Source organism: Rhinopithecus bieti, unplaced genomic scaffold (genome assembly GCF_001698545.2).
Source record: "Rhinopithecus bieti isolate Rb0 unplaced genomic scaffold, ASM169854v2 scaffold_39870, whole genome shotgun sequence".
In the NCBI taxonomy this organism is placed as follows: domain Eukaryota; kingdom Metazoa; phylum Chordata; class Mammalia; order Primates; family Cercopithecidae; genus Rhinopithecus; species Rhinopithecus bieti.
Window position 1 is genome coordinate 2,697,629 of NW_016817144.1, and position 72,089 is coordinate 2,769,717.

Sequence of the window (72,089 nt, forward strand, 5' to 3'; positions counted from 1 at the left end):
ATGACATGCGGGTGATGAGTACGCACTTACGTGGGATGGGACGCAGGTGATGAGGACTTACATAAGATGTCATGCGGGTGATGAGCACTGATTAGTAGGATATCATGCGGGTGAGAGCACTTACATAGGATGGCACACAGGAATGAGCCACACTTATATAGGATGGCACACAGAGTGACCACTCACATAGGATGAGTGCAGGTGATGAGCAGTACTTAGTAGGGATGCACGCAGGTATGGGTAGCATTTTACATAGGATGGCACATTGGTGGTGAGCACTTACATAGGATGGACACTGGCTGGTGAGCACCTACATAGGATGGCATATGGGTGATGAGCACCTACATAGGATGGCACATGGGTGATGAATATCTATGTAGGATGGCACATGGGTGATGAAAACCTATGTAGGATGGCACATGGGTGATGAGCACCTACGTAGGTTGCCATGTACTTGGAGTCAGGCAGGGAAGTGCCTCTAACCTGAGTTGCCAGATCAGCCAAATGAGGAGTTGCCAGATCAGCCAAATGAATACATCAACCTTGCACTGGGCAGTCGTGAGGGTTCAGTGAGACAGTGCTTATCTAGCACTATGCCGGGCCCTAGACAGTGTTCAGTAGGTATTAACTAATAATAGCAGTAATGGCCGCCATTAAATGAGCCACTGGATTCTGCTCGGTTAGTGAGGAAGCAAGGGGGAGACTCTGACAGTCTCAGTCTCTCCATTCTCCTCCTCTTTCTTCTTCCCTAGAATCCTGAATACAAAGTGCTCCTTTCTTTGGTTGGAAAACCAGTTGCTCCGGCCTTGCAAGGGCAGCTAGCCCCCAGGCTTCCCAGCAGGAATCTTCCTGGTAGACAAGGCCTTGCTGTGACCTTCCACCTTTTGGCCTGTGGGTGAAGGACCATTAACCAAACTGCTTTCCCTAGTCTTTCATGGAGGAGAGTCCTTTGTCCAGCTGTCCTCTAAAAATAAAACGTGGAGTGATGGCTTCTATCCCCACTCTAAATCTGAGTGCTGTGCTGCCATCTTTGTTTGACCAGCCTTTTATCATTTATAAAATTCTTTCAGTGTGTGTATGTTTATTGCGGCACTATTCACAATAGCAAAGACTTGGAACCAACCCAAATGTCCATCAATGATAGACTGGATTAAGAAAATGTGGCACATATACACCATGGAATACTATGCAGCCATAAAAAAGGATGAGTTCATGTCCTTTGTACGGACATGGATGAAGCTGGAAACCATCATTCTCAGCAAACTATCTCAAGGACAATAAACCAAACACCGCATGTTCTCACTCATAGGTGGGAATTGAACAATGAGAACACTTGGACAAAGGAAAGGGAACATCACACACTGGGGCCTGTCATGGGGTGGAGGGAGGGGGGAGGGATGGCATTAGGAGATATACCTAATGTAGATGACGAGTTAATGGGTGCAGCACACCAACATGGCACATGTATACATATGTAACAAACCTGCATGTTGTGCACATGTACCCTAGAACTTAAAGTATAATAAAATAAAATAAAATTCTTTCAGTGTGCAATCTCAGGTCTCCAGAGAAGTTATATTTCCTGCCCAAGGTCACCCAGCGGGCAAGTGGCCGAGACAGGACTGGCTCATGAGTCTTCCAGTTCTCTAACTCATCTCCATCCACTCTCCCATGCTGCAATGCAAGAGGCAGAAAGGGCTTGGGGGTGGGTTGGAGGGACCAGTTAGATTTTACCCATGTGTGCCCGCATATTCCTTACTAGGCAGAATTTCGAGAACAAACCAAGGGGAAGAGAGTTATTGTTTATGCTTATTGAACTCTGATGTGGTTTGGCTGTGTCCCTACCCGAAGTTTCATCTTGAATTGTAATGGTGGGACCACAGGGAGATAATTGAATCATGGGGGTGGTTCCCCTATACCACTCTCAGGATAGTGAGTGAGTTCTCACGAGACCTGATGGGTTTAAAAGAGGTCTTTCCCTGCTTCGCTCTGCACTTCTCCTTGCTGCCACCATGTGAAAAAGGAAGTGTTTGCTTCCCCTTCCACTGTGATTGTCAGTTTCCTGAGGCGCCCCCAGCCCTGTGGAACTGTGAGTCAATTAAACCTCTTTCTTTATATATTACCCAGTCTTGGGTATGTCCTTATAGCAGCGTGAGAATGGACTAACACAGGCTCCTTCTTTTGCTAGACACTTTATGTAAGTTATCACATTGGTTAAAACTTAGCCTTCATGGAAAACCCTTAAGATGGATGTTCTTACTGCTTGCAGATGAAGAAATGAATATGGAGAGGCCGAGAAATGTACCCAAAGCTCACATGAATGCTGAGCCGGAGAGCAGGGATTTGTACTTTGATCTCCCAGCATTCAGAAGCCCATCCTGTCTGCCACCTTGTGTGTCCTGGATTGTGATGGGCTCCTGCATTGACAGCAACTCAGAACAGCTTGATTGCAGACCTGGGATTACAAGTTTTTCCAAACAGCAAGGTAGACAGGGTTCTGGGGGAGATGTATAATATGTGGGTTTGAGGAGAGCTCAGGTTTTGGAGCCCAGCAGACGTGGACTCCAATCCTGGCTCTGTGGTTCCATAGCTGTGAGCCTTGAGCAAACTGTAGAACACCGTGTGCAAAACAGGGGAAATGTTCTCTGGCCTGCAGGATTGGTAATCATGGATATAAACTGTATTCAAGAAATAGCAACTCTACACCGGGCATGGTGGAGCATGCCTGTAGTCCCAGCTACTTGAGAGGCTAAGGCAGGAGGATCACTTGAACCTGGGAGTTTGAATCTAGCCTGGGTAACCTAGTGAGACCCTGTATTTCTAAAAAAAAAAAAAAAAAAAAAAAAAAAAAAAGCATTATATTAAAAAAAGAAATAGTAGCCCTATTCCTGGGAGATTGGGAGAGAAAGCAGAATGGCACAGAAAACTGCTTTACTTTTTTTCTACTTCTTTCTCTCCATCCCTTTTACCCACCCTCATTCTATTGCAAATAGAACAAACTACCTCACAAGCCTTCAGTAACAGGCTCCATTGTGCTCAGGGGGCTACAGGGGTTTGTATTCTGAGTCACAAACTCACCACTACTTGCACAGGGACATGGATTGAAGGAGAGGCACCTACCCCTCTGCTCTTCAGAGTCAGAACACCTAACCCTGAAGGCCAACCATGGAAACTTGTGAAATTGTATGCAACACCACAGGCATAATCCAATTCAACACACATTTAATGATCACTTAGTATGAGCCAGGGAAAGGACCCAACTGTATCAGTCAGGATTATGTTCAGCTGCCAAGTAATAGAGGTTCCCCCTCCACGTAACTGCAGCTTAAATAAGATGCCAATTTGTTTCTTTCTCCCATAAAACCTCAGAGGCAGGTGGTCCAGGATTGGTGTGGGGCTCTGCTCTAGGAAGCATTGTGGACCTGGATTCCTTCTGTCTTGTTGGTCCACCATACATGTCTCCATTCCCAATATCACCTCATTGTCTAAGGTGGCAGCTCCTGCTCCAGCCATCATGGCCATCAACAACAGACAGGTGGAAGAGGTAATGAAGAAAGTCAGAGTGTGCACAGCGTTCGCTTAGTGAAGATTCCTACAAGCTGCCACTTGACACTTGTGCTTCAATGCCATTGGCCGAACTTGGCCACAGGATCACACTTAGCAGCATGGAGAAGTTGGGTGGTCATATGCCACTAAAAATTGGGGTCTCTATTGCTATGAGAAAAGGCGGCAATTAGCGTTCTGCCGCACTGATGTATCTAAGCTTTTGTTATGGATGAGGTGCTATATTTTACCTTCTTTGCCCCCAACGACTCTGCAATTTGAGTATTAGGTTGGCGCAAAAGTAATTGTGGGTTTTGCAATTACTTTTGCACCAACCCAATATTTTTATCTTCTGTATATGAATGAGAAGTCTGATCATTAGAGAGGTTAAGTAACACATTCTAGGTCATCCAGGAAGGAAATGCTGAGGCCGGGCTTCAAGGCAAAACTTGTTTGACTCTGAAACCTGTGCTGTTACCTTTTCTATAAGGCCTGTGCTAGGGGGTAGGGATTCCCCAAATGAAAAGAAACCTTCTGCAAACATTAATTGAGAAATATTATCATTGCTATTTTGTGGCTTTTCAGAATGAAAAGAGGTGACAGATATAGATTTTGTTTTTAAATTTTCTTCTAATTAAAATTTGTTTGTGAGTACATAATAGGTGTATATATTTAGGGGTACATAAGATGTTTTGATACAGGCTGAAATAGATTTCAGATGCTTTTATGGGTTAAATTGTGTCCCCCAAAATTCATTTGTTGAAGTCCTAACCCCTAGTCCTGCAGAAAGTGACCTTATTTGGGAACAGGGTAATTGCACATGTGATTAAGTTGAGATGAGGCTGTACTGGAGAAGGACGGGCCACTCATCCAGTATGACTGGTGTCATATAGGAAGATGACTATGGAAAGTCACAGAGGCACAGGGAGAATGCCATGTGAAGGTGAAGCCAGGATTGAGGTGAAGCAGTAGAAGCCAAAGAACACAAACCACCGGAAGTCAGGTGAGCGGCATGGAACAGATTTCCCCTCACAGCCCTCAGAACCATCTATCCCTGCCGACACCTTGGGCTTGGATTTCTAGGCTCCAGAACTTTTTCTGGTGTTTCAGCCACCCTGCCTGTGGTATTTTCTTATGGCAGCCCTAGCAAATTAATATGAATGTAATGTGTTGTTGATTGCTTTGCCATGGAAACAATTTCCAGTGGCTGTGAGGATGTCGGATTTTCAGGAAGGCAAGTGCCTTGATTTTCATTACAAAGGGGGAGAGTCACTTTTCTGTGGGCTCTCTCCAGGTTTCACCCAGGGCCACAAAGTTCTGTGCAACTTTTGTTAAACCCCTTCTAATGTTCCAGGCTCTGTGCTAGATGCATGGCCCAAAGAAACCAGACCAGACTTTTAGAAGACATCGGGGTGCTTATACTTACTCCAAAGGAAAGCCTTGATTTTGGCATAGGGTACTTCTATTTGAAGCTCAGACATTCCTGGTCACTGGCTACCTCATCGCCTTGGCATCAGGTAGGGTGCGAAGGGCAGGCCAGGATTTGTTCAGCTTCTCTGCAAGGTGAGATTGACAAGCCCAGTACAGAAGCGGGTGTGAAAAGACCACGTCCTCTCCCAGTGGGTGCTGAGCCAAGTTGTCTTGGTATTTGAGTTGCTTCATCTGTAGTCTCTTATCTCACTGGGTTAGAGTGTGCTGCACTCATGAAACCAATGTCCCAGTGTGTTCAGAGGCTGGCTGGAGTATCCTGCTTATGAGTACAGCCTGTACCCCTGACTCGTGGGGCTGATTTCCAGGCAAGTCTGTGCACTGCTGCAGCAGTTAGTTGCTTTGTGTTTCAGGGATCTGTCCCATCGGCTCAACTCTATGGCCATCACCTGGAGTGTGTGTATGAATGTCTGTTGGGAGGACACAGAATGGCTTTCCTCCTCTTAAGAAGAGCTAGTAGTGCCACCCCACAACATCAAAAAAATACAGACAACCCAATTAGAGTCATGGGCAAAGAACTGGAGTAGACATTTCTCCAGAGAAGATTTACAAATGGCTAATAGACATGTGAAAAGATGCTCGGCATCACTCATCATTAGGGAAATGCAAGTAACGCAAATAAAAACCATGATGAGATACCAGTTCGCACCAATTAGGATGCCTGCTATAAAAAAAAGTCAAAAAACAAAAAACAGAAAATAACAAGTGTTGATGAGGATGTGGGAAAGTTAAAATTACTGTGCGTCGCTAACAGGAAATTGAAATGATGCAGTCGTTATGGAAAACAGTATGGATGCTTCTCGAAAAAGTAAACATAGAATTACAATCCAATCCAGTTATTTCATTTCTAGGTATATGCCAAAAATAATCAAAAGAAGATATTTGAACAGATATTTGTGTCCCTGTGTTCATAGTAGCATTAGTCACAATAGCCAAAAGACAGAAACCACCCAAATGTTGGTTGATGGAGGAATGGATAAACACAAAGTGATCTATAGGTGTACAATGGAATATTTTCAGCCTTAAAAGGAATGAAATTCTGATACTGCTACAACATCGTTGAGGATATTATGCTAAGTGAAAAAAGACAGACAACAGGACAAATAGTGTATGATTCCACTTATAAGATGTACCCAGAGTAGCCAAATTCATAGAGGCAGAGAGTAGAATAGTGATTACCCAGGGCTGGAGGGAGAGGGGAATGGAGAGTTATCGTGTTCAATGGGCAAAGGATCAGTTTGGAAAGGTGAATACATTCTGGAGATGGATGGTGGTCATGGTTGTACCACAGTGTGAATGGACTTAATTCCGTTGAACTGTACACTTGAAAATGATTAAAATGGTGAATTTTGTCACACATTTTACCACAATAGAGAATGGTTATTGATAATATCTGCCGTTTGTTGAATATAGTATTCCCTAGACAAAGCATTTTATGGGCGTTAGTTCTTCAAGGCACTCATTGTTACTAGCCTTGTTTTAAGGATACGAAAACTGAGGCTTAGAAAGTCTCAATCATTTGTTCAGGATCACATGGCTAACAGGGAGCAGTGAGGTTTGAGCCCAGCTTTGACTGGCCCTAGGGTCTCAGCTGCAACACACCTGTAGAGCCTCCTGGCTTCATCCTTGCATCTGGGACAACGCCTGGATCATAGTAGGCACGTGGCTACCTCTGATCACATCTAGAGTGAAGTACAGACCCTGACAAATCACCAGAGCTCACCAGAGGGTGGCTGCATCAACACTGTTTCTAGAGGAGGCACTCAGAGATGTCAAAGTTGAAAACATGTCTGGGTGCAGTGGCTCATACCTGGAATCCCAGCACTCTGGGAGGCCAAGGTGGGAGGATCACCTGAGTGCAGGAGTTCGAGACCAGCCTGGGCAACATTATAAGACCCAATCTCTACTAAAAATTTTTTAAAAACTTAGCCAGGTGTGGTGGTGTGTGCCTGTGGCCCCAGCTACTCAGGAAGCTAAGGTGGGAGGATTGCTTGAGCCTGGGAGGCCAAGGCTGCAGTAAGCTATAATCACACCACTCCAGCCTGGGCAATGGAGCAAGGCCCTGTCTCAAAAAAAAAAAAAAAGATGTTGAAATCATGACTCAGGTAAATATAGGCAACATGGGGCTGGGGCCAGGACTAGGGTGAGGCAAGGGAGTAGGAAACCAGCAGGATGGTAACATTGGTCCCAGGAGTATATGACAGACTCATGTAGATGTAGCTATTGAAAGAGGGAGTACTGACAATGGTTTTGCTAAATCAAATTCAAAACTGGTTTATGTCCTATATATAGGACAATGAAACCATAACCTTTGGGGCTTTGTTTTTTTTTTTTTTTTTGAGATGGAGTTGCACTCTTGTTGCCCAGGTTGGAGTACAGTGGTGTGATCTCAGTTCACTGCAGCCTCTGCTTCCCCAGCTCAAGCAATTCTCCTGCCTCAGCCTCCCGAGTAGCTAGGATTACAGGTGCCTGCCACCATGCCCGGCTAATTTTTTTGTATTTTCAGTAGAGACGGGGTTTCGGGTTTCGCAATGGTGGCCAGGCTTGTCTGGAACTCCTGGCCTCAGGTGATCCGCCTGCCTCCATCTCCCAAAGTGGCTTACAGGTGTGAGCCACCGCGCCCAGCCTGGGGCTATCTTTTCTATCAGACAGGAACTGTTTGCATGTCTACCAGACAAACATCATTTGCAACTTAGCAATTTCCTTTAAGTTAGTGTCTGGAATCTGGGCCTTAATCAATAATGCATACTAAGTCAAAGTGCCCATCCCTTCACATTGACGGACCCTTGGATATTACCCAGATACCCTCTTTGGGGTTCAGCCCTGTCCCTCAGCTGCTGGGAGTATCAGCTGCTGATGTGGGTAGATGGCTTACAGCTCTGTTCTTACCTGGAAATCACCTGAGATGGACTTCCTCCCCCAAGTGTACACCTTCCCTCCCTTACTCCTGGTTGGTCTTGAACAGGTGATACAAAGCCTGGTGCTCTTGCCTTAATTTGCAACAACACCGATGGCCACCTGGGCTCCAGAGCTTTCCATGGGACAGGCTGAGGCCTCAGCAGCAGCCTCGCTGTGGGTGAGCTTCTTCCTCACCCCTGCCTCCCTTTCCACAAGAGTTCCTGCCTGGAGCAGCCCCAGCACACCCTGTTCTTGCACCTGCCTGTCTCAGAGTCCTTATCAGGGGAACCCAATCTAACACAGAACTTATTACACAATGCTAGGATGGCTTTGGGGAAAGGGCATGAAGGCGTCTTTTTGCCTCATTTCCGAGTTTTTAGATACTTTCTCTTAAGGAAGATAGTAAAAAAAATCTGTGGAATGAACAGACAAGAATGGGTGGAGAAGTCTCAGGGGAAACCCTCCCCCACTGGGAAAACCCTCCCCCACACCTGGGAAAACAACTCTGGATCCACTGACAGAGGCCACAATCAGCCTGCAGACCCCACGAGGTGCTGGGAACTCGAAGGCATGGCTCCCTGGCAGAGGTGAGAAATTTGACTGGACAGCAGTTGGTGCTTAAGATCAAGTGAGTTTTTCCTTCAGGGAGGAGCTGGAGAAAGCACGAGAAAGCGTGCTTAAATCCTTGGGGGGTTGTTTTCAGTTGAATAAGACAGCCTGACTGAAAAAAAAAAAAAGGCAAGGCTGAGTGCAAAGCCAGTGCCCCTGCCTCTGCTTGGAGCCCATCACCCCCACCCTGCCGACCCCCAGGAGAGCCAATGCTAAGCTCACAGTGAATCAGTGAATTGGAAGAATCCAGGTTCTGCTCTGCCTCTTCCTTTCAGAGACAAAAATAAGGTTCTGGAAGGTGCAACTTAAAATAGACCTTTCATAAAAGATTCATTCCTGAACAAGAATGTCACAAAAGCATGAAATGTGAAATAGGTGGCAATCTGAATTCCATTTGAAGTATTTGGTGGCAATTATTTTAAAAATTCCCCCACAAAAGGTGCTTTTCAATCATAGGACAGCAAGTAAGAGAGAACAGGGCCAGATAATTTCTTCATTGGGGGAAAAACTAGTTTCAAGTTTTAGGTACTGATTTAAGGCATTTTGGAGAATATGCATGAGTATTAAATGGATTTAGTTTCTTTTTTTAAAAAAAAAAAAAGCCTAGAGCCATTGTAGAAAAATGCCTGAAAAGCAGAGGCTCAAACGAGATGTAAATTACCTCCAGGAACAGGCTAATAAGCCATTACTAACCACTGAGTCACTCTCCGTGAACAATATGTGCACTTAAGGATTGAGAACTATTGTATCCTCAGAACCTCTTGGGAGATTGGGGTTGGAGTGATCGTAGTTCTGTCAGTAGATCTGTCTGTGTTTGGGGACTAGTTCCAGAGCTTGCTCTTTGATAGGAGATCCCCTCTCGAAATAGACTTGCTTTCTATCAACACTGCACTCACCTGCAAACAAATCTAGGTTGACAAAAGCAGCAATTTCTGGGCAGCCTCTCTGCTCCATCTGGTGTTCCTCACCTCGTTTTGTTTTGTTTTGTTTTTCCGCCCCAGATCATTTTACCTCACTCACTAGCAAGGGGGAGGAGGTGTAGGTTCTTCTCTTTCCTTTTCGTTGGGTGCTTGGCATGGTGTCAATAGCATAAGTTAAAATTCTAGGCTCATAACAGCTTTCTACAGACAGGTCTCAATCTCCTTCCTTGCCTCTGTAGGGTCTGCTTGGGGGTTCATTCCACCTGGTGTCCCTACCCCAGGTCAGTTTCCAGGGGTGAATTTCAGTTCCATATGATTTCTCATAGGTTCCAGTTCTCCCCCTCTACAAGAAAGGTCTGGAGTGGTAAATTTGAAATGGGCTGGGTGTGGTGGCTCACACCTGTAATCCCAGCACTTTGGGAGGCCGAGGCAGGTGGATCACTTGAGGTCAGGAGTTCGAGTCTAGTCTGCCCAACATGGCGAAACCCCATCTCTACTAAAAATACAAAAAATTAGCCGGGCATGGTGGGGTGTGCCTGTAGTCCCAGCCACTCGGGAGGCTGAGGCATGAGAATTGCTTGAACCCGGGAGGCAGAGGTTGCAGTGAGCTGAGATTGCACCACTGCTCTCCAGCTTGGGTGACAGAATGAGACTCTGTCTCAAAAAGAGAAAACAGGCTTTGTCTTATATATGGCCCCTCTCCACACCCCTCCAGGCCAGAGAAAATAAAACAAAACCCCAAATGCTTGGAAGTGGTTATGGCACTCACAATTCCCAACGGCCACTGGGTTTTCCTTCTGATCCTTTATGACTGATAACGTTAATTGCGCCTCTCATCCACAGGTGTGCTTTCTGGAGGGTTTGGAAGGAGTGGCGTGAAAGCTGACAAGTCACTGGGGTTCAGTTCCAGCAACTCTTTTTAAGGTGAAAAGAGAACCAGTGTTAGGGTGGCCCCCAAGCAGAGACAGAGCCTAAGTGACTGCAGGTGGCCTTGGGACAGGTGGGGTGGGAGGGGTTGTGCTGGCAGTGGGGCTGGGGCAGCAGCTCTTCAGGGACAGGACCTGGGCTCAGCTACAGGATGTCAAGGCCAGTGCTAAGGAGTGAGGAAGGAGCAGAGAGGAGCCTGGCAAGGCGTTCACATCCCCATGAAAGCCGGGGGACCAAGCTTGCCTTGAATGAAGCTGGGCACCGCAGGGCAGAGGACACTCAGTTTCCACTTCATATCTCCTTCTGGGAATAAGGTTTCTGACAATAAAGGACCGCCCTAGCAGTGGGGCTGCACTCCAGACAGGAGTCCTCATAGAATCCCAAACTCTCAGGGAAGGTGATCAGCTTATCCTGGTCGGGCCAGCACATTCTGGGTTTTAGCACTGAAAGTCCCCCCTCCTTGAAACCCCCTGGTCCTGGTGAGCCGCTTGCTCACCCTATGATCAGGTGTCCCCACCCCCCTCCCCACCCCAGGAAGGAGCTGCAGAAGCAGGTGTGTCACAGAGCAGACTTATAGGAGCCCAAACTTACCTTGCCACATCTAGAGCAGGTGGAGTTGGGCATTTTATCACAGAACCCAGCTGTGTCCTCGCTTATAAGCGAGAGAGGGAAGAGAAAGAAAAATCCTGTGTTGATCTTTGGAATCCAGTGCCAAGTTTCTAGTCTGAAGCACACACACGGTGTCCATGCAATGTAGGTGCATTCTTTTTTTTTTTTTTTCAAACACCTGTCAGGCAATGTTGGGTGGTAAAAACAATACCTCTTCATTAGGCCCCGAGCACCTACTGTGTGCCAGCCACTGTTGCAGGTGCCTGTCATACAGGAACACATCTAATTATCAAAACAATTCCATGAGATGAATAAGATTTTCTCAGTTTTCAGCTGAGAAACTCAGAGAAGTGAAGACATTTGCCCTGGTAGCAAGTGGCCGAGCCACAAATAGAGGCAAAAGCAAAAAATAGAGGTGGAGGTGCTGTACAGACACAGAGAAGTGCATGGTATGATTGCTATGTAGGGTGAGTGGGGCGCTCCAGCTGGCACGTGGGCTGGGTGGGGGTAGCGGGGTACAATCATTTCATTTATTTAACAAATACTCATGTAGTGCTTAACCTGTTAGGTACTGTCCTAAGAGGGTGAACCATTGTAAACTCATTTCATTCCCATAATCACCATTCATGTGGATAGTCTTTGATGCTGTAAACAAGGGGTTCTCAACTGAGGCAATTTTGCACCCCAGGGGACATGCGACAAAGTCTGGAGATAGTTTTGGATTGTCACAAATGTGTGGGAGAGTGGGGAAGGTGGTACTGGCATCTTTGGGCAGAGGGCAGGGACAGTGCTAAACATTCTTCAGTGCACAGGACAGCTCCCACAACAAAGTGTGATCCAGCCCAAAAGTCAATAGCGCTGGGGTTGGGAAAGTCTGTTGTAACTCATGGGAATGACTGGGGCTCTGGGAGGTGCAACCTGGAAATGGTCAGTGTCCACGGCCCCTCCCCTTCTCCAAAATAAGCCTGGAGTGGTTTTTCTATTGGTTTACATCTTGCTGTCTTTTCTAGGGTTCACCCCAGAGTTTAAAATCAACTTCTTAGTTGCCGTGCAAGCAGCTGCAGTTCTCTGGCAATGCCACCCGGCTTTGTTCTGGTTTGTAAAGACAGTGAGCTGGATTCTACAGTTACTGCCCTTGAAAGCCCCATAAATGGCATTCACAGCCATTAGCAGGGCTGGGGTTGCCAGATGGGTAAGTTGAACTTTGTAGGATGACTAACACTCCATTGCCCTCTAGGGTTCATCCAGCTGCTCAGTTGCCCAAGCCTTTGCCAGGTTGCAGAAACATTGGCCATGGACAAAATCAGAGTTCAAACAGGCGTCAGGTGGAGCCTGAGCAGCACCTCTGAGCTCATGTTGGCTGGCTCCTCATAGCAGACTGGCACCTGCTCTGAGTGGGACAGAGAGGCTGCTTGGGGACCCCAGCCTCCATCCTTTGCCTCATCATGGGCTGTTATTTTAACCTCGGGGATCTGAACTAGCTGATGTTAAAACTGAAACTTTCTCCTTGGGGGCTTGGAAGCTTAGCTGCCTAGGCCTGGAAGGGGTTTCAGAGGTCATGCCATCTCGTCTCTCTGCCCAATAGGATCCTCCCTACACAGGATCAGTTACATCATTTGCAGGGCGTAGCACAAAATGAAAACGTGGGGCCCCATGTTGAAAAATTATTAAGAATTTCAAGATGGTATTTCAAGAGCAATTTTTCATGCTCTGAAGTATCAGAGCCAGAATCAAGCACCCGGCTCTCTGAGTGTGAGGCCATGTGTGACTGTACAGGTTGACACCCGTGAAGCCAGCCTTAATACCATGTTACCCTGTGATCCCTGACAGTATGTACAGGCTTGCTCAGGAGGGGCTTGGTTTGCTCCTGTTATGCCAATGTAATTATAGGGTCCCCCCCTCCACTCTCAACACTGTCCTGGTTTGGACAACAAATTATATTATGTGGTAACCTTATAATTACATGACAACCTTCTAGGTGATTTCCTCTCATCCTATCTATGTTATAATGCCACACAATGTCTAGCCATTGCATCATTTTATGTAGGGGACCAAGTGATAATGATCTTTTTTGTTTGCTATCACGGTTTACTGAGCACATGTGCGTGTGCTAACTCACTTCGTACTCACAGTGATATCGGAACAGGGGAGTATATATTTGCAGTTGAAGTAAGTGCAGCTTAGAGAGGGTAAATGGTGTCAAGTGGCTGGTGAGTAGCAGATCTAGGACCTAAGCCATGGTAGTATACGATTTCCTGCTGGAGTGATCAGTTGCCCCAGTTTGCCTGGGAGTGATGAGGTTCTTTGAGCTTGGGACTTTTTAATTTTAAAACTGGATAAGTCTTGGGCAAGCTTGGACAAACTAGTTACCTGATTCCAAGTCCACTCCATCTTGCAGCTTTCATGAATCATTTTGAATAACTTTATATTAAACATTTTATGAGAATTCTAAGGTTGGACTTCTCTTTAGTATTCAGAGGATTCTGTCATGACTGGTGGGTGGAGTATAAAGGCAAGATGTTCAAATCCACAATGATTCCTAGAAAACGTTTTACTGTATACCCTCCTACACTTTTGACTCTGTGTGTGTGTGTGTGTATGTGTGTGTGTATATATATATATATGCACATAAAATGCATTTTTGGAATCCTGCTTGGTAATAGTTTTTCATTTATAGCAGAGGTCAGTAAACATTACCATTAAAGAACCAGATAGTACATATTTTTTGCTTTGCAGGCCATAAGGCCTCTGTTGCAACTTCTCAACCTTGCTGCTATAGTACAAAACCAGTATGAAGACAAATGGACATGTCCGTGTTCCAATAAAATTTTATTTACAAAAATAGGTGGCAGGCCAGATTTGCCTGGCAGCCCATAGTTTGCCAGTCCTTGGTCTGTAGCATAAACACCTTTCTGTGCCAAATGTTACAGGATAATTTTCAAAAAGTAAAATTGTGACTGTCATGCAGGTATAAAATAGACATATTGCAAAGATTTTATTCAGCTCATTAATTAACTAGGAATCCCGGTAATATGTTACAACCTGTTCAAAGGAGAATCTGAAGAACAGACATATGTATAGCATTTTAGTCTGTTTGTGTTGTTATAAAAAATACCTGAGACTGGTTAATTTTTTTTTTTTTTTTTTTTTGAGACAGAGTTTCGTTCTTGTTGCCCAGGCTGGAGTGCAATGGCTCAATCTCGGCTCGCCACAACCTCCATCTCCCAGGTTCAAGCAGTTCTCCTGCCTCAGCCTCCCAAGTAGCTGGGATTACAGGCATGCCCACGCCCAACTAATTTTGTATTTTTAGTAGAGACGGGGTTTCTCCATATTGGTTAGGCTGGTCTTGAACTCCTGACCTCAGGTGATCCGCCCACCTTGGCCTCCCAAAGTGCTGGGATGGCAGGCATGAGCCACGGCGCCTGGTCTGAGGCTGGTTAATTTATAAAGAGCAGAAATTTACTTTCTCTCAGTTTTAGAGGCTGGGGAGTCCAAGATGAAGGCTGGTGAGGGCCTGGTCTCTGTTTCTAAGATGGCATCATGTTGCTGTATCCTCTGGAGGGAAGGAACACCGTATCCTCGTGTGGGGAAGGTGGAGGGCAAGAGAGCTGACTGCTGTGTAAAGCTTCTTTTATAAGGGTCTTAATTTCATTCACGTGGGAGACACCCTCAAGACCTAATCACCTCTTAAAGGCTCCTACCTGTTAATGCTAGCATACTCGCCATTAATTTTAAACCCTTGAATTTTGGAAGGGACACATTGAAACTGTAGCCTATAGGCCGTCAGAATATCCAAAATGATTTGTTAACAGATGCAAAATGGGTTACTATCTCAATGGCCATAAAATGTTACATTTGGAATCATATTTTCTGCAGGGTGGACAACAATTAGGGCAAAATTCATTTGTATTTCTAGGAATAAGATTGATTTGCATGACTGCCTTTTTTTTGTTGTTGTTACAACTTAGAGAGTTGCAAAATAGCCTCATCAAAGACAATGCAAGGTGGAGACACCTATAGAATCAGATTACCTCAAAGGGCCCACTAGATGCCATGCAGCATTCCAGGCAAATGACATCCCATACTCCTTTGCTCGGTTTCAAAATCTTTCGTTGTTATCTCTGACACAACAGTAAAATTTTACCACATCATTTTTTAATGGCTACGTGGTACTCCATTGTACCGAACTACTCTATTTCTCAGTACTTAAACAAAGCTACCATGAGCATACATATGGATACAGACATACTTGAGCACATTCCACATCCCTGCTTTCCACCACATCCCTAGAACTGTAATTGCTGGATTTAAGGGCATACTTGACTTTTAAGGCGTTAAATACACATTGCTCGGTTGCTCACTCGGTAGCTGTGTTTGATAAGTGTTCGTTTTCCCCCATCTTTGCCAAAATTGAGAAACAGAGTCTTCCCATTCTTTTTCATTTTAGCTAATTTGAAAGGGGGAAAAACTGTCTTTTTCTTTAAGATGGAATCTTGCCCTGTCAACTGGCTGGAGTGCAATGGAGCCATCTCAGCTCACTGCAACCTCTGCCTCCTGGGTTCAAGTGACTCTCCTGCCTCAGCCTCCCGAGTAGCTGGGACTACAGGCGCGTGTCACCATGCCCAGCTAATTTTTGTATTTTCAGTAGAGATGGGGTTTCGCCATATTGGCCAGGCTGGCCTTGATCTCTTGACCTCATGATCTGCCCGCCTTGGCCTCCCAAAGTGCTGGGATTATAGGCATGAGCCACCACACCCAGCCTGGAAAAAACTGTCTTGTTAAAAAAAACTTTTAAAAAAATCAATAACTTTCTCTCTCTACACTCTCTGCATGGTGTCATGTGGGCCCGTAACTCCCAATCCATTCAGTGGGTAGACATCTCCATTTAGATGTTCAGTGGACATCTCAACTCAACCAGTCCTAAATGGAACTCTGCATATCTCCCCAAGGAGCGCCCTCCTCAGCATGGTCCCCATCAACCCTTACCCATCTCACGCCATGGCACTGCCATCCATCCAGTTCTTAGCTAGGAACATGCCAGTCATTCTTGATCTATTCTCTTCCTTTCCAGTTTGTTTCAACATTTCAGCAAGATGGGTCCACTCCTCTTCCAAGGTACGTTCAATAATCTCCATTTTTTCATCTCCAAAATGAGGACGGTAATAACAGTAAGCAGGTCATAAGCCTGCCTACTTCTCTGCTCCCCAGGGCCACCATTTGCAGTGGTGGAAGCCACTGTCATCTCTCATCAGTCCCCTTATGTGGTCTCCTCGTTTCTATTTTTGCCCCTTCACAACCCAGACACGAGAGTGACTTTCAAGTAAGTAAGTCAGGTGACATTTATTCACCTCTGATATCTTCTCAAGTTCCTTGCCATTTACACCATCTGGTTCCTGCTGGCTTTAGGACTTCACCTTAGACCCCTCCCCATTGAACCCTACTATACCCATATGGGCTGTTTGCTGTCCCTCTGTGTGCCTAAATGGATTTCCATCTTTGGGAATGTCTTAGTTTGGGTTGCTATAATGAAAATGCCGTAGACTGAATTAAATAAACATTTATTTAATAATAATAAATAATAAACATTTATTTCTCACAGTTCTGGAGGCTGGGAAGTCCAAAATCAAGGCATTGGCAGATCTGGTATCTGGTGAGCATTCTCCACCTTGTGTGTAGACAGCCACCTTCTTGTTGCATCCTCACACAGCCAAGAAAGAAATCAGCTCTTGCATGTCTCTTCTTATAAGGACACTAGTCCCATTCATAAGGGATCTACTCTCATGACCTAACTATCTCTCAAAGGCCCACCTCCAAAGACCATCACATAGGGGATTAGGTCTCAACATAGAATCCTGGGGGGACCCAACATTCAGGTCACAGCAGAGACCGTGTTTGCTGTTCACCCCGACTGGGATGCACTTCTACTCTCTCTTCATGTGACTGGCTACTGCTTCTCATCTTATTCTAGCTCTAACAGCAGCCTCTTCTTCTGCCAGATCTTCTCTGACCACATGCTCATTGCCCCCTACCCAATTACTCTCCCCTACTAAATCCTGATTCATTTGTTTCATAGCATTTTAAAAATTTTGTATTTATTTTCTTTGCTTGCCTGTATGACACCTGTCTTTCCCAAGTAGAATGCGAACTTCTCAAGAGCAGGGTGTCTTGGCTGTTTTGATTGTGGCTTTATTTCTGATGGTTATAGTGTTGGGCCCGAAGAAAAGGCTCAACAACTCTTTGTGGATGGATTGATAGGTGGATGGATGGATGAACTGAGTAAAACCTCTCTTCTGCCCCACCTTTGGTATCTTTGTCTTATCTTCTTTCATTTCTTTCGGTCTTTGTTCAGTCAGTCAGTAATATTTATTGAGTGTCTGTGGCAGACAGAGTTCAGGCTCAGGATATAGCAATGGCCAAAATAGACAAAACCCTGCTTCTGTGGCATTTATGTTATGGTGCTCCATTTGCTTCTGCATATTCTTGTTGATGTTTCTGGGAATCTTTTGCATCAGGCAACACTGTCTTCTTCCTTCTTTGCCCTCTGTGTCTTTACTTGTTTTCTCTCCTGCACTGCTCTTTACCTACTCCTTTGTCCCAGAGGCAGGCACCTCTATCCCTGTGTCCTTTTGACCCCCAGACCCTCCTCTCAACTGTTTCCTTCTTATACCCATAGTTCAATTCAAGCGTCTGGCTGCATTTTCCCTTAACTGTTTTCGTTCAAAGCACTTCCTGAAATCCAACATCCTCATTGCCCTGGTTTCTTCCAGAGCCTCTTTCCTATCCCTTCTGCTTTCAAAACCTAAGGTAACTGGCCAGGCACTGTGGCTCATGCCTATAATCCTAACACTTTGGGAGGCTGAGGAGGGCAGAATTGCCTGAGCTCAGGAGTTTGAGACCAGCCTAGGCAACATGGTGAAACCCTGTCTCTACTAGAAAAAAAAAAAAAAAAAATACAAAAATTAGTCAGGTGTGGTGGCATGCACCTGTAGTCCCAGCTACTTGGGAGGCTGAGGCATAAGAATCACTTAAACACAGGAGGCACAGGTTGCAGTGAGCAGAGATCCAGCTAATGCACTCCAGTCTGGGCAACAGAGTGAGACTCTTGTCTCAGAAAAAAAAAAGGAACTTCTTGGGAAGTTCTTACTAGCTAACTTGTTGAATTTTCTCTTTCCCTCTGGGTTGACCAACTAGGCTTGCCTCCTGTACACTTAGGCATGACTGTGGCCACTTGGCATGAATAGCCTCTCCTTCCTCAGAAATCACGTAGAACTGGGTTGTAGTTTAGACAGAATGCTTGAGCCAGTAAACTTTCTTACCTGAACTCAGTTTCCCAAACTACAACTTTAGCACATTTGTGGCTTTCCCCAGTGTCAGAAAAAGGAAAGGTGAAATTGTATTTTCCAAACCCCAAATGAAGAAACATAGTCTGATAAAAATTGTTTTCCTGAATTGCAAGGGTTTTCTTCCCACCAAAAAGTATTACACTGGTATATAAATTAGAACATGAATGATGTATTTTCTATTAAATTTTATTGTACATAGAAGGAATCACTTTTATTTAAAAATAGGAATAGCACATAAAACCTGGGCTGTTTTGAAAAATCTGAGAAGAGGAATCACCCTAGAGGACAGACTAATCTTTCTGTGAAAGGTAGAACCAAATGGCTAAAGTTTGGGAAAGAGAGACATTAAGATTCCATCTTCTAGGAAGGTCCCTTTGGCCCCCACATTAGTTGTCTATCAGTGCATGACAATATTATCACAAACATGGCAGCTTAAAGCAACAGGCATTCTTTATCTTCTGTGGGTCAAGAATTTGAGCACAGTTTATCTGGGTTCTCTGCTTAGGCTCTCACAAGGCTGCAATAGAGATGTCATCTGGGGCTGCAGTCTTATCTGAGGCTCAGTTGGGGAAGGATCTACTTCTAGGCTCATGTGTTTCTTGGCAACATTCAGTTCCTTGCAGGCTACTGAGTTAAAGCCTTCAGTTTTGTTTTGTTTTGTTTTGTTTTTGCTACCTGTTGGCCGGAGGCTGCCCTCAGCTCTTTGTCATGTGGCCTTCTCTAGATGGTAGCCCACAACTGGCAGCAGACTTCTTTAAAGGCAGCAAAGAAGAGGAAGTCTCTTCACAAGATGGGCATTGCAAACTTATGTAACACAGTCACATACACATGGTCATGCACATCTCTTCACCTTTCCCACATTCTGTAGACTGGAGGTGATTAACAACAGGTTATGACCACACTCAAGGGAAGGGACCCATAAGGGCATAGATACAAAGAGGTGGGGCTCACAGGACCTCACAGTCTCCATTCCCCCTGCCCCCTCCACCCCAACACCGCCCAATGATTTCATTGCCTAGAAAAGAATCTGGCACCTGTTAGGAAATGCATAAGTTCCTTCTGCAGTTAGGAATGTTAGGAACTGCATACATGTTTGTAGAAAGAAGAAACCTGCTATCTCAAACTCAGTAGCCGGGAATCTTTCTTACCTCCTCCCCTCCTACCAAAGTTTCTTCTCTTTTCTCACCTCTATGACATAACTGAGCGCCTTCCTTGTGCTGGGCACACAATCTTGTTGACTCTCCCTCTCTCTCTCACATCTTACAGCACCCCAGCTGCAAGATATCATGCTTGGAAAAGAGCAACCACCTTTTCCATTGAAAGCTCCTATCACTAAGTGGCCCCCACCCAGTTATGTTAATATTTATGCTCAGAGCTCAGTGCCTGCTTCAAAGCTCATAGGCTTGTCTGTAGCTGCTTGGGCCTCTCTGAGACAGCCAGAAATGTGGGCAGTGGTGACTTCATGTAAGGTTAGAAAAAGTAAGGCACCGTGGTTTAGAACTCTGGCCTTGAATACGATAAATCTGGGCTTCTGTCCTGGCTCTGCCCTGTCCTGACTATGCACCCTTAGACATACTCTTCACCTCAATAGGTCTCCATTTTTTTATCTCCAAGATGAGGACCATAATAACGGTAAGCAGGTTATCAGCTGTTATTTGAATCACCTGAGATAGCCCAATGTAAAGTTAGCACAATGTCAGACTAGAGGGAATCCTCAATAAACATGGGCTCTTGCTTTTTTCACCAACCAGGGTGCCTGCTAATTAACAACAGCTCCTTTCAGTGGTCTCTATCAGGGAGGTTGGGTCTCTTTCCTACCCCCACCCTCATTCTCATCTTACAGAATACAGTGCTTCTAAGGGCTGGGAGGATGGACCTTTGCTCACCCTCCCTAGTCCTCCCCTATAGTGACTCTATTTTGGGTTGAGGGGGACATTGACATATGTTGCTCCAAGTCTAAAGCACATATCCAGAGTGTGGCTTGCATGCCTTACATGACTTGAACTTTCCAGTAGCTGGTATTTGAGTTCTTAGCATTAATTTTTTTAAAATGTAAAATTCCATTCAATTTTAAGATCAGCATTTTTACTCATTCCCATTGCCCCATCTGAATTATTGAAAAGTATAAATTAGGGTACATTTGGGAAGGTTTTACTTCCAAAAGCATTTAGTAAAGCAATCCAGGTTAAGAAGTGTTGTCAAGTAGAAATTCTGCAGACCTACCTTATTGAATGGATGAGTGTCTTTTTATATAATCGTATCACTTGGACCATAGACAGGTCCTGCTAAAATGCTGAGAAGTTTGTTCCCTCAAGTAGATTAAATATTTCTCTTTAATTTCATTTTATTGTTTTTATTGGTTTAGCTCATTCTTTCTTCATAAGCAAGATCTTTCAGCCTAGTCCCTACTGATCTTGCCATGAATTCCAAATCAAAAGATTGGAAAATCATACAACTGGGCTGCTCTGGTCCACTAGGAACCTCAGAGCCTTTAAGCTCCATGGTCCTGGCATGGCTCAGTAGCCTCTCCTGTTCCCCTTCAGTGCTGCTCAGAATCTTTACCACCGTCTCAGAGCTAGCCTGGTCACCCCATGCTTGTCACCTCACTTCTGGCAAACACTTCTGCCCACGAATTCTTTCAGAAAATCCAGCTTATCAGGCTGACCTCTCTTGACATCTTGCCTTCCCATGGACACATTTATCTAAATCTTGACCCTCCCTTCTCTTCTTTCCTCCAGCCTCCGAAGAGGACATGCACCCTGCCTTCTAAACTCGAATCAATCCCCCTCCACCCCTACACCTGCTGAGGGTCCTTAGGCATACTATAAACAAGCCTTTTACTCTCTTAAAATAACAACAGCCTAAACCTCTAAGCCTTAAACCTTCTCTCCATCCTGTGGTCCTATCTCTCTCTGTCCCTTCCCTGCCAAGCTTCCTGAAAGAGTTGTCCCCAGCCACAAGACCATGTCATCACCTCCCATCTTCCTATCCATCAACTGTGTGCTGGCTGCCGGTCCCACCATTTCCCTGACATGCTTGCCAGCAAAGTTAGGGACTTCTTTATTGCAAAATCCAGTAAGAACTGTTTAATCCTTATCTGACCAATTTTCCTGCAGGTTTTGACTATTACCCTCTCCTTAAGAAGCTTTTCCTTCTTGGGCTCCTAGGTCACCCCTCTCTCCAGGTTTTCTTCATACCCCTTCATTTGTCTTCTGGGACTTTATACTTGTCCTGTTTCTTGTTCTATAAACTCTCCCCTGAGTGATGCATTCAATCTAGTGCTCTAGCCACCATTCACATTCGTGGCCGTGGACATCCTGGGATGACTCCCAGCTGTCTTTCCAGCCCAGGTTGGAAGCCCCACTCCTCTGTATTCCACAGCCCATTGGACTTGTCTCATTTCTTTCCTGTGAGCACCACAATCTCAAAACATCACAAAATATCTCATATCCTCCTCTCTTGTGCCCCCCACCCCTCTCACAACCGCGTCACTTGTGCCGGGGCCCTGGTTGCCACCTCTGACTCTCCACTCTCCTGCTCCCCCATAGCAGCCCTCCTGGCCTTATCTGAACTTGCCCTGGAATCCCTCTCCAACCTGAGTATTTCTCCCCCATGGCCCCAGCACTGCCTAGCTTTGGTGACCATTAGTTCTCACCTGGATAACTTTGACAGCTTCCTAACAGCTCTCTCCACCTGCACACGTGCCCACGTCCAACTCACCTACTGCACTGCATCTGGAAGGAACCCAAAACAAAAAAAGCCTCTGTCCTCTTTGGAGCTGCCGATGGTCTTCAGGGGTCAGTTGGGCCATCTCCTTTGTGCCTGTTTAAGCATTGCCAGAATCACCAGCCTCACCTCCTTGACCCCTGTTCCTACTCTCCACTTCAGTTCACACGAACCTTCTTTCCCATGTCCAACCCTGCTACCTGACAGATCCCACCTTCTCCCTCTTCCTTCAGCCTTCCCAGTCTGGGCAGGTATATTCCTCCCAGCTCCCTGAGCTGCCTGGGCACTTCTTAACCATTGCCTTCATCACATGGCTTTGTCAAGAGTCCTTCTCTTCCATTTCCTAAGAATGTGTATTCCTGGAGGACAGGGACTCATTGTGTCTGGGTCATCTCAGGGCTTAGCCCAGGGCCTGGCATCTAGTAGACAGGTCAACAAAACAAAGAAATAAAGGCTGCTGTTTCCTCGTTCCATTTTAGGAAGGCTTACAATTATTTTTTCAATTTGACCTGAAGTGCTGGGACACACGTGCAGGTTTGTTACATAGGTATACATGTGCCATGGTTTGCTGCACCCATCAACCCATCATCTAGGTTTGAAGCCCCGTATGCATTAGGTATTTGTCCTAATGCTCTCCCTCCCTTTGCCTCCCACCCTCTGACAGGCCCCGGTGTGTGATGCTCCCCTCCCTGTGTCCATGTGTTCTCATTGTTCTCCTCTCACTTATGAATGAGAATATGCCGTGTTTGGTTTTCTGCTTCTGTGTTAGCTTGCTGAGAATGATGGAGGAAAGCTTGCAATTTTATCCATGTGGCTTGAGTAGTACAGAATGCAAGATAACAGCGTGGACCTCAAATGGCTTCTGGGCTCTTCTGTCTTGGGACAACCTCTTGGTGGGCTTCTGGCTTCCTCTGTATCCAGCGATAGTAACAATGTTTTTGACCTCAGGTAGGTTCACATAACTAGAGGTAGGAATGAGGGAGTGGATGTCAAGTTTGGGTATAATCACTTTTTAGTTATGTGACCCCAGGCAAGTCACTCAACCTGTCTGAACTTTTCTCCCTCATCCATAAAATGCCAATTAAAAACAGAATCAACCCTCCTAGAGATATTGGAATTCTCAGATACAAAAGTAAATGTAAAAATGTGTTATTAACTGTCAAGCCATTGGTTAAAATTTGAGGGATGGAAGGGTGCCAGGATAGGTCTCTTTCTGAGAGACTTAATTAAACAACTAAAAATTTCATGAGAAACTTCAGGTTGATATTTTGCCGTTAAGGCCAATGCTTCCCTAAACCTTATTAGAGTGTGGGTTTCTCAGCAACAGGAACTGGGGTCTTGTAACCCTTTTGTATGCCCTAGTGCTTAAGACACTGCATGGTCATAAGTAGATGTCAACGAGTGGTTCTTATCTGGATGATCTATATCCCAGGCTTGAGTGCAGTGAGTGGTGATCATGGCTCACTGCAGCCTCGACCTCCCAGGCTCCATCAATCCTCCCACCTCAGCCTCCCAAGTGGCTGGGACTACAGGTGCATGCTACCGCACCCAGCTAATTTTTTTTACCTTTTGTAAAGATAGGATTTCACCACATTGTCCAGGCTGGTCTCAAACCCCTGGGCTCAAGGGATCCACCTGCCTCGGCCTCCCAAAGTGCTGGGATTACAGGCATGAGCCACTGTGCCCTGCCACTGCTGGTATATTTTTATTTGTTTATTTATGTATTGTACATAAAGACTTAAAAACATCCAATTTAATACATTTTGGAAAAGCAAATGTAAAATGACTTGGGCTTTAGTTTTTTAATTGACAAGGAGAAACTGTATATGCCATTGATATTTCAGGACCAGATGATAATGCTGTTACTTCCTATTTTCTTGTGAGGAGAGAAAATGGCAAAAGAGTGTCACATGCAGGAGACAGAGCTGGGATGGGAAATAGTGGAGACCCATTATTTTTTGATTCCCGGCATTCATTTACCAACTCCTAATGATGCAATTCACTTTATCTCAAGGAATCACTTGTCTTCCACCCTCATTTCTCAGTCTGGGGATGGAGTTGACTTTGCTACTGGTTCTAGGTACAGGCCTGGCCAATCAGAGCATCATATTCCTCTAGCCACTGAGATGGGCATATGACCCTATTAGAGCCAATGGGTCTTGATGAGTCTAGTGCTTAGACTTTTGGGAGAAAGGCATATTCTCTTTCTGTTGGACTCAAACATGGGAGGATACAAATATGACATTTGCCATTTTGTCACCATGTGGAGCTTGAGACAAAAGCAAATATGGAGTGAAACATAGATACTGAGCCCTGTGACATCTTTTGAACTCCTGGATCAAACCATACCTGAAGCTAGTTAGACCTCGCTCAACTGTTCAGTTTTCTTAGTCAATTCATTTCCTCTTTTGTTTGTCAGTGTAAATTAGGTTCTCTATTATCTGAACTGAGAAACTGGGAGTTTTCTGACACTTGGAGCACTGAGACTCTTATGGGATTGTGGCCAGGGGGTTGTACCACCTTACCTTCAATTCCTCCTATACCTTACTGCTCTCCCTGGTGTTGATGGACGAGCTGAATATGACAAGATCTATGCAGATTCAGGCACTGAACACCTCCAGGATGATTTAAAGGAAGAGATGGACTTAGGAGATTCTCAGGGAACTCTTTTAACCCTAAGGTCCCCAAAGTCTACAAAAGAGCTCAAGGATTGTAACTTCATACTGCCAATAATGCTACAAAAAGTCTCATCTGGCTGTGGATCAACTGCCAGAAAAACCTTAAACACTGGCTCTCCTTCAGTGTCAAATTATAATTCTCCTCTTTCATCTTCCCCTGCAGTTCCTTCTGTTTTTCATTTCTCTTGATTTCTTTCTTTGGGCTTTTGATCTGTTTTCTATTGTTATCATTCAGGCATCTCATGCCTGAACTTTCCAAGTCCGTGTAATCCAACCATAACAACGTCTGGGATCTGTGGCCGTGTATTAATGTTAGTTCCTCCTGATGCATCAGGACTGGGTGCTTTGCTGGATTATTTTATGCCTTTGTTCCACGAAGCTGATTTTCCTCCAAATCTGAGCCCCAGGATTTTCCAAGGATCTTTCCAAAGTGGGCAGGAAGTAAGGAGAGCTCTCAGGGAATTTCCTGTGCTATCTTGTCTGGTTCACTTGCCTCTACCAGTGGCTTTCACATTCCTTTGCCCCTGATGACTGGCTCCTTGGAGTCTTGCTTCCAAAACCTTGGAATATTCCCCCCCACCCAGCCTTGGATGGGGTCTGCTAGATCTGGCTTGAAGGACAGCTCTGTTCTTTATTGGCTGTTTGCTTGAGAGCAAGTCACCTAACCTCTCTGAATCCCAGTTTCTCTGGAGTAAAGCTGGTGATTTTAAAGTACAGGATTGTGGTGAGGATCACATGGAATTTGATACAATACTTTATATAAAACTCCTGGCACAACATGGTAATAGCTACCTTTTGTTAAGTTAAGAAACTTCATTAGATAGCTTGCTTCTATTATGCCATTTGGCCTTAGGATGACCATGCATCGGAGATACTATTATTCCCACTCTGCAGAGGAGGAAACTGAGGCTGAGGATAGTCAATGTCAAAGTTGGCCTCTCTTCTCTCCCCCATGCTGCCTGAGACAGGGTCATCACTTTCAGCATGGAAGCTGTGATGTCTGTCCTTTCTCTCTGCCAAAGTCACTGTGGCTTTTTAGACTGTGGTGTCACCACCTGGTACTAGAAAGTAGCAGTTGTTCACTAAGTCCTAAGACTGCATTGCCTGCCTGTGTTCATCAAAACTATTTGCAAGGGACAAAAAGCAAATTCAAACCATAGTCAGTGGAAAGCACAAAGAAAACTGTGTTGCCTTAGGTAAGGGAAAGCCCTGGGGGTAGATGTGATATCAGCTCCACTGGCTCTGAGGCTAGATGGCGCGTTCACAGGCCCTCCTGTCCCTCTTCCAGTCCTTAAAGGTATCTCTGCCTTGCCTCGATCCTCTCTGGGTGGTGGCAGATGTCCTTGGCAGCACCGGGCTTTTCTGATTGGTCCAGCAAAATTCCCCAGGGGGCCTCACTTGTCCTCTTGGATCACATGTCCTTCCCCAGGACAATCACTGTGGCTGGCCTGGGTCATAAATGCACCTTGGCGTGCAGGAATGGAGTCATCCCCACTGAAACCATGTTGACTCAGGCAGTGCAGGCACATGTGAACGTCAAGGGCCACGCTTCCCATTGTATGACCCTGTGTTTCCTGAACTCACTTCTAAACTATGATGTTACTACCCACTCTGGTTTCATCTCAAGCAATACTATTTGTGATATCACAGGCTTGGGGATATCTATATGTATGTAAAATTATCTATCTATCCATCTATCATCTATTATGTGTCCTTTCTAATATACATGAATATAAATATATAGCTATGGAAAAAATATTATAATCTCTCATCCCACCAGTATCTACACCACACTTGGAAAACACTGATCTAATCCACCCTTGTCTTTTACAGCTGAGGAAACTGTGGGCAGCAAAGCTAAGCAATTTACTCAAGGGCAAATCGAAAGTGACAGAAATGGGACAAGAAGGCTGATTCCAGCTTTGTATGTGCTTATATTTTATTTTATTTTTTGTTTTGAGAAGAAGTCTCTCTCTGTTGTCCGGGCTGGAGTGTAGTGGTGCGATCTTGACTCACCACAACTTCCTCCTCCTGGGTTCAAGCGATTCTCCTGCCTCAGCCTCCTGAGTAGCTGGGATTACAGGTGCCCGCCACCATGCCCAACTAATTTTTGTATTTTTAGTAGAGACAGGGATTCACTATGTTGGCCAGGCTGGTCTCAAACTCCTGACCTTAGCTTATCCACCCACCTTGACATCCCAAAGTGCTGGGATTACAGGCATGAACCACTGCTCCTGGCCCATGCTTATTTTTAATTCCCCAAGGCAACATGGTTAGTAACTCTGCCCCTTACCAGCTGTGTGTCTTTGGGCAAGTTACTTAACTTCTCTGTACCTCTGTGTGCCCATCTGTAAAATGAGGGACAATGATAGTATCTACTTCATAGAACTGTTATGAGGATTAAATGAATTTGTATTTATGAACCACTTAGGACAGTGCCTGGTACATAGTAAGCATTATATGTGTTTGTTAGATAAACAGGACGTGACTTGGAGTCACAGGAAATGTAAGCTTGTAGTTCATATTCCAAACTGCCAGAGGAGGGAATTTGGATGGTTTCAGGTTGGGTCAGATGCCCACCCCTGAACCAACCAACTGTGGCCAGGAGGATGGGATCACATGATTAGGAAATGGCTATCCTCACTGCAGCCCGCGAAAAAGGATCTGCCAGGCACAGGAAAGAGGGCAGGAGAAAGTGAGAAGGTTGAAGTTACTGCTCATCCAGGCTCTGGTGGTCAGCAGTGTTCCCTGGGATCCAGTGGGGGTATGCAGAGACTCTCTACTGATCCCTGCCTAACTCAAAGCCCCCTCTTCCAGGAAGTCTCCTTTGATTTACTTCACCTATTTGGAAGAATGTTCTGCTCAGTGCCATCCATGCAAGGAGAGTTCACTTGTTGTCTGACTCATTTTCCATAGTTGGTTAAAAAGTGAATGTTCTGCTTCTCCCAACAGATCACGTGCACCTTGAACATGGCTGACTAATACTTTACTGTTTTATCATTACTACCGAGTGTCTAGGTTAGGCCCAGCCAGAGTTCAAAGGGTGAATCCCTGTAAAATAAGCAAACTTCCAGAGACCTGATCCCTTGTTTTGAGCCTCAGTTTGGCCAATAGATGTTAGCTGAAAACCATTAGGGAGATAGCACTTTACACAAAACTGATGTGAATAAGAATTTTATAAATGCTTTCTTCATTTCTGTTACTCTTCTCAGTTTCTCTGCAGCCTAGACAGTCTGTCAAGTTAGTAACACCAAACACTGAGAACTGGAAAAGTTCTAAGGGGGTTCATTTCAAGGAGCCAGGAGATGAATCTTTTTTTGTAAAAGAAATATCCTTACTTTGTCTGCTGTGTCAGTTTGTAAGCAAACCTGCCCAAACAGGGGTCATTTAAAAAGCAGGGACATTTCAGATGTGCCTACACGACCAATGTTAACAGCTTTGCCTTTTCCAGTGAATGCTTTTCCTCTGGAGATTACAGCATTGGAATCTTTGCCTATATAGTCAAACTCCAATATAAAGCACCACAATATCCCATTCATAAAGGTCTGCCTCTTTATAAGGAAGTGATGATCTGTGCAGGAGCTAGGTTGAATTTTACTTTGAATTAGAAAACTTTCTCCTCCTTAACTTCTTCTCCCTCCTAAATCAATGGTTCTCAAAGGAGGGGGCAGCTTTACTGCCCAAGGGACATTTGGGAATGTCTAGAGACATACTTGCTCATCACAACCAAGGAGGTGTTACCATGATCTGGTGAGGGGAGGCCAGGGATGTTGCTAAACATTCTTGACAGCACAGGACCGTCACAACAAAGAATGATCCAGCCTCTAATGTCAATCAAGCCCAGGTTGAGAAACTCTGCCTCAAATTAACAACCACCACCACCAAATGCTGCAAAGTATAAGGAGAGTTCAAATGGAATATTTAAAAGTGCTTTTTGGGGCTGGGCGTGTTGGCTCACACCTGTAATCCCTGTAGTTTGGGAGGCTGAGGCGGGCAGATCACCTGAGGTCAGGAGTTCAAGACCAGCCTGGCCAAATATGGTACAACCCCATCTCTACAAAAAATACAAAAACTAGCCCAGTGTGGCGGTGCACCTCTGCAGTCCCGGCTACTTGGGAAGCTGAGGCAGGAGAATCACTTGAGCCCAGGAGGTGGAGTTTGCAGTGAGCCGAGACCATGCCACTGCATTCCAGCCTGGGTGACAGAGCGAGACTCCATCTCAAAACAAACAAACAAACAAACAAACAAGCTTTTCATGTTTTAAATGCCCTTGAGAACTTAGGTGGACCTACCGATCTACAAATGATACGCAGAAACGCATAATTTTTCTGATATCCTGAAGCAGTTTCTTTCCTAGTCTCTCCTGGATTTGCCTGATTTAATTTACCTTTGGGTGTGAAAGTAATGAGTGCATTTCTTAAGCAAATGTTGTTTATAACAACATCTTCTTGTTAATTAATTCTGGCCTCTTCTCCACAAGTTTCTCTGTAAGTGGGATCTGTCCATCTTCTTGTGGATGCAGAGGACACCTGCCAAGAGAGGAAAGGGCTAAGAGGAATCATTGTGATTCAGAGCTACCCACTTTCCAACTCCTTTGAGTCCAGTGCCAGCCTTGGCAAAAACACTGTCTCCTGAACAAATGCTGTTTAAAAATCCGAAGGCAGCTGTGTGGGAGCAAAGTCCAGGGTGGCGGAAAGGGACAATGGACCCCTGCTGGCTTCCTGCCCACTGTTTTGATCAGCCAAAGCCTGGATTCTCCATCCCTTCTATGTGCAGCCAGATGAAAGCCAGTGTCGGCACGCATCCTGTTTGTGACGAAGGGGTGTTTACTCACAGGATGGCTCTGGGGAGAGCCTCGCCCATGCCTCCAGCAAATGGCCAGATCTGGAATTGCTCAGCAGGGACGTGGTGGATGAATCTAACACTGCATCTGCAAGGACTGCTCCTAATGAGTCACTCACCACTCAGCACTGGGCCACACTGAGGGACTATGCTGTGTCCTTGGGTGTGTGTCATTCACAGGTCTGGGGTCAAGGAGGGCTGAAAAGAGAAGGATAAAAAGGAGGGAGAGGCACACAAGAGCGAAGAGGGCCCTGCCATGCGGGACGGCTGAGTAAACTCAGCTGAGGAGCAGATTGGCTGGGCATTAGGTTGGTATTGCCGCTTGATCACCTCCTGATGGGGCAGTGGGCAGCGAGGCCAGGTTCAAGGCCCTTTGGGGTTTGAATCCTTTCTGTGGGAGCTTTGCCACATCTCTCTGATCTTCCACCACCCCTCACCGGGATCTCCATCTGGGTTCCTCGCCTTGGCCAGGAGGCCTGACCGTGCTTCTGCTTGCTGTTTGGAGCTTGGACAAGCTTTATCCTAAGGGGAGGGTCCGTATCCAGTCCCCGACCTTGGTAAAACGAGAGCCTCAGGCTGCTGTCACAGACCCAGAAGCCAGGGAGACAAGGAGTTGATTCTGTCGCTACTCTGCTAAACCAATATCCCAGCCCAAGATGAGAAAAGCCTCTGAGGGTTCTGCCGGCTGTGCCTACCGTAGGGCAGTCATGGTCTTGTCTGCAGGGCTGGCCGACCTCCCTACATGCAGCACAGAAAGCAGCAGGAAGCCGCTTCCCTCCCCAGGTCTGGGGCTGGGGTCCCTTCTCATGGTCACGACCACTCCCTTCATTAGGGAGCTTCCAAAAGGCTTTATAACATTTTCATCCAACTCTAAAGCATCAAAGAAGCCGTGTCTGTAATCCCACTAATCAATCATATGCATTGTTTACATTCCTCCATGACCCCTTTCATTTTTCATCTGTAAAAATATATGTTTTATGTAGTTATAATTACAGAACATATATATTTCATTCAGCATTATTTCCTGTGTATTTTTCCAAGGTTCTACCTAGTGCCCATATTTATTATTTTTGCAACTGCCTAATATACCATTGAGTTAACTACACTGAAATTGGCTCCATTATTCCACTATAATTCTACATTTATTTGGCTTTTAGATTCTTACGATTACAAAGAGGTAACAAACATCTGTACACAACTAGCTCTTTTTTCTTCTTATTTTGAATGATTTCCCTCGGATAAATTCCCAGGAGTGGGATTACCGGGTCAAAGGGGATGAACATTTTTATGGCTCTTGATATATATGGTCAAATTATTTTCCAAAAAGGTTGTATCAATTTTCATAGCCATAAGAGATGTAGGAGTATGTTTCAATGAGAGTAGGAGCAAGACTTAAAATTTCAAAATATAATTTATTGTGTTTTTTTTTCCCTCTCCTGCCTGTAATGGGGAAAGTTAAACCTATAGTTATGTTTCAAGTGGTTTTCATGTACAAATGCACTTTTTTTTTTTTTGAGATGGAATTTCGCTCTTGTTGCCCAGGCTGGAGCACAGCCTGGCTTGGCTCACTGCAACCTCCGCCTCCTGGGTTCAAGTAATTCTCCTGCCTCAGCCTCCCGAGTAGCTGGGACTACAGGGGCCTGCTACCACGCCCAGCTAATTTTTTATTTTTAGTAGAGACGGAGTTTCACCATGTTGGCCAGGCTGGTCTCGAACTCCTGACCTCAAGTGATCCACCCACCTCAGTCTCCCAAAGTGCTGGGACTACAGGCGTGAGCCACCACGCCTGGCCACAAATGCTCTTTTATCATCCCCAACACCCTCATGGTGCTGGTGATTTCTTTCCATTCCTGTAGTCCTCTGGTAAAGGATCCAAACAGGAGGGGACACTTTTGAGTGGTAATAGAATTAGAGTCAATGGTATACGTTGACTGATTAGAAGTGGGCGGTACCAAATGTGGAGACGACAAGACAGACTCTCGGGTTTTGGGTAGAAAGCCTGGATTGTGGTGCCTTGCTCAAAACGGGGCAGGAGAAACTGATTGGGATAGAAGCAGGTCATAAGAGGAATGGCAGCCTGTAGTCGTAGGAGAGAGGAAAAGTTTCAGAACAATGCAGGTTCAAATCCCAACTCTACCACTTAGGAGCTGTATGAAATTGGCAAATTATTTCACATCTTGGATGCTTTGTTTCCTTATCTGAAAAATGAAATGAAAGGAAGTACCTACATATGGAATTGTGAATTGGATGGCATGAGATATTTCCAATGCCTATCACTGTGCCTGCCTTTTAGCCAAGAGCATGATACATGGTAACTACATTACCTTATCCTATCATTATTATTGGGTAACATTAAATCCCAATATGTTTTACTATGAATGCTTTTCCAAGATGCAAAGAAGCAAGTACACCCTGGTAGGGTAAACTTTGTTGTTGTTGTTGTTGTTGTTGTTTTTTGAGACAAAGTCTCACTCTGTTGCCCAGGCTGGAGGGCAGTGGCACGATCTTGGCTCACTGCAACCTCTGCCTCTCGGGTTCAAGTGATTCTGCTGCCTCAGCCTCCTGAGTAGCTGTAATTATATGTGTGTGCCCCCACGCCCCACGTCCCACGCCCACTAATTTTTGTATTTTTGTAAAAAAGGTGTTTTACCATGTTGGCCAGGCTGGTCTTGAACTCCTGACCTCAAACGATCTGCCTGCCTCGGCTTGTCAAAGTGCTGGCATTACAGGGCATAAGCCACTGTGCCGGGCCTTGTTTTGTTTAAAATTTGGACTGCTATTTGCAGCTAAGTTAGAAATGCTGCTTTCCTCGGTAATTCATTCCACTATAGGTTGACCAACTAAAGCATGGGGGGGCGGGGGTTGCTACTTTTCTTCAGAGCAGTTTCCTTTTCAAGGGTTAAATGGGATCATCTGCTCTGGAATCATCTGTCAATTCTGCCTCACTCTCTGCTGATTTGATCATTACAGTCTCTATTGCTGGGAACTTGATGAGCTTCCTCCTGAGAGGCAGGGTGGGGAGCCAGCTGAGAGTGCTGACTGGGGCATTGGAGGCGGGAAAGTGGTCAGATAGACTGGGATTCAAATCTTGGCCCTCCCACTCACTGTCTGATTATGCACATTGATACACAATGATTTAACCCCTCCAAGTCTCAGTTTCCTCATCTTTAAAATGGGGATAGTAAATTACTTTGTTCCATGGGTTGTTAGAAGATTTAAATGGCATGTTAGACACACAGTACCCTTTGTAGCTAAGCAAATTCTAGTTGTTAATAATATTATTTCCATTAAAGAGGAGGTAAAGAAACAGGGATGTTATGTTTTAAAATATGTTTTTAGCATATATATGTACATATATGTATATTTGAGACAGGATCTTGTGCTGTCACCCAGGTTAGAGTACACTGGCGTGATCATAACTCATTGCAGCCTCGAGAGCCTGGGCTCAAACGATCCTCCCACCTCAGCCTCCCAAGTAGCTGGGACTACAGTTGTGTGCTACCATGCCTGGCTACTTAAAAAAAAAAAAAAAATTTGTAGAGATGGGATGGTGCTATATTGTCCAGGTTGGTCTCGAACTCCTGGCCTCAAATGATCCTCCCACCTTGGCTTCCCAAACAGCTGGGATTACATGCATGAGCCACCGTGCCTGGCCCTCTTTTTGAAATTAATTCACCTTCCTGGTTACACTTGAATTAAGCTAATACTAAAGTCATTTGGTTTTTGTGGAATCTACTTCAACCGATTGTCAGAAGTTGCATCCCTGAGTGCATATTTTCATTTGCAATGACTGGTTTAGGATAAAAACGGTTGGCTAGGCTTTTCAACTTCCTGTGCCCTTTAAATTGGCATGGACCAAGGAGTACAGGATTAGGACAGCAGTGTGGAATGTTCACCTCTCTACTATTTAATACAGAGAGTCAGTTCTTAATAGCAGCACTAGATTTATGTAGTCGTTGATAGCATTTGCAAGGACCACCCAGGTGGGTTTTTCCCAAACATTCCCACCTGATTTGTCATACCTGCCCAACAGCCTAATAGTCAGGTATTGGGTATGGAGGCCCCACCCACCAGTGATGGAAGGGGACTAGAAAACCACTGGAATACTCATTTTAAGTGGAAAGCAGTAAGAATTCAGTCAAAGCTGGCTAAGTGGCTATGCACAGTTATACACAATTATTCAGCCTCTCTGAATCTGTTTTCTCATCTGTAAAATGGGGCTAATGAAATACCAAAATGTCGGTACTTTAATATAATATAAACCCAAAATGGTTTTGGTTCCTTACTTGCCACTGTATTTCCAAATGTATTTGTTTTTCCCAATCTCTCACCCCAGACTTAATGTAACTGGGCCTAGGCCAGTTACATTTTGAGGGCAGAAGACCTCTCCTTTGGAACTGGGAGTCACCACCATCCATTTTTCCTATGAACGGTACTGATATCCGGGGCTCGAGGTGTTCACCGAGGGAAACGTATCAGCTAACTGTGTGTGCAGCTGCTGCAACATTATGAGCTACACTCCTAATTAATCCCTTGGAATTTCAGGCATTTTTCTTTCTGTCCTCAGCTCTGATGAAGGTGTGTCAACAACTCCTTGCCTCCGAGTTCCTAAATGAGCCCACACCCTCTGCCAGTGCTGCTATAATTTTATCGGAATGGGCCCCATTCCCTTTGATCTCCTCTGGTTTTTAAACCCAGCAGTTGTGTATTCGAACATCAGTGGAAACGGGGTTTCAAGCTTCCTCTTTCATTATCTTTCTCAAAGATAAAAAAAAGCAAAAGGGAAAAAAATGTCCTGAGCTTTGTAGATGAGGCAATATTTTTACAGTAATTTCTTTATCTGATTTTATCAGATCAACAAAGTTGTTTAGAAATGTATGTCCACTCACGTCTCCTCATCTTAAAGGTGGTATTTCTTAGAAATAAATAAAAGTGAAATACATCCAAGACCTCCCTCACCTCCCTCTACCACAAGCACTAGCGGCTTCTTGTTTTGTCCATTATTGTGGGCGAGGGATAGTGTCTGTGGGTTTCTGGGCTTTGGAAATCTTGAGGTGAGTCCGAGAGCTTTGCAGATCAAAGATGAGATTCAGTCCTTCCAAGGAACTACCCTCTTTTATCCAAAATGAACTTTCTGTTCTTGGCAGTGTGGGGAAAATAGACCTCTAGATTAGAATAATTAAATATCTGACCCACAACTCCCCCAAATGCCTGTGGCTTCTTGGGCTTTGATGTGGGCAGCTTACTGTAGAACGGAAAAGTACAGCGTCTTCTCTCAGCATCTGGGAGCGAGGAAGGCTAACAGTGAAGAGCTCCAGGGTCTCTTTCTTGAAAACAGACAGGACCTCAGCCAGAGTCTCTGGGTAGTGGGAATGTGAACAGGTATGAATCTTGCAGGTGCTACGCCTTCACTTGGCCAATACGTGGCCCACACAGTCTCGTCTCTGCCAACCACTGCAGCCTTATCTTGAATCCACCATCTCTTACTCTGTTCACCTTCCTTGGCCTTTCTCAATTCTTCCTTCTTGCTTTTCTCGCTCCCACCACAAAGCCTTTGCATTGGGCCATTCTCTCTCTAAAATGCTTTCACTTCCTCTCTTTATTTAGACCCTGTTCATTATTCAGCTCTCTGCTCAACTGTGTATTAGGGTAGGATGAGCTAAGCTGCAGTAACAAATAGCCCTTGAAAGCTCAATGGCTCAACACAATTAGTCTAATTTTTGCTACCTTTTTTTTTTTTTTTTTTTTTTTTTGAGACGGAGTTTCACTCTTGTTGCCCAGGCTGGAGTGTAATGGCATGATCTCAGCTCACTGCAACCTCTGCCTCCCAGGTTCAAGTGATTCTCCTGCCTCAGCCTCCTGGGTAGCTGGGATTATAGGCATATGCCACCATGCCTGGCTGATTTTTGTACTTTTAGTAGAGATGGGGTTTCTCCACGTTGGTCAGGTTGGTCTCAAACTCCTGACCTCGGGTGATCCCCCTGCCTCGGTCTCCCAAAATGCTGAGATTACAGGTGTGAGCCACCGCGCCTGGCCTTTTTGGTACTATTAAAGGCTGATGTGTCTCTTTGAAGCGATCACTCAAGGATCCAGGATCATACCTTTGCATAGCTCTGTCATCTTGGAATTGAGAATGCCAATTTCAAAGAGAAATTAGAATGCAGTGGTGAGTGGCTATGGAAGATTGAATGAAGGATATTTGATGGCCAGGCCTAGAAATGACTTACCTCACTCTGCCTTTATTCCACTGGCCTNCTCCTGCCTCAGCCTCCTGGGTAGCTGGGATTATAGGCATATGCCACCATGCCTGGCTGATTTTGTACTTTTAGTAGAGATGGGGTTTCTCCACGTTGGTCAGGTTGGTCTCAAACTCCTGACCTCGGGTGATCCCCTGCCTCGGTCTCCCAAAATGCTGAGATTACAGGTGTGAGCCACCGCGCCTGGCCTTTTGGTACTATTAAAGGCTGATGTGTCTCTTTGAAGCGATCACTCAAGGATCCAGGATCATACCTTTGCATAGCTCTGTCATCTTGGAATTGAGAATGCCAATTTCAAAGAGAAATTAGAATGCAGTGGTGAGTGGCTATGGAAGATTGAATGAAGGATATTTGATGGCCAGGCCTAGAAATGACTTACCTCACTCTGCCTTTATTCCACTGGCCTAAACTTAGTCACATGGGCCCAGCTAGGTGTAAGGAAGGTTGAGAAATGTAGTCTTCTTACGTGTCCAGGAGGAAAATGGAAGTTTGATGACTACATAGCATTGTTTCCATCACAAGTGCCATATCCTCAACTGAGTCTTTCGTTACCTTCTGCATAAGGTGAAGTCTCCCACGTGTAGGCACCTGTTACTTTGTTTTTCTCTGGTTCAGAGCTCTGTCACAACTGCAGCTTTGCAGTAGTGTATGTGGCTTTTTGGTTAAAGTCTGTTTCTCTGACCACACCCTGAGCCACATGAGTGCAGGTTTTATCCATTTGTCTGTCTTTGGGATGCCCATATCCCCCTGCTCTGTATCTTAGGTGGTCAACTTCAGTGTTCAGGGATTGAGTGCCCACAATTTCTTTACACCACACCATGAACGTAGGGAGAAGCCCGAAACGGATTTTTGAAAGGATCAACTTAGCATCCTGGATATCATCATGTCCTGCCTGAAACACAGCAGGTACTCAGTGACTATCTTTTGAATAAAGGAATTAGTCTGTTCATTGTATTAGTCTGTTCTTAGGCTGCTGATAAAGACATACCTGAGACTGAGTAATGTATAAAGAAAAAGAGGGTGAATGGACACACAGTTCCACGTGGTTGGGGAGGCCTCACCATCATGGCAGAAGGTGAAAGGCATATCTTACGTAGTGGCAGGCAAGAGAGAGAATGAGAATCAAGTGAAAGGGGGTCCCCCTTATAAAGCCAACAGACCTTGTGAGACCTATTCACTACCACGAGAATAGTATGGGGGAAACCACCCCCATGATTGGATTATCTGAGGGTACTGGGTCCCTCCCACAACACGTGGGAATTATAGAGCTACAATTCAAGATGAGATTTGGGTGGTGACATAGCCAAACCACATCAGCCATGAATCAAGTTTCTGAAGCCTCCTAATCCAGATGCTTCTCTGGACCACACCAAGATCGGAGGGGATAGAAGAGCCTTAAGAAAATATCTTTCTCTTTGTTATGAGGCCGGTTATGTAAGAGGGAAAATACATTTTGGATAACAGGGGTGCTGTGTTAACTATCGTGTTAGTCAACATTCATAGTTGCAAACAACAGAATTCTCTCTAGAGAGTATAAATAGATAAGAAATTTACGTAAAAACATTAACAAAGACCAGAGAACCAGGCCTGGAAGCTCTGCAGCCTGACACGATGTCCAAATGACCCTAAAACCCTGGATTTTTACTTGGGAAATGCAGGCAGACCCTGGGACTTAACTGCCCCGGCAGCCTCTGCTCTGGAAGCTCCACGTCTACGCTGGAAGCCAGATGTTTGATTACACAGTCATCCTTTACTAAATGAATCTTGTGCTGTGCCCAGTTCTTGGAGGTGCCCCTGAATCCATATCCCATGAAGGTGCTTCTGATTGGCTGAGCCTAAGTCACATGACCATGCCCCTGCTGCAGAGGAGGATGGGAAAGTAAATTTCTGGCTTCTGTCTTGGTGAGATGCAGATCATGAAGGGGAAAATAACTATGTAGGGAATGCAGCTGGGGGGTGGCTACTGTTCACAGGGGACGTTTCAGGGTCTGCTTCCCAACATGGAGTAGTTTGGAGATAATGTTATGAGGGTGTGAGGAGACCAAACAGAGACTCCTAGAGTGACACCAAGTACACTAAAGGCGTGCCATAATTTGTTGTTGTTGTTGTTCTCCTTTTTTCAAAATTTGATGAAAAACATAGGACTATGCTAAACATGGGGGAGATACATGTTTTGGGTCAGACTCTAAATATAAATTATTTCAATGCTTCACATTGTTTTCACAAGTTTGCTTTGTTTTCCATTTGAACTTATTTTTAAAAATCAGACAGCAACAGAAACCCAGAGAGGCAGATGGTGAGGTGGAGGGATTGGGGTAGCTCCGGCCCACCCTCTGCCATCCAGGCTTGGATCCCAGCTGCTTCTGCTGGAACTCGGGCCCTCTATGTCCATCAAGCAAGACAATGCTCTGAACCAGGCCCCTTGGTCGTTGGTGCAGTTCTGGGAGCTCAGAACCCAGCAGCACAAAGCTTCCCCTTTTTCCTGCCTGGCAGGACATACTATCAGGAATGCCATGAATGCCGGCTGCTGCAGCCCTGGGCATCTTCCAAAGGATGCTCAGTAAGTAGGTGGCGGGAGAAATATTGCAGGCACTGCATTGACAAAGCCTTGGCACCTTCACCAACCTGCGGAAAACAGTATGTTGCTGAGCAAGCTCTGTTAGGACCCAGAACTGAGGTTCAGTGAGGGGCAGGAGTCATAGGATCTCAGCCTTGAATCTGGCTACAGGATGTTGTATTGAAGTTACACTTCAGAGGGCATCTGTACTCTGAAGGTTTAGCTGTGGTTTAACATGGTTAGAGCTAAGTGATGGGGTGGAGAATGACAGGAAGTGCAGATCCAAATTTCCTTAGATGCCCTTGTGAAATCTGGAAGAGACATACGAGTCTTACTATAAGAAGGTCATCAATCTCACAGAGGCCAGGGAATGATACAAAGGATTCATTTGCTTTTCTTAACCAGTCTTACTTTGGTGTCTTCATAATGCTCCTTGGAGAGACACCTGGATGTTCCTTCTCTCTCTTTTCTCCTGTATCAGTTAGAATAGGCTAGCCATGCTGCCATAACAAATACTCCCTCAAATCTAGGAGTTTAAACTATGCAAATGTTTGTTTCTCACCCACTTCACCTGTGCCCCATGAGTTGGCAGGTGTTCTGCCCCAGACTGATGTAGCTGCCGTCATCGTGAACATCACCAGCTACCATGCTAACAGAAAAGGAGAGTGCAGAAGGGTCTCTCATTGGTAATCAAATACCCCAGCAGGGGAGCAACGCCCATCACTTCTTCTTGGCTTAGTTGGCATGAACTAGCCACTTGACCCCACCCAACAGGAAGTGGGCCAGGACATGCGCTCTTACTTATGCAAGAACTGGAAACCATGGATGTTAAGCACTTACAATTTCTTAATGTCCCTTCCTCTTCTTCAAGATTTTCTCTTCTTTTTTACCCCTCTCTTTTCTCTTCATGGAGTCCCATTCCATGAAGAATGCTAATGGCCACATTACATCTTATGTCAATCTTAAACATTCGTGTAACGGGACATCTTTGGTTTTTCAGAATGAAGCTCCAAATGAGATCCCCCTTGCTTTTGCTATTAGTGATGGACTCTCAGAGAATACCCTGGTAGGTTTATCATGCTGATAAAATCTGTGTTCTTTTATGCTGTCTTACTGAAGAACTCCAAGGGTGAGTGGAAGAGGGAGAGAGAGAAGTGGCTAAGGAATAATGAAAATCCTATCTTGCTACCTATAATGTTTTCTCTTAGAATTAAAGACATGATGGCTGTGAGTCATCCTTCTGTTTCTCTGGTCCTGGGTGAGGAATACCAATGCTCTCCAACACAAGCATAATGAGGCAGAAGTTCACCCAGATATGGCTTCAAAAACTGTATACCAGCAGTTCTCCAGCTGTGGTCACTGGGCTGGGATCATCAGCATCACGTGGGAACTTGTTGGAGATGCAAATTCTCAAGGCCCACTCCAGACTGATTGACTCCAAATCCCTGGGGGTGGTATCCCACAATCTGTGTTGGAATAAGCCCCTCATTTGGTTCTGCTACTCCGTAAAGTTTGAGTACCACTGGTATATGCTCTCACTTTCTGTGTGATCTTGGGCAAGAACCCGAACTTCTCTTTTTTTAATTTATTTCTTTTATATCTATAGGTTTTTGGGGGAACAGGTGGTGTTCGGTTACATAAGTAAGTTCTTTAGTGGTGATTTGTGAGATTTTGGTGCACCCATCACCTGAGCAGTGTACACTAAACCCAATTTGTAGTCTTTTATCCCTCACCCCCTTTCCACCCTTTCCCCCTGAGTCCCCAAAGTCCATTGTGTCATTCTTATATCTTTGCATCCTCGTAGCTTAGCTTCCACTTATGAGTGAAAACACACAATGTTGGTTTTCCATTCCTGAATTACTTCACTTAGAATAATAGTCCCCAATCCCATCCAGGTTGCTGCGAATGCCATTAATTCATTCCTTTTTATGGCTGAGTAGTATTCCATCACATATATATATGTATGTGTGTGTGTATATGTGTGTGTGTGTGTATATATATATGATGGAATACTACTATTATATATTATATATAATAGTATATATATATACTAATATATACTACTATATATACACATATATATATATGATGGAATACTACTCAGCCATAAAAAGGAATGAATTAATGGTATATAAAGGGTGTATATATATCTATATATGTGTGTGTATATATATGTGTATATATATATGCATCAGACATTGTGGAACAGAGACCATATATATGCATTTATATACACACACACACACACATACACACAGACACATATATATATATGCACACACACACACCACAGTTTCTTTACCCATTCGTTGATTGATGGACATTTGGGTTGGTTCCACATTTTTTCAGTTGCGAATTAGGCTGCTATAAACATGCGTGACAAGTATCTTTTTTGTATAATAACTTCTTTTCCTCTGGGTAGATACCCAGTAGTGGGATTGCTGATCAAATGGTAGTTCTACTTTTAATTCTTTAAGGAATCTCCACACTGTTTTCCATAGTGGTTGTACTAGTTGACATTCCCACCAGCAGTGTAGGAGTGAAGAAGTGGAACTTCTCTGAGCCTTCGTCTGCTCACCTGCAAATTCAGAATAAGGACCCCCACGTGGCATGGTCAATGGAGTCGTTAGTACAGAGAATCGAATACAGAGCGTGGTCTCAAGCATCATTTCCATCCTTTCTTCTTTTCTTCCCTGTGTAAAATAAAAATTTCCCAAAATGACCACAACAGTATCTCCCATGCCATGCTCTTCTTATACTGTAGAATTCTCCCATTGTGTGGGGGCCCATGTCCCCTCCCTTAAGCCTGGGAAAACCTTTGTTCACTTCCTCTGCCAGTAGACTATGACGGAAGTGACGCTGTGTGACCTCTGGGGTTAGAGTGGAGAAATATCACATAATTCCACCTTGCTCTCCGGGATTGCTCACTCTTTAGGCTCTTGAAATCTGGCCACCATGCTGTAAGGAAGCCAAACTAGCTCATATGGAAAGACCACATAGAGAGGCCAGCGTAGGCCAACAACCACTCTGAGATCTCAACTGAACTGGTATCAACTATCAGATGTGTGAATAATGGTATCTTTAGATGATTCCAGTCACCTCTAGTCCTCAAGTCTTCCCACCGGAAGCATCAGACATTGTGGAACAGAGACCAGCCTGCTTCGCAGTGCCATGTTCACACTGCTGCTCATATAATGTCAGGATAATAGAATGGCTGCCTTATGCCAGTCTGTTTTGGGATAGTTTGTTGGGCAGCAATAGAAAACGGAAATGCTACCCACATGTTGACCTGGGAATGAATTCAACCCAGCTGGCCTTCAGCACCCAAGAGTGAAGGGGCAGAAGGTGGTGACAGTTAAATGGAAATGTGAATAAGAGGCAAAAACCCCTTTGTGGGAAATAGGAGACAAGAGAACTCTAAAGAGTAAGCAGTAGGAGGCTGAGATGGCAAGGAATGTGTAGCTGCTGTTCACCAAGAGATAGCCCCTCCTGAAGATATCCCACCAGGCTCCCTGCTAACATTTGTGGGGCTCAGGATGGGAGTACAAATAGAGGCCAATGCACCACATATCTAAACAACTGAAAGGAACAAATCAAGCCCACAAACTATGAAATATGTTCCATCCTCCCATTGTGACATATGTAAGCTCAGAACAACCTGGAAGGTCCAATTCTTGAAGTCTTCAGAATGCCTCGCTGGAAGATGGTGACATATGACAATGATCAGACCTCAGTCCCTTCCCTTCCCACCCCCAACTCTGTCTCAGTGTCCTCATTTGTAAAATAAGGCTCCAGATGCCATCTACTTCTCAGCATGTGATGAAGATTAAACATGATAACCATGTACTGGCATGTAGTAATTACTCAATAAATGGAAATAGTAATAATAGTATTTTGACTTTAAATATTTCAAGGGCTATCACGTGAAGGAAGTCTTTGATCTATTTTGTATAGCTCCCAGGCATATAATTAAGACCAGTGGTTCAAAGTTACAGGGAAGCAGATTTTGGTTCAACCTAGATGAATCTTTTGTCATAAAACTCACTGAAAATGGATTGAAATCCTTCAGGACGTTGAAATTTAGAGCCATTTCATATGTCAGATAGGCACTGGATTTGGTGGCCTTAAAGTTCACTTCTAATTCTGACGTTGTGTGAAATTACCTTTTTTGCTTTGGGTTTGTTCTTGAGTTTTATCCAATTGTCTGTCTTTGGGATGCATATATCCCCCTGCTGTATATCCTAGGTGGTCAACTTTGGTGTTCAGGGATTGAGTGCTCACAATTTCTTTATACTACGCCATGAACTTAGAGAGAAGCCCAATGAAGATTTTTGAAAGAATCAACTTAGCATCCTTGGTAGTTATAAGAGTTAGGACAATTCTAATTGAAGTTACTGAAACCCAGCTAGCTTAGCAAAAGAGGGGAACTTGCTGGAAAAACACTGGGTGTATTAGTCTGTTTTCACACTGCTGATAAAGACATACGTGAGACTGGGTAATTTATAAAGAAAAAGAGGTTTAATGGACTTACAGTTCCAAGTGGCTGAGGAGGCCTTATAATCATGACAGAAGGTGAAAGGCATGTTTTACATGGCAGCAGGCAAGAGAGAATAAGAGCCAAGTGAAAGGGGTTTCCCCTAAAAAACCGTTAGATCTCATGAGACTTATCCACTACCATGAGAATAGTATGGGGGAAACCGCACCCATGATTCAATTATCTTTCACCAGGTCCCTCTCACAACGTGTGGGAATTATGTTCAGTTCAAGGTAAGATTTGGGTGAGAACACAGCCAAACCATATCACTGGGGCATAATGTAGAATCCAAAGAAGAGTTGAACTCCAAGTGGCAAGAGAGTCAGGAAAGCACATGGATTCAGGGCCACCTGGAATCAGGGACCAACACATTGCCAAGATATCTCGTATTAGTTCATTTTCTTGCTGCTAATAAAGATAGACCTGAGACTGGGTAATTTATTAAGGAAAGAAGTTTAATGGACTCACACATGGCTGGGGAGGCCTCACAATCATGGCAGAAGGCAAATGAGGGGCAAAGTAGCATCTTACATGGCAGCAGGCAACAGAGCTTGTGAGGGGGAACCCCCATTTATAAAACCATGAGATCTTGTGAGCCTTATTCACTCCCACGAGAACAGTATGGGGGAACCCCCCTCCCCCCCCACACACACCATGGTTCAGTTATCTCCACCTGGCTCTGCCTTTGGCACATGGGGATTATTACAATTCAAGGTGAGATTTGGGTAGGGACACAGCCAAACTGTATCATATCTCTCTCCTGAATCTTTCTGCTCTGGCTGCCTTCTTTCTGCTCTCCCCTGATTGGCTTTATCTGTAAGGTGGATTCCTTGTGACCTGGCTACCACAGCTTCGTAGATTGATATTTTACAGCTTCAGCTACCAGAAGGCTTGGCTCTCTTTCTCAATGCCAGTCCCACCTTTCTTAAGAAGAGACCAGGAGTCTGCCTTTGACCAATCAAATGTGGCCAGGAAGGCAGCAGGGTTTTGTTATATAAAGTGGTTGTTTCTATGCTAGTCACATGGTGGTCGGGGGCAGGGGGTGGCAGGATGGGAAACTGGACTGGGCAGACACATCTACTGTCCAGGTCCCTGATCTTGGCCTCTCTGCTGGGTGAGGGCCCATGCTTGGCTTTTGGCTCTCTTGATGGAGACTGGTGGAATGTGTTCCTCGGTCTGGAGTAAGATGGAAGTGAAACAACGAGGATGTACGTAGGAACCTCGCTCATTTTTTGTCTAGGACGTTGTGAGTGATTTCTTTGCTGAATTGGATAATGGCTTTTGAAGCCTGGAAGTCTTTCCTCAATCTTTTGTGTGTGCCATTCACAATGTAATGGCTACAGAAATGACACACTTTTAATATTAACCTGCATTTTTAACATTTTCTCAATCACTTTTTAAAGTCTAGACGTCCAGAAGACAGTAAATCAAGCCTTGGTCTGTAGCATCTGCCAATTTCCATGGTGTAAGTACTCTCACTGTGGTCAATTTCAAGGGACCACTGGGATGTCACTGAACCGGGAGCTGGGAAGCGGTGCACAGCAGCACAGCTTTCTGCACTATTTCCACCCCACAGATGTTTTACAGGTGAATAACCCCGAGTGTGTAGATAACAGTAGAAAGTTGTAAAATAATTAGGAGTGATACATTTTGAGCTTTCATTACCTGCGTTTCTAATACAATTTATTTAATTATACATTCATATAATTTAACTTTGAATAATGACTTTGTTTCATAACTGGTTTGCAAAATTCTTGAAAATTTGACAACTGGAGATTGCAAGCTGGCGCTGACCAGCTCTGGCACCCCATGGGGTTTCCCCAACGCTTGGCATGAGATCTGCCACAGAGGAGACACTGAATGCACGCCTGCCTGATGAACGCATATTGTCCACCTGGTCTCTAACTCTCTGAGGGCCTGGCCAGGTCACTCACCTCCTCTTTCTGTCCTTCTAATGTAAGAGGCTATTAATGCTTACTTCATAGAGGTGCTGGGAGAGTTAATTAAGGTTCGCTAAGTGCTTTGAAATCCGTGGATGAAAGGCCCAGTTGGGGAGAACTTTATTATTATTCTTATGCATCATCTTAAGAAATGTATGGTGATGATACCCACCTGGTACTTTTCATCTTCAAAGCGTTCTCCGGACATTAGCCAATTAAACGTCCCAGTGCTCTGCCCAGTCAGTGGGTGTCCTCCAGGGAGGGAACCACGCAGCAAGTGGGTGACTCCTTCCCCCCTTGGCCATCAGGGAGTGGTGGTCAGAGCCAAGACCCCAGCTCCTCCAGCTTCAGTCTTCTGCTGGGCTCTGTTTTGACTCTCCCAGCCCTCAATCTTTTCTGCTACTGGGTGTGGCGAGGACTGTTTAGGCTCTGGGACTCTGAAATCACATTGCTTCTTATATAGTGTGTGTGATGCTACTCACTGAATGTCTTCAGTGGTGAGATGCATTTTTTTCCCGACAGTTGAACATCCCTGAAATCAGTATGTATCTTATAACTGATGAAAGGTTATATAGTTCAGTTGAAAGTGTTTTTTCTTCTTACTAGTAAATAAAATAATAATGCATCATACAATTGTCATATGTCAACAATTGTTGGAATACGATATTACCACGATTTCTATTTGTAGTTTATTGTAGATTTGTAGTTTATTTCCTGCTAATTTTCTAGAAAACCCTTTCTTCTCTCCACCCCCTTGATAACAGTAACATATGGTCATTATAGTACATGGAAAATGCAGATAATTAAAATGAAGGACAGGCAAAAATAATCCCAAGTTTCACAACCCAGAGGTCAATGCCAGCAACACATTACTATATTTTCTTCCAGTCTTTTCTCTTTTCTTTATTAGGAACAGTTCCCTCCTCTGGTTAGAAAAGGAACTTATGTCCCCTGTAGAAAAATCTGAAACTACAGAAACTGGTGTAATACTAACTACCAAACACTGATAATCACATCGCCCAGAATGACCACTATTAAAATTGTAGTAACTATTACATTTCTATATTACATAAGTGAGCCATGTTAATTATTTTAAAAAAGACAAAAAAAATCTACAGTTAACTTTCACATAAATTCTTTCTATATCTCCATTTGTCTATATTTCTATCTGGATATATATGTGTCTGTATTTATATCTATGTACGCACATACAATTGGAAACATAAAGCATGTATAATTTCCCCTGATTTTTAAATTTAACTTGTGTGCTGTCCAGTGGTATCTACCAGAGCTTATGATTATATGATTGATATAAGTACTCTACGACTCAGCAACTTTATTCTTAGGTGTATGCCTATATTAGTTTGCTAGGACTGCCATCACAAAGTACTACAGACGGGGTAACTTTTTTTTTGAGACAGAATCTTGCTCTGTTGCCCAGGCTGGAGTACAATGGTGCGATCTTGGCTCACTGCAACCTCTGCCTCCTGGCTTCAAACGATTCTTCTGCCTCAGCCTCCTGAGTAGCTGGGATTACAGGCATGCAACACCACACCCAGCTAATTTTTGGTTTTTTAGTAGAGACAGGATTTCACCATGTTGGTCAGGCTGGTCTTGAACTCCTGACCTCGTGATCCACCCTCTTCTGCCTCCCATAGTGCTGGGATTACAGGTGTGAGCCACCGCACCCAGCCCAGACTGGGTGACTTAAAAACACAGAAGCTTACTTTCTTATGGTTCTGGGGGCTAGAAGTCCAAGATTAAGGTGTCAGGGCTGGTTCCTCCTGAGGGATGTGAGGGAAGGATCTCTTCCACGCCTCTCTCCTTGACTTGTGGATGGCTGCTACCTGTGCGTTCGCATGGTCTTCTTTCTATACATGTGTGTGTTCAAATTACCTCTTCTTATTAAGATATCAGTCATATTGGATTAGGGCTGACCCCAATCACCTCATTTTTAACTTAATTACTTATGTAAAGACTCTGTCTTCAAATATGGTCACATTTTGAGGTACTAGGGGTTAAGACTTCAACACATGGGGCCAGGCGCGGTGGCTCCTGCCTGTAATCCCAGCACTTTGGGAGGCTGAGGTGGGCTGATCTCTGAGTTCTGGAGTTTGAGACTAGCCTGGCCAAGTCTACTAAAAATGTAAAAATTAGCCAGGCACAGTGGTGTGCGCCTGTAATCCCACCTACTCAGGAGGCTGAGGCATGAGAATCGCTTGAACCCTGGAGGTGGAGGTTGTGGTGAGCTGAGATCCCACCACTACACTCCAGGCTGGGCAACAGAGTGAGACTCTGTCTGAAAAAAAAAGAAAGAAAGAAAAAAAAAAGACTTCAACATATGAATGAGGGGGCACAATTTATTCCCTAGTAATACCCAAGTGCTTATGTTCACCAAAGAGTGTGCAAAAATGTTCATAGCAGCTTTATTCATAATAACCAAAAATTGGAAGTAACCCAATGCCCACAGCAGTAGAAAAGATTTAAAAATGTGATACATTCATACAATGAAATACTATACAGCACTAAAAAAATCAACTTCTGCTACACATAACAACATACATGAATCTCACAGACATGAAGTTGAGCAAAAGAAGCCAAACACAAGTCTCCAGACAGTTCGATTCCATCTACATGAAATTCAAGAATATGCAAAATAAATGTATGATGATAAAGTCAGAATAGTGGTTAGCTCTCAGGTGGGTGTGCAGTGGAGATTACATAGGACTACCTATGTGCCTAAACTCATTGACTGTAAGCTTAAGATTTATGTACTTACGTTAGACCTCAATGTTTATGAATGTACTTACAGAGATTCCCTGTGTCACTAGAGGTTTTTCTAAAACATGCTGTCCAGTGACTACAAAATGTCCCGTTTTCATAAAATGGCTAACAATGGCTGATCACTTACTACACGTCAGGGACTGTTCTAAGGACTGCCCGTACTAAGTGAATTAATCCTCACCAAACCTTATGAGGTTGGTTATCAACATTATCCCCATTTTGCAGATGAGGAAAACCAAACGCAAAAAGCTAACTTCTTTAGGTTAACATCATGAAGGATCACCAGCAATCTGATTAAGAGGTCACACGCTCAACTACTCTGCCACACTGTCTTTCTGGTCAGGCATCATGACACCTGCCCCTGCTTCTCCCCATATAAACAAATTGCAATTGATTGGATATTAGGTTGGTGCACAAGTAATTGTGGTTTTCGCCATTACTTTCAGTAGCAAAACCCGCAATTATTTGTTGTCTTCTTGTTGGGCATTCAAATGAATACCTTTTTTCTCTATTATAAATAAAGCAGCAACCAACAGACTTGTATCTTTTTCTGATTAAAAAAAAAGTACATCTTTTTCTGCATCCTGATTCTTCCTGTAGCATAGAGCCCTAGGTTCCTACTACAGCGTCCAAGTCTTTGAACTTGAGAGCACTTGATCCAAATTGCTAATTTGTTCTCCAGATAGATTATACTAGCTCATATACCTGCAATTAGTTGCTCATTTACATATCTCCATGACACATCTCACTTCTATTAGGCCACCCAGAAAGGTCCCGGTCACTGGCCGTCAGTTGATTCATGCTCAGAAAAGTTAGAATGAAATGCTATTTATGTGTATATATATGTGTGTGTGTGTGTGTGTGTGTGTGTGTGTGTGTATTATATAGATAATGTCGATGTAAATAAATACCCACACATACACACATGCTTCCAAATTAGCCTTCTAACTCTGTTTGGTTCTAGTGAATCTTAGAATGAAAGACCAGAAGAAATAACTCTTTGAACAAGCTTCACTTCAGTTCCCATGCATTCTGGTGGATTCTGAGAGCTTTAATGAATTGATTTCAAGTGAAGAATGACCCTTTGGTTACAGGGGAGAGCATGATGTCAAAGGAGTATGTAGATTTTTTTTTTTTTTTTTTTTTTTTTTGAGATGGAGTCTCACTCTGTCTCCCAGACTGGAGTGCAGAGGCATGATCTTGGCTCACCGCAACCTCTGCCTCCCAGGTTCAAGCGATTCTCCTGCCTCAGCCTCCAGAGTAGCTGGGACTACAGGTGCCCGCGACCACACCCAGCTAATTTTTGTATTTTTAATAGAGACAGGGTTTCACCGTATTGGCCAGGCTGGTCTCGAACTCCTGACCTTGAGATCCACTTGCCTTGGCCTCCCAAAGTGCTGGGATTACATGAGCCACTGTGCCTGGCCAGGAGCATGTAGATTTTTTAAAGTATCTTTTATTTTCTAGTTGTTTATCTACAAGCCTGTCCTTTGAAGCAAAGTGATTTTACTTCTTAGTTGATGGGACCTGAGAAGCTGTTCCTTTCCTTCCAAAGAACTTTTATTTACATACTTATTTGATGAAAAAAAGCATGTGTCAGTAGTATATCAGAGTTCGAATCACAGATGGCAAATGCCTGATAAATATCCATTTGATTTGATATTATATATATATATATATAAACCTGTACTCTATAATGTTCCAAATTATTTTGTGATATTTTATTCAATAATTTATTTAATATATTAAACAGCACATTGATCATCTACTAACTGATCATCAACTAACTTATTGATCATCTACTAACTATTGGATAGATGATAAACATCTTGTGGGCTGGGCTTCTTATCCTGCATCGAGAGCTTCTAGATCAGCAATAGGGCCTATGGCATTTGAGTGGGGAACATAAAAATCTCCAAGTCTGTGACTTCAGCCATAGCAGATAATTCCCCTACAAAATGCATTGTGAAATAGTAGCACTGCTACCTTATAAACAGTCGTGTCTAATAAATAACACCTCTTTCCTTTTTCCAAGTTCCAAATCAAGAGAGAGGAGTCAGATGGCTGGAGATAGTGATTGAAGCTGGATTGGAGACATGGCTTAGGTATATGGCCCCAATGGGCTTTCTAATATTTCATCCCTGAGCTGGACATTCCTACCCACCCAGACCCTGGTAGAGGCAAAGGTCCCCTCTGCCAGGGTGAGAGCCTTCCATGTGGTAGAGAAGCATTGAGAATGCACTGCCACTCTGTGGCCAACGTGAGCCCAGGAGGGACTGAGCTGAGTATGCCCGGTTTCTCCTGCCAACCTCACCAGTCAGACCAGCAAGCCCTGCTCCCAGGAGCAGGGCAGAGGTGGGTGGGGAGAAAGGCTTGGACACCACCCTGGTGGAAGCCTGAAGCCAGGGGGATGAAGTGCCCCTAACAGAAGCCCTTCCTGAGATCATGTTTCCTGCAAGAGGTGGAAGTCCTGGCTGAGTCTCACTTGGTTTGGCAACTTTTTCATCCACATCAATGCTGTCCCATTCATTGGCTGCAATTTTTATGCAGCTTGGAGCAGTCTCTGAAACTGCTTCACAAATCACATTTTCTTGTTTCCAGAGGGTTGTGTGTACATGTGTCTTTCCTGTTCACTGCCATCACCAAATTCTACTATTTATCTAAAATTTCTATTTACTTATAAGAAACTTTATGTGGGAGGCTGAGGCAGGAGAATCGCTTGAACCCGGGAGGCGGAGGTTGCAGTGAGCCGAGGTCACACACCATTGCACTCCAGCCTGGGCAACAAGAGCAAAACTCTGTCTCAATTAAAAAAAAAAAAAAGAAAGAAAGAAAAGAAAAGAAACTTTATATTCTTAGGCCTCTTAATTCTTTTTTTCTTTCAGGGTTATTGAGAGAAGGTGTTTTTGTTGTTGCCATCATTGATGGTGGTGGTGATAGCAGTAATTTTCTTTTCATCATCTCATGGGAATAACTTGCATAGGATGAGATAAGCTTCAGCTGCTTGGCTCAATCACTGTTCCTTCCTGGGACCTGCAACCCAGACCTGCTACACTGCAAATAGCATTCAGATGGGTTATTAAATAATATCATCAGACCATTGAGACATCTCATGAGTAGTTGAAACAAAAATTACGCCATCTAAAAATATCAAGAGTCTAGAACAAGGATTGGCAAACTTTTTCTGTTCAGGATCTGATAGTAAATATTTTCAAGCTTTGTGGGCCATGTGATCTCTGTTCCAGTGACTCAGTCCTGCTGTCGTATTGGGAAAACAGCCACGGATAATATGTAAACAAATGTGTGTGGCAGTGTTCCAATAAAACTTTATTTACAAAAACAGACTGCCAACCAGAATTGGCCCCAGGGGTTCTAGTTTGCCATCCTTAGTTTGGGCACTGAGTGGATCTTTCCTAAGCACAGTTGATCAGCGATTATAACAAACCACAATGGCGAAACAATGGTTCTAGTCCCAGCTGTGCCACTGACTAGCTGCGTGACTTTGGGTAAGTCACTGAGTGTCTTTGGAACTGTTCCGTTTTCCCTTCTGTAAAATTAAGGGGTGGATCTGCATCAGAGCCTGCAAACTGGCAATCCAAGATTGCGTCTGGCTCGCAGATGTGTGTCATTTGGCCCACGAAGTATCCAAAACATTTTGAATTCATTTCCAACATTTCAGAGGGGAGATTTCATTTAAAAATCCAGATTTTTGGCTACTCTTGAAATATCAGAGAATCTGGCACCCCTGGGCCCACATTCTCTCGTGGCAGCCGTTGGCCAGGGCTGAGTGCAGGGTCTGGTTGCTCTGGCTGGGTGTGCGCCTGCAGAACACAGCAGCCTCCCGCTGGCCCACTTTGACCGTTTGCATTATTGCCTGACACTGGAGCATTTTGGTCTATGACCATGCAGGAGACCTCTGGTGCCTTCGAGTTTAATAATCTAGTGTTTGTTAATTAGTCCAGACCATTACTTAATTATTGTGCAGTAGATGCCTGCAAACTCTTTTCCCTTCCCCTTTTCTAAAGTCCTCGGTCTGTGCTGGAAAGCCATGTAGTGGTTGGGGAAAGACAGCACTACTCTGCACTAAGCCATTCAGCACATCCTGTCCCCTCCCTTGCCATACAGTTCGTTCAGGATTGATTGGGTGTGCAATTCATCTGTGTGTCAGAGTGGCTCTCAGTCTTGGTGTGGACAGCTGGGAGAGAGCTGTGGGGGGTGAGGAGTGAGGCCTTTGACTGCTTTGGAATCTTTGTTACTATAAGGGAACTCTACCCTAAACCAATAACTACTGACTGGGATGGGCAGATAAATGCCCTACTCCCCTGCTCTTTGGGCAGGGTAATTTGAAGATGCATGCTCTACATTGTCTCTTTGCGTTGCTCCATGGGTTAAGCTCCAGTTGCCCTTAGTGGCCACTTGCTTAACTACACACCTTGTTTTCACCATCTTCCTTGTTTCCGTCTCATCTCCCCACTTCCTACTGGAGTTTTATGGGAATCCCAAATAAACCACTTGCCTCTGAGAATCCTGCTATCAGACTCTGCCTCTCCAGGCACCCAACCAAAGATAGTGATATATTATAAAGGGCAGAGAAAATACATTCATAAAAAAAAAAATCAATCGAGTCCTTATGATAGTTTGAATGTCTGGATCAAACCATTCCTGAAGCTCACACGACCTTTGCGCTTTTCATTATAAGAACCAACAAATTCCCTTTGTATTCAGGCTAGCTCGATATGAGTTTTCTGCCGTTTGTAGCCAAAAACATCCTCACTGCTACATGAAGATTTATCTATCCATTTATTTAGATAAATAACATTTTTTGTATTAAATACCAGACTAATGAATGAAGTCATGCATGTAAGCTTCAGGACCGGCGACACCTTCTTTATATGGAATTTCCTTGAGTTGCTTAACCAAAATGACCTTGGGCTGGTTCAGCTGAGATGTCATGTATCATGAAAGTTCCATGCACAGGCTGGGTGTGGTGGCTCACGCCTGTAATTCCAGCACTTTGGGAGGCCGAGATGGGTGGATCACTTGAGGTTGGAAGTTTGAGACTAGCCTGGTCAACATAGTGAAACCCCATCTCTACTAAAAATCCAATTAGCCGGGCATGGTGGTGCCTGCCTATAATCCCAGCTACCCGGGAGGCTGAGACAGGAGAATCGCTTGAACCCAGGAGGCAGAGGTTACAGTGAGCCAAGATTGCACCATTGAACTGCAGCCTGGCCAACATAGTGAGACTTCATTTCAAAAAAAAAAGAAAGAAAGAAAGAAAAGAAAAAGAAAAAACGAAAGAAAGTTCCAGACACAGGGGCATGCTTGTGTGTATCAGGAACCTTTAATCATGTACTGCCTGTTATAAAGATGCACATTTCAGCTCATACTCGTTATAAAGATGCACATTTCAATTCATACTCATTATAAAGATGCCAATCTCAGCCAGGCGCAGTGGCTCATGCCTGTAATCCCAGCACTTTGGGAAGCTGAGGCGGGTGGATCACGAGGTCAGGAGATCGAGATCATCCTGGCTAACATGGTGAAACCCTGTCTCTACTAAAAACACAAAAAATTAGCCCGGTGTGGTGGTGGGTGCCTGTAGTTCCAGCTACTTGGGAGGCTGAGGCAGAAGAATGGTGTGAACCTGGGAGGCAGAGCTTGCAGAGGGCTGAGATGGTGGCACTACACTCCAGCCTGGGTGACAGAGCAAGACTCCATTTCAGAAAAAATAAAATAAAATAAAATAAATAATAAATGAAATAATAAAAATAAAATAAAACAAAAAATAAAGATGCCCATCTCAATTCATACTCTGATGAATAAAATACAGAGTGGTTATTAATATCTAGATTATTTGCCAGTGTGCAGACAGTGCAGTGGAAAACGCATGCACAGAAACTCCTCAGTCACGCCTATGGTGGGGGTGATCCATATAGTGGGACTGGGATGGGAGAAGCCCCCACCCTCCTCCAGTTCACAGTGGTGCGGAAGCTGTGCTCTTGGTGTTCCCTCTGCCTGTGGCTCCCCTGGCTCCAGGGCCTGCCGGGGCAGAGAAGAGTGACTCAACAAACAGAGCAAGAAGGCTCAGAGAAGCCAGCCTTCCTGTCCCCTTTACCTGGTGATTGTCCAGAGAGGGGCTTGCCCACGCTCACCCAGCTTGTCTGTGGCAAGAGCTGGGGCTAGAACCTGCTTGCCTCATGGTTTACTCCTCCCTGGACTGGCATCCTCCGGAGAGCAAGTCTAGAAACCCCCAGTTAGGACCAAACTCAGGTTTTCTAGGGTCTGTAGCTTACACAGTTTTGGGGTCTCCTCTTTAAGAGAAAGAATACAAATTTTTACTAAAGTATCAGAAATGCTTACAGAGAAATGTGTCTTGATCGCCACCTGGCTTCTCCTACCCACTAGAACATTTGAGAACTCCTAGCACCTGCCAGCACTCAGAGGGGCTCACGTGAGTGAGGGGTCCTGAGAATCAGGCATCATCAGTATTGGTAAGGCCCTCCCTCCTCACAAGAGGAAAAGTGGAAGGTTCTGTGTGTTCCACAGACCTTGTTCTTCCAAGCACACCAGCCCCACCAGGAAAACGTTTGCCACACGGCTTAGCTGCAGCCAAAGATGATTCAGAATGGGAGGCCGGCATCCTGGAGTCTCTCTCACAGGTTGCCTTGGTTACCTGGAGTCTTTGATCTCATTTTTGAGAGCAGGCATCTTTACCATGAAGCTTTCAGTTGATGCACAAAGGATGACCCCTGTAAGCTCAGTGACAAAAGCATTAGGGGGAGAGGATGATGCAGGGACAACTGCACAGAACACTAGACTGTGGTCAGATCCTAAGCCTGCCCCAAGTTTCAGACCAAAATGATGTCACTCTGAAGACCAGGAGTAACCTAAATGCTTTTCATCAGATCATCTGTGGCTGTCATAGTTAAACAACAGCATGAGACTCCCCAAGGACAGGGAGTTTCTTCGGGCTTTTTTTTTTAACGATGGAATCCCCAATACCCAGAGCTGTGCTCAGCACATTTCAGGTAGCTGAGAAATATTTGTTGAATAAATGAATGCATTTGTTGCACACATACTATGTGATGGGAGCTGTGTTTAAAAACTTCACATTTAATGCTGGCACTGTCACTCTGAAGTAGAGGCTGTTACTGTCCTTGTCCAGAAGGGACCAGGAAGGTATAGTAACTGTAAGAACTTGCCAGGGACACAGAGCTCAGGAGTGGCAGCAGCAGTCCTGGAGCCTTGCCCTCTGTGCCCATAACTACAGGCACACTTCACTTTATTGCACGTTGCACATAGTCTGTGTTATTTACAAATTGAAGGTTTGTGGCAACCCTGTGTAGAGCAAATGTATCAGCACCTCTTTTGTTTCTTTTCTTTTCTTTTCCTTCTCTCCTTCCTTCCTTCCTTCCTTCCTTCCTTCCTTCCTTCCTTCCTTCCTTCCTTCCTCTGTCATCCAGGCTGGAGTACGGTGGTACTATCTTGGTTCACTGCAACCTCTGCCTCCTGGGTTCAAGCGATTCTCCTGTCTCAGCCTCCCAAATACCTGGGACTATAGGCGTGCATGACCATGCCTGGGTAATTTTTTTGTACTTTTAGTAGAGATGGGGTTTCGCCGTGTTGGCCAGGCTGGTCTTGAACTCCTGACCTCAAGTGATCTGCCTGCCTTGGCCTCCCAAAGTGCTGGGATTACAGGCGTGAGCCACCGCACCTGGCCAGCACTGCTTTTCTAACAGCATATGCTCACTTCATGTCCCTGTGTCACATTTTGCTGATTCTTGCAATTTTTAAACTTTTTCATTATTACTTTATCCATTATGATCTGTAATCAGTGATCAGTAATCTTTGATGTTTCTATCGTAATTGTTTTGGGGTGCCATGAACTGGACCCATATAAGGCAGCAAACTTAATCAATAAATGTGGTGTGTGTTCTGACCTCCACTGACCAGCTGTTCTTCCACCTCTCTCCCTCTCCTTGGACCTCCCTGTTCCCTAAGAAACAACAATAATGAAATTAGGCCAGTTAATAACCCTACAATGGCCCCTAAGTGTCCAAATGAAAGGAAGAGTCACACATCTCTTACTTTAAATCAAAAGCTAGAAATAATTAAACTTAATGAAGAAGACATGTTGAAGCCTGACATAGGCTGAAATCTAGGCCTATTGTGCCAAACAGTTAGCCAAGTTGTGAATGCAAAGGAAAAGTTCTTGAGGGAAATTAAAAGTACTACTCTAGTGAACACACAAATGATAAGAAAGTGAGAAAGCCTTATTGCTGATATGCAGAAAGTGTTAGTGGTCTAGCTAAAATATCAAACCAGCCACAACATTCCCTTCAGCTGAAGCCTAATCCAGAGGAAGGCCTTAACTCTTCAATTCTATGAAGGCTGAGAGAGGGGAGGAAGCTACAGAAGGAAAGTTGGAAGCTAGCAGAGGTTGGTTCATAAGGTTTAAAGAAAGAAGCCATCTCTTCAACATAAAAATACAAGGTGAAGCAGCAAGTGTCGTGGAGACGCTGCAGCAAGCTATCCAGAAGATCTAGCTGAGATCATTGATGAACTTGGCTACACCAAACAGCAGATTTTCAATGCAGATGAAACAGCCTTTTGTTGGAAGAAGATGCCATCTAGGACTTTCATAGCTAGAGAGAAGTCAATGGCTGGCTTTAAAACTCCTAGGAGTGGGCTGACTCTCTTGTCCGGGGCTAAAGCAGCTGGTGAATTTAAGTTCAAGCCAATGTGAATTTACCATTCTGAACACCCTGGACCCCATAAGGATGATGCTGAATTGACTCTGCCTGTGCTCCATAAATGGAACAACAAAGCCTGGATGACAGCACGTCTCTTTACGGCATGGGTCATTGAATATTTCAGGCCCATTATTGAGACCTACTCCTCAGGAAAAAAAAAAAGATTCCTTTCAAAATATTACTGCTCATTGACAATGCACCTGATCACCCAAGTGCTCTGAGGGACATACGTAAAGGGATTAATGTTTTCATGTCTGCTAACACAACATCCATTCTGCAGCCCATGGATCAAGGAGTCATTCTGACTTTCAAGTCTTATAATTTAAGAAATACATTTCATAAGGCTGTAGCTGCCATAGATAGTGATTCCTCTGATGGATTTGGGCAAAGTCAATTGGAAAGGTTTCACCATTATAGATGTCATTAGGAACATTCGTGATTCATGAGAGGAGGTCAAAACATCAGCATGCACAGAAGTCTGGAAGAAGTTGATTCTAAACCCCATGGATGACTTTGAGAGATTCAGGATGTCAGTGGAGAAGGTTACAGCAGAGGTAGGGAAAGTAGCAAGAGAATTAGAAGTGGAGCCTGAAGATGTGACTGAATTGCTGCAATCTCATGATAAAACTTCTTTTCCTTTTAGTTGACATGGAATAATTGTACATATTTATGGGATACAGACTGATATTTTGATACATGTATACAATATGTAAAAATGAAATCAGGGTAAGTAGTATATCCATCACCTCAAACATTTATCATTTTTTGTATTGTGAACATTTAAAATCTCTCTTCTGAGCTGGGTGCAGTGGCTCACAGCTCTAATCCCAGCATCTTGGGAAGCTGAGTCAGGTGGATCACCTGAGGTCAGGAGTTCAAGACCAGCCTGGCCAACATGGCAAAACCCCGTCTCTACTAAAATACAAAATTAGCCAGGCACGGTGGTGGCTGCCTGTAGTCCCAGCTACTCAGGGGGCAGAGGCCTAAGAATCACTTGAACCTGGGAGGCGGAGGTTGCAGTGAGCCAAGATTGTAGCCGCTGCACTTCAGCCTGGGCGACAGAGCATGGCTGTGTCTCAAAAAATATAAGAAAAAAATTATATCATTTTGAAAATATACAATAAATGATTTTTAACCATGTGTACCCTATAGTGCCATACAACAGGGGTCCCCAACCCCTGGGCTGTGGATTGATACCGGTCCAGCCTGTTAGGAACCAGGCAGCAGGAAGTGAGCAGCAGGCCAGCCAGCATTACAGTCTGTGCTCCACCTCCTTTCAGATCAGTGGTGGCATTAGATTCTTATAGGAGCCTGAACCCTATTGTGAACTGCACATTCGAGGGATCTAGGGTGCACAGTCCTTAAGAGAATCTAACTGATGCCTGATCATCTAAAATGAAACAGTTTCATCCTGAAACCATCCCACCCCAAATCTGGTCAGTGGGAAAATTGTCTTCCGTAAAACCGGCCCCTGGTGCCAGAAAGGCTAGTGATCGCTGTGTTAGAAAACTAGAACTTATTCCTCCTATCTAGCTGTAATTTTGCATCCATTAACCAGCCTCTCCTTATCCTCCCCTCACCCACTCTTCCCAGCCTCTAATAACCAGTATTCTACTCTACTCCTGTAAGCTCAATTTTTTTTTTTAGCTCCCACATGTGAGAGACAACAAGAAGTATTTATCTTTCTGTGCCTGGCATATTTCACTTAACCTAATGTCCTCCGGGCTCATCCATGTTGCTGTGGATGACAGGATTTCATTCTTTTTTAATGGTTGCATAGTATTCCACTGTGTATACATACCACATTTTCTTTATCCATTCATCTGTTGATGGACATTTAGGTTGATTCCACGTCTTCTTTCTTGTGAATAGTGCCACAATAAACATGAGGATGCAGGTGACTCTTTGGTATTCTGATTTATTTTTTCCTTTGGATAAATACCCAGTAGTGGGATTGCTGGATCTTATCGTAGTTCTCTCTTTGGTTTTTTGAGGAACCTCCATACTGTTTTCCATAATGACGACATCAATTCACATTTCCACCAACAATGCATGAGTGTTTCCCTTTCTCTGAATCCTTGCCAGCATTTATTATTTTTTGTCTTATTTATAATAGCCATTCTAACTGGGGTAAGATGATATCTCACTGTGGTTTTGATCTGCATGTCCCTGATGATTAGTAGTGTTGAGCATTTTTATATACCTGTTCGCCATTTTTATGTCTTTTGAGAGGTGTTTATTCAGAACTTTTGCCCATTTTAAAACTGAATTATTTACCTTTTTGCTGTTTTGTATATTCTAGATATTCGTCTCTTGTCAGATGAATAGTTTGCTAATGTTTTCTCCAATTTTGTGTGTTGTCTCTTCCCTCTGCTGATTGCTTCCTTTGCTATGCAGAAACCTTTTAGTTGATGTAGTCCCATTTGTTTATTTTTGGTTTTGTGGCCTGTGCTTTTAGTCTTACTCATAAAATCTTTGTCTAGAAGATGTCCTGAAGCATTACCTTTATGCTTTCTTCTAGCAGTTTCATAGTTTCAGGTCTTACATGTACGTCTTTAATCCATTTTGAGTTGATTTCTGTATATGGTGTGAGATGGGGGTCTACTTCCCACCTTTTGTGTGTGGTCATCCAGTTTTCCCAGCACCATTTATTGAAGAGGTTGTCCTTTCCCCAAGGTGTGTTCTTGATATCTCTGTCAAAATCAGTGGGCTGCAAATATGTGGATTTATTTGTGGGTTCTCTGTTCTGCTCCATTGATAGAACAGTGGTTTTCTGAGATGGAACCTACTCCTGGTGAAGATATTGTGAACATTGTTGACATGACAACAAAGGATTTGAAAGATTACACAAACTTGGTTGATAAAGCAGCAACAGGGTTTGAGAAGATTGACTCCAATTTTGAAAGAAGTTCTACAGTGGGTAAAATGCTATCAAACAGCATCTTATGCTGCAGAGAAATCGTTCGTGAAAGAAAGAATCAATTGATGTGACAAACTTCATTGTCGTCTTATTATAAGAAATTGTCACAGCCACTCCAGCCTTCAGCAACCACCACCTGATGAGTCAGTAGCCATCAACATCGAGGCAAAAAGATGATGGCGGGTTGAAGGCTCAGATAATTGTTAGTATTTTTAGACAATAAAGTGTTTTTTAATTATGTCCTTTATTTTTCCCCCCAGAAATAATGATATTGCACACTTAATAGACCACAGGATGGTGTAAACATAAGTTTTATAGGCACTGAGAAAACCGAAAATTTCATGTGACTCACTTTATTGCTGTGGTCTGGAACTGAAGCCGCAATATCCGAGGTATGCCTGTGCGTTGTTTCCCAATCTATGGGATGTGTGTGATTTCTAGGAAGGAGAGATGATTTTAGATTGTAAAGGAATACAGCCTAAACAGTGTCGAATCACACAGCAAGACAGTTACCCCTCCTTGCAACTTTCTTTAAATCCTCTTGATCTCAGGCAAGAAGAAAGGCTCAGTCTGGGATGAGAGTGGCTTTAACACCCCTCTAACCTGCTAATCTTCCCTACCTTTAAACGGCAGAGAACAAGATCCAGGCTTAGAACCCTCAGTTGAAATAGGACCCACAGAGAATCTAATTTAATGTTGCTTTGTTCCTACTGCATTGATTTTTATGAGGTATCTTTTATGCATGGCAGTCCTGCTTCTTTTCCATCAAAGGGGTGAATAGAACATTTCCTTTTAAAATAAGTATTTTAATAATACTGAAATAATTTAAAAATTTAAACAATATTTTAAAATAAATAAGCCAACAACTTTAATAGTATTTTAATCATTAATAATATAATAAGAATCTCTGAGTAAAATTCATGAGTCTTATATATGGCGAAAGGTATGAAGCTGGCACAAGGATGCATACTGAATCAGTCCACGGAAATGTAGTTTTGGAGTGGGACAGAGCAAGAACTGACGGTCTTCGGCCAGTTTCAGTTGTTAGCCATCACCTGGTAGACGGTAGGAGCCCCTGGAATCAGTCTGCAGATGACATGGTACAGCTGAGCCTGGCACTGAAAAAGGAAAGAGCAGCAGGAGGTCAGAAACGTTGTGGTCCATGACAGTGGAGTTGTGGGGCTGGAGAACAGGAAAGAAAAAAACCGAGAAAAGATAGTTGGCTGAGTGAGGGAGTGTTAGGAGCCCATTTTAGAAGGTGCTGGGAAGATGATGGAGCCATTGCTTATGTGCTAATTTATTCTTCTCTCCACAAAGCAAGCTAATGACAGCTCAGCTCAGTCCCAGGGCAGAGCTCATCAACCTTTTACAACACAAGCCCCAAGAAGGCTTTGTTGGACTTGACTCTGTGTGGTCTGTGTTACGAATATAACATCTCCTTCCCCAATTCTGATATGCAGAGCAGAGTCATCTCCATCTTGGGACTCTGAAAATTACTACCTTAGAATCATCAACAACAAATCCCAACTCTTTCTCTCATCCTGGGAACATTCCGGTGGAACATGCGTGAGTAACTGGGGATTCCCCATTCACTGAATTCAATTTCTATTTTAAAAAATCAAGACTTTCAAAAACTGTTCTCAAAAAACAACAGGTCTACACATGAGTGTTATCTACCAAGTTGTAACACATCAGAAACCACCAATATCTTTCTTAACTTATTGTCTCTGTAGGTCTATTTAAATCCTTATCAATGTGTCATTGATTAGAAAGAATGAATTGCTTTTTTCCTAAGTTCAGGTTTTGCAGGTTTGCTCACACGAAATTTTGTACTGCCACAGCTGACATGGGTTCAACTCCATTCACAGGCAGACAGAACTCAGGCACATCTGCTCAGCGCATGTTCTGGGCATTGTCTTGTCAGTTGCACGATAATGAGTAAACATAACATGTGTCCTGATAATATGTATTACAGATATTTTCCGCACTTGTTCTAGGTTAAGATGCTTCCTCTTTCACTTCTATATGTATGATAAAGAATGTGAGCCAAGGTTAGATATTGTATGTATTTCAACTTGAAAATAAAATTTCAAGCTACTTCTCTTTTGAGTCTTCAGATCCACTTAAAATTGAAGAGTATTCTGAGATTGCAAGGTGAGATGTGTAACAAACAAACCATTCTCAGCCTCTAGTCTGTGCGAATCAAAAGTTTTTTTATTAATGTATAGCCAAAATAAAATGTAGAAATAATTTATACATTGGATGTTGAGGCTGGTTTAAGAATGAGTTATCATCTAGAAGAGGGGTAGGCGAACTCTTTCTGTAAAGAGCCAGTGATAAATATTTTCGGTTTTGCGGAACATGCAATTTCTGTCCTGATTACTCCACTCTGCCTTGGCAGCAGAAAAGGAGCTACATACAATATGTAAAAGAATGATTATGGCTTTGTTTCAGTAAAGCATTATTTGTGGACTGTGGACCTTGTAATTTGAATTTCATGTATTTTCATGTGTCATGAAATGTTCTTTTGATTTTTTTTTTGAAACCACGTAAAAGGTAGAACCTTTTTTTTTTTTTCTTTTGAGACAGAATCTTGCTGTGTCACCCAGGCTAGAGTACAGTGGTGAGATCAGGACTAACTGCAGCCTTGACCTCCCAGACTCAAGCAATCTTCCCACCTTAGCCTCCTGAGTAGCTGGAATTACAGGTGTGTGCCACTATACCTGAATCATTTTGTGATTTTTTGTAGAGACGGGGTTTCACTATGTTGCCTAGGCTGGTCTCGAACTCCTGAACTCAAAGGACCGTCCCACCTCAGCCTCTCAAAGTGCTGGGATTACAAGTGTGAGCCACTGTAGCCCTAGAAATCATTTTTAACTCACAAACTGTTTGCTGATTTTGCATCTATAACCCTAAATTTAATATTGTTTTCATCAACTAAAATAGCTTCATGATGGTGGAAAACTCTGGGGGGTGGAAGGGAGTGTGCTTGGAAAGGGGCAGGGATGGGGGCCGTGGAAAGGAAATGGAAACTCAATTTCAGGCAATGTTCAATTTCTTCCCATGGGGGTGGCTACCTGGGTGTCGACATTGTAATCATTCACTAAACTCCACGTTTATTTTCTATGCATTTTCATATGCATATGTAATATTTCACAATAAAAATTGTTTTAAAATAAGTAGTATATAAATTAACATATATAAAAATCACGTTTATCACTGACTTCGTAATTAGTAAATGTTATTAATTAGACCTTAATTTTTAAATTATTGCTTTTTTCAGACAGAGTCTCACTCTGGCTAAAGTGCAGTGGAGGCTGGAGTGCCAGTGGCACAATCTCAGCTCACTGCACCCCCTGCTTCCTGGGTTCAAGCGATTCTCGTGCCTCAGCCACCCGAGTAGCTGAGCTTGCAGGCACAGGCCACCAGGCCCAACTAAGTTTTGTATTTTTAATAGAGGTGGGGTTTCACCATGTTGGCCAGGATGGTCTTGAACTGCTGGCCTCAGGTGATCCACCCGCCTTGGCCTCCCAAAGTGTTGGGATTACAAGCGTGAGACAATGCCCCTGGCCTAATTTGACTTTAGAAAATAAATAAATGCTAATTGAAGTAGCACTTTTGTTTATGTGATACATTGAGGTTTCATGTAACATATATATATATATATACACACACACACACATATATATATATATAAAATTTTTTTTTTAGATGGAGCCTTGCTTTGTCACCCAGGCTGGATGCAGTGGCGCTATCTCAGCTCACTGCAACCTCCACCTCCCAGGTTCAAGCCATTCTCCTCCCTCAGCCTCCCGAGTAGCTGGGACTACAGGCGCCCACCACGCCACCCGGCTAATTTTTGTATTTTTAGTACAGACAGGGTTTCGCCAAGTTGGCCAGGCTGGTCTTGAACTCCTGACCTCACGTGATCTGCCCGCTTCGGCCTCCCAAAGTGCTGGGATTTACAGGCGTGAGCCACGGTGCCTGGCCTCCGATAGAACCTTCTGTGATGGTGGACATGTTCTGTCTGTGCTGTCTACGTGTATCAGACAGCACAGGTTTATCTTTTTTTCACTTGTTCTCCATGTTGTAATTTTATATGTATGCATGTTTGTCTGGGTTCAAATCTCAACTGCACCATTAGGTAACTGTGTGATCTTGTGCAGCTTGCTTGACCTCTCTGTTCCTGTTTCATTTTTGAAATATAAATAATGATAGTACCTATCTCATAGTGTAGTTGAGATTAAATAAGAAAGGTCTATGTGCCTAGTACCATGCCTAGTCCATACTAAGAATTCAATGAATTTGCCATTATAATATCCTATATGACAATTTCATCCTTACAACAGTCTTATGAGGTTTATAGAAGAGGAGATCAAGGCTCTCACAGATAATGAATTGCAGTGATGGATTGAAATCCAGGTCTATCCAAGTTCTCATGTGTCACTTGGACTTCCCAAAAAAACTGTCACGGCAATACAGCAATTAGAGTAACCCACTGCTGTAACAGCCCTCTGAGGTATGGAATATTATATTCACGTAAAACAGAGTGGGGTCTGAACTCTAGTAGGTGTCCTTCTGAGCTTGTGTAAAAAGAAACCCTAGCTGGGCTCAGTGGCTCATGCCTGTAATCCCAGTGCTTTTGGGAGGCCAAGGCAGGAGGATCGTTTGAGCTCAGGAGTTTGAGACCATTCTGGACAACATGGCGAGACCACATCTCTACAAAATATTTAAAAATTAGCCAAACATCCATCAGAGAAATGCAAATCAAAACGACAATGAGCTGCCATCTCACACCTGTTAGAATGACAATCATTAAAAGTTCAGGAAACAACAGGTGCTGGAGAGGATGTGGAGAAATAGGAACACTTTTACACTGTTGGTGGGACCGTAAACTAGTTCAACCATTGTGGAAGACAGTGTGGCGATTCCTCAAGGATCTAGAGCTAGAAATACCATTTGACCCAGCCATCCCATTAGTGGGTATATACCCAAAGGATTATAAATCATGCTGCTATAAAGACACATGCACACGTATGTTTATTGTGGCACCATTCACAATAGTGAAGACTTGGAACCAACCCAAATGTCCATCAATGATAGACTGGATTAAGAAAATGTGGCACATATACACCATGGAATACTATGCAGCCATAAAAAAGGATGAGTTCATGTCCTTTGTAGGGACATGGATGAAGCTGGAAACCATCATTCTCTGCAAACTATTGCAAGGACAGAAAACCAAACACAGCATGTTCTCATTCATAGGTGGGAATTGAACAATGAGAACACTTGGACACAGGATGGGGAATATCACACACCGGGGCCTTTCGTGCAGTGCGGGGAGAGGGGAGGGATAGTATTGGGAGATATATCTAATGTAAATGACAAGTTAATGGGTGCAGCACACCAACATGGCACATGTATACGTATGTAACAAACCTGCACATTGTACACATGTACCCTAGTACTTAAAGTCTAATAAAAAAAAATTAGGCAGACAAGGTGGCTCATGCCTGTAGTCCCAGCTACTTGGAGGACTGAGGCGGGAGGATGGCTTGAGCTCGGGAGGTCTAGGCTGCAGTGAGCTGAGATTACGCCACTGCACTTCATCCTGGGGGACAGAGTGAGACCTTGTCTCAAAAAAAAAGAAAGAAACCCTTCCAGAAATACTTAATGATTGAATAAAATTAAAAATAATGGTAATAGGTAGTTACCTGTAGCCCCAACTGACACAAACTTACCTGTTAGCCAGGCAACTTCCCTATTGGCTAAAAGTTAAGTTATAAGGAAGGAAAAAAACGAAAAGCTTCACTCCAGTTACAAGCAAGCCTTTAAAAATTGATTTAGACAAGCTTATTTTCCCTGGAACTTTTCTCATGGCCAGCTTTCACAGCAAGGGAAGACACTTGTCCTGAAACTCACCCCAGAGCCTCCAGACCACATTTGTACATTTGTAATGGGTGGGGTGGAGATCCAGGGATAAAGCTCTTGGGGGATTGAGATTGATGTTTATGACTCTATCTGTCCTTGGTGCCTTTGATCTGTTACCCTGAATGGATGGGGCAGCAGGCATTGTTTGTGGGAGTGATTGAGTTTTTGTTTTATCAGATTCCTCCACACAGAATATAGGGTGGAGAAATTACAGTACAGGTTTGGAATTCGGATGGGTTGGGTCGCTTGTGCTGTGGGAATGTGTCAAACTTGAGTTTTGCTTGTGGGGGCTAGATTCTGGGCCTGGGTGGGAGTAGGGGGTGTGGACCGTTGACTCCACTCTGTGACCCTGGCCCCATCAACATTGCCCTCACGTAGCCCCGGCTCGTAGCCGATTGGTGTGCTTGGGCTGAACACAGTTAGGCCTCTGTTGGGGGCCAGAGGTCTAGGGAAGAGATGAAAAAGGCAGACTATCTCTCAACAAAGCATAAAATGTCCCGCCCCCCAGCTGCTTCAACAATGAGCTGGAGGGGTCCCAGTCAGCGACTGTTGGTGGATAGAGCCCAGTGCCGCGGGCCTTGGCATATGGCATTGCCCCAGCCATGGCGTTGACCCTCCATGCCCTGGCCACCAGTGTCTGGGCTGCCTGGATCTCCACTGCACAGAGGCCTGTCATGGCAACAGCTGGGGGAAGGGAGGGGGTGGGGAGATGCAGCTCAGCCTTGCCTGCCTGATGGGCTGAGATGGATGGGCTGCCGGCCATGTGCCTGAGGGCCTCCTCTTTGCCCCTCCCTGGGGTCTGTGGAGGGGCTCGGGGGCACAGCCTGGGGAAAAGCAGGAAGGCCTTGCTTTCTGGAGAGACTTAGAGCTGGGACATTGGTGGGGGTGGGGGGACCCAAAACTGTAGGAGTCCCCAGCCAGAAACTACCCTACCCACTCTACCCCCCACATCCCCCATGGAACAGAATAAGCCCAGAGACTGGCCATAGCCTGCTCAGTTTTCTTGGAAATGCCTGGAGGGGAGGACTCCATAGAATGACTTACTTGGACTCCAGCTGAGCCAGGACCTCATCTGAGCAGATGACCTTTTCTCTCCCGACTGTCTCTCCCCTGGTGAGATTTTTTGACAGGTGGCCCATCTGTCCTCCAGCATCTCCATGGTCATCAACTGGGAGGAGCTGAATGGGGCGTTTGATTTGCAAATGTTAGGGGTGTTCTCTGCCCAGCTGGGAAGTGGGGCCGAGTCCCAGCTGGACTGCAGCGTGGTTGCATGGGCACGCGGGTATGGTGCCGTGTCACCCAAGACACAGGATGACTCCCAGCTCAGAGCTGAGCCCGATGTCGAAGCCTCTGCCTTCTGCTCTCGGTCTGCAATCTCAGGTTTATGACTGTCAAGGCGTTTATGGTCAGTACAGAGCAGAGAGAAGATTGGATTTGCTTTCTTGGTCATTCACTGACACGGGTATACCAGGACACATTTTTGGTACCTAAATGAGAACCTTGAAGGCTGAACTACTTAATGACACTTCCTCTACCTAACTGATAAGTAGAAGAAGGACTGTTTCTTGTGGTTGCTCTCAAGTTCAGGCTCTGGTGAAAGCCATGAGTTGATGTTGCACTAGACTTAAATTCAGTGCCATGTTGGAGGCACCAAGTTTTTCTACGGACAGGTAAAAGGCTGATACTTGCCTTTGCTTAGCTGTGGATCTGGATATAATTGTTTGGTGCCTTTCCAGATACTCTCCTCTTGGTGCTCAAACTCTTTTCCAGTTTTGATTCTTTTGTTCATATATATAATATATATATGCATACATAGAAATATATATATATATATATTTTAAATCAAGGCCTGCAAGAAGTCAAATTCTGGTAAGCTGATCACCTCAACATTAGAATCAACTAAAAATTAGGACATCTAGATAGGCTTGCAGCCATCCAAGGGAGTCGTTTTGGAAAGGAGGTGCTGGGACTCAGCGGGAGTCTTAAGACATTGTTGGGATCTCTTTGATAGGGCACCTTAAGTGGAAATTATCAAATGGCTCTTTAAAACATGCACGCTTTTGTTTGATTAGCCTACTATAGATAACCTTTATTAAACCTGATCTGAAATTACAGCCATGGCCTGGCGCTTCTTTGACGCTGTGGCTGTTTCATTTCCTGTTTATACTATCATACACGTTGCACCAGGAGATAAAGCACTTCTGAGGGATATTAAGACATAAAAGTCCCTTGGCTATTTGCTGGCACTGTTTTGATGTTTTCTTGCTCCCTAGAAATTAGCATATCCTTTTCAAAGGCTGCCTCTGATGAGAGTAATCCTTTGCCATGATGTATTTGCTAAAAGTCATCAATGATAGTATATTGTGTAAAGAAATGACACATAAAAGGCATAATGCTAGATTATTGATAATGAGGCAACTTGTGTAACGGTTGCTTTTGGCTTTTCTAAAACATATTTTGACAACATAAATACACTGGGTTTATATTAATGAGGACTTAATGCTTCTGAGGTTTTAAAGAAACTTGCACAGAGCAACTTTTCAAAGGAAAGCGTTAGTAGGGGGCAATGTTTTTACTAATTTTACTAAGTTATGTTCTATAATATCAAAACATTTTATTGTCTTGGAAATGAGAAGTGATTGTAAGCTTTTTGCTTTTGTTTTCACAACTTGGAGCTAATGAATAAGTATTGCATGGAACCAATTTGGAGAAAGTGTTTTGCCCACACATCTAGAATTTAAAAAAAAAAGCAAGGAGAAAGGAAAAGGATATGAAAGAAAAGCAGGAAAGAATAAAGAGAAAGACGTAATAGAAGAAAGCAAAGAGAAATAAAGGAAGTTGACAAAGAAAGCTAAGGAAAAGCATGAAGGAGAGAAATAAAGCAGAAAAAGGAAAGAATAATGCAAAGAGAGACGAAGGAAGGAGGGAAGGAAGGAAGGGAAGGAGGGAGGAAGAGAGACGAAGGAAAGAAGGAAGGAAGGAAGAAAGGAAGGAAGGAAGGAAGAAAGGAAGGAAGGAGAGACGAAGAAAGGAGGGAAGGAAGGAAGGGAAGGAGGGAGGAAGAGAGACGAAGGAAAGAAGGAAGAAAGGAAGAGAGGGTTAGGAAACGAGGAAAAAAAAGTAGGAAAGACAGAAAAGAAAGTAAGGATTGGAGAAAGAGGGACTAGGGGTGAAGAGAGAAAGGCAAGAAAGGTAGATAAGATGTGAGAGAAGAAGGATTAAGACGTGAAGGATAAAGAAGAAAAAAGAAAAAAGAAGAAAAGACAAAAAGAAGGAATGAAAAACAAGGAAAGGAAAAGATAAAAAAGAAAATGGGAGGGAATGGAGAAGAAAAGAAGGAAGGAAAGAGAAAGTAAGGTAAGGGAAGGCGGGCCGTGGGTTGCTTTGTTGATAAGGTATTCAAGAAGGGCTCTGTAAAAACTCATAGTTCAAGTACATTTAGGAAAAGCATTTTTAATTAAGTTTCTTGAATCAATCATAGTACTTATCCTATTTTCAAGTTAGTATTCCTGGGAGTTTTCACTTGGTAAGGAATCTGATGCTCCCCATTTCTGGTTCATGCCCATTTCTAGCATGAACTGTTATCCAACTTTATTTCGCGTGTTAAGATTCATTCCTGAGTATTTTAGTTCTTTGCTTTTATGATTCAACACTAAGAGATTACGTTACGGCTCCGTCTTTCGTGATTTGCTGGAAAGTGTGAGGATGAGAACAAAGCAGTGATGTAATCACGCTGGTCCAAAGATGCATTTTCGTTCAAATCACTGTTTTTCATGCTGATTGGTGTGGACTGTAATTAGATATTAAGCCATGATAGTATTGTAAGATTAGGCTCTTCAGCAGTAACATTTTGCGTTAGACAGATGCTGCATATTTTAAAAAATGAAACGTTTCAAGTTTTCAGCCCCACCCCCCCCCCCCTTTTGTTTTTTTTTTTGGTCTGGTTCTCTGTGCATTTGACCATGTGTTGGTTTGCCTGTTTAAGGATTAAAATCTTCTCTTAATTACTGACATACTGTTTTGGATGGTAGTTTAAAATATTTTCTCTTGGGTGTGTGATTCTAACTTGGCTATTAGAAGATCTGGGGGTAGGCTGGGCGCAGTGGCTCATGCCTGTAATCCCAGCACTTTGGGAGGCAGAGACATGCAGATGACCTGAGGGTAGGAGTTCGAAACCAGCCTGGCCAACATAGTGAAGCCCTGTCTATACTAAAAATACAAAAATTAGCCAGTGTGGTAGTGTGCACCTGTAGTCCCAGCTACTCAGGAGGCTGAGAGAGAAGAATCACTTGAACCAGGGAGGCAGAGGTTGCAGTGAGCCAATATTGTGCCACTGCACTCCAGCTTGGGCAACAGAGCAAGACTCCATCTCAAAAAAAAAAAAAAAAAAAAAAAAAGGAGGAAAAAAAAAAAAAAAAGAGAGAGAAAAAAATAAAAAAGAAGATCTGGGGATCTGGGGATGACAAAGAGGATTGGCAGGTGGTGTGAAGAAGAATGATACTGGGTACCATGCCTCCAGCTGCTGGAAGTTTCTAAAGACCCCGAGTGAACATATTGGTGCAAACTCAACTTCACAAATGTAAACCTAGGAAATGATGAAGGAAATTCATTGACTACGATGGGGACCAGGAAGAACTGTGCTTGTGCTCGCCATCGCCACACCGTCCTTAAGCACTTCTGATACTTGTCCTCGATGAGCAAACCTGTTATATTCTTGAGCCACTCAATGACAAAAGAATGGACTCAAACTTCTCTCTGATCAAGTATTATGTCTGTAAAGAGATTTATAAACGGAGAGGTTTTGAGCCTTGCATTACAATTTCCAGGAATTGGAAAGCTGGGGATCTGGATGTACCTGGGAAATTAGATTTGTTGGACTTAGGGTTTGATCCACATAATGGACTCAATTCATGTTCCATTTACTGTCCTGGCAATCTCCAGAACAAGAGAGTTACATCCTTCCCCTTTAAATGAACTCCATTCTCTCCCAAATGCCCACTTCTTAGCTTGGAGGGACATGTTTACCCCAAGGGGTTTACTTATTAGAAACTCAGATCTCAGCTGGGCACCATGGTTCAGGCCTGTAATCCCAACACTTTGGGAGGCCAAGGCAGGTGGATCACTTGGAGTTCAAGACCAGCCTGGCCAACATGGTGAAACCCTGTCTTTACTACTAAAAACACAAAAATTAGCTGGGTGTGATGGTGCACCCCTGTAATCCCAGCTACTTCAGGAGGCTGAGACACGAGAATTGCTTGAACCTGGGAGGCGGAAGTTGCAGTGAGCCAAGATCACGTCACTGAATTCCAGTCTGGGTGACAGGTCAAGACTCTGTCTCAAAAAGAAAGAAATTCAAATCTTTATATTCAACTCTGTCCAGCAGCAAGATACTCACCTCTGCAGAGAATACTGGTTCCATGACAAAAATGGGTTACCGTGGTGCTTCTTAACCTCACTGTGGTTGTTTATTTTATTTTTGTTTGCATTAATTTTCAGTCAATTGCAGACCAACATGCTGTTCTACTGCATAAAACTGGTGTCAAGCGTCACCAAAATGGCTCACCAAGGAAGTCAGACAGCTTCAGAAATGATCTATATACTGTTCAATGACACAAATCCACTGATCATTTGGGATCATCTAAGATGTGGTGGCAAAGTCAGATCAGTTCATGGGCCAACATCAGTTTGTGGACCACACTTTGAGTGCCTTGGCCTAGAGGAGGCATTCTCAACAGCTCCAATTTTTACTTCAGGTGTTGCAGGTTACTTTGTTATTCACAATACAATGGATGCGTAATTCTGTTGGTGATGGACATCGTAATAATGAAAGAGGTTATCATCTTGGTCTCTACAATAATCAATGGATTAGGATGGATTCCAGAGTATCTCTATAAGAGTGCCAAGCCAGTCATGAATTACAAATACTGATGCATCATTGAGAGTTGTGCCAATTGTGACTTATTATAGCCCTTAAGAGCTGTGATGTTGATAGAGATAGGTATTTTTTATTTTGCCCGTGAATACGGCCCGTGAATTTTAGCAAGGAAGAAGGCAAGGAGAGATGAAGTATGAGCAAGAATAATAACATTTGCATTATCACACTGAAAATGAGTAGATTCTATGTGTTATCCTAAGTCATAATATCGTCTTCATCTTCGCTCATTCATCAATAATACATTCTTGCCTTGTTGAAATTATCTGTGGAGTAGAGATATGGGGAAAAAATCAACACGTATTTTTTTAAAGTTCATTTTTCTGAAAAATTATGGTAACCTACTTTATTCATTTTCCCTTGTAATATGATCAATTATGTTATCTGTAACTGGACTATTTTATTCCTTATAGACTTATAAAGTGCTTTGGGGAATATCATGCCCAACCCTCAGAAGGCTGCCCTACTTCCATTTCTTCTTCCCCGCACTAAAAAATTAAATTGAGTGTCCTATGGCATTGGAGCATGCACAATTTATGACAGTATGTTGCGTCCTATAAGTACCATGTCACGTTTTACAGCAGGATCCACTACCAGATTTTTTGGCAGTCATTCTCTCAACCACCCATAGCCATTAGAGGAGTATTAATAGCTTGATGGCTTTTCCTTTCCCTAGTCTATTTCAAACCCACTGAAAGATACCTTGGGAGAAGTTGGGAGAGACCACTGAATGGTCTTAGCACTTCTTCAATAAGGGTGCCTCCAAGAGAATACAGGTGAAGCTGGAGGCTTGCTGGGCCTCGCAGCAACGTTTCATGGATCTGTATTTAAGACACACTCACAGGGAGCTAGCTGCAGTAGGTCCTACCCTGAACATAATTGGTATTGGACT